Here is a 72,089-nt window from a genome sequence, read left to right on the forward strand (position 1 = left end):
AGCTGCTGTGTTGGGTAGGGGTATTTGGCTCTGTCTAATGACATTGGATTGTTCTAATAGGATCCTGAAAACATGCATTGGTGAAATGGGGTAAAGAGGTGAGAGATAGGGAAAGGCAGAAATTTCAAGTATGGGGTATGGAAAAAAAGAGAGTAAAATAAATGTAATGATAGTAATTATAAGCAGCTGTCTTGCTAGACCAATATATTTATAATAAATAATCAGTAAATATATTTTAAGAGGGGTAATCTGAATTAACAGAATTTATGGAAATGTATTTCAGAAGGAAAACAGGAGAGCTGAAAGAGGTGATGGGTGGGGCAGGAGAAAAAATTAAGCAAATATCTAGAAAAGAAGAATATTGTGTGAGTGTGTGTTACTGTGTGTGTATCAGAATTATTTTTAAAGAAGAAGAGTAAAAGAGAGAAGCTAGACAAAAGAGAGAAGTAAAAGAAGATAAAGAATAAAAAAGTAAAAAGAGCAATATAAGGACAAAAAATTGGGAATGTAGAGAAAAGATGACAGAGTTAAAGAGTGGAATTTGGGTTGAGTGTGATTGCAGGAGTTCTGCTGTATGGCTCTGTGAATGTGGGAGGGATGGGTGCTGAGCGGGAGTGGGCTAGATGGGGTCTGTGTGCCGGGAGTCTACAGGCTGTCCTGTTTTTGCCTGGCAGGATGTGTATTCTTAGGAGGGTAAGGGCACACTTGGAGAGGAAGTGGAACAGAATTAAAAAAAAAATGATGTAAGGTTTATGATAGAACCAAAGTACAAAAACCAAAGAAAAAATTAAGTGAAAAATAAACCCTTGTGGTTAGGGATTTGTGCTCTTTTAGTGTGCTGTTTTGTGCATGCCTGTGCTTTGTGGGGCAGGGACACATGTGTGAAGGGGAGGGTACAGGAGAATGAGACAGAAAATAAGGTGAAAGGAAAAAATGGCAAAAGTGTACGGATACTGAGAATATCTACATGACGTGGTCTGCTGTCCTTTCAGGGGTGCTGTCCATTTAGGAGGCAGCCAGGGAAGTGCTTTGGCTCCTGGATTGTCTCAGGGCTGTGGAACAGCTGGGCTCATGGAAGCAACCCAGGCTGCTCCTCAGTAGTGAAAGGGTCACTTCTCTCCCGCTTTAAGAAACCTTGGTCTACTGGGCTTTGAAGTGGATTTTCTCATTGTCAGGAACTGCAGGCTGTCCCAGGAGTGGAACCCCTTGGGGGGTTGTTAAGGAGATCTTCGCTTGCTAGTTCTCTGGTGACCACTTTCCCTGGTCTTTCTTATTCTCCTTCTTGGTTGTTCTTTTTTTGCTGAATATTCCTCTGGTTGATTAGTATTGAGAGTGTCTTTAATGCCACTTTTTCTATCTTCCAATGATTCACTTCTAGTACTTTCCCTTTTAGCACATTTATAATTTTCCAAAATATTACTGTTAATCTTCTTGCTTTCCATTCCACTGTGTAGACCACAGTAACCAAGGACGACCTTGAGAAGAATGAGAATTCCAGAACCCCACATTGAGCTCATGAGAAACTAGTACATTGATAAAGAGGCTGGTGTTTGCGTCGTTTAAAATCAGGAAAGGTGTGCATCACACTTGGATTCTCTCAATCCTCTCAGACTGAATACTGATCAGAGAAGCTGGACTAAATGAAGAAGACTGAGACATCAAGATTGGAGGAAGTCTTATTAACCTCATGCGATATGCAGCAGACACAATCTTGCATGCAGAATGTGAGAATGACTTGAGCACTTGCCAGTGAAGATCAAGGATTGAAGGTTTCAGCGTGGATTGAGACTCCATGTAAAGAAGATCAAAATCCTCACAAAGGGAAACAAAGATAAATGGAGAAAAAGTGACGTTTCTAAGGATTTTATCTTCCTTGGATCCACACTCCGTGCTCATGTAAGCAGCAAGCAAGAACTCAAGAGACATGTGGCTTTAGGTAAATCTGCTGCACAGGACCTCTGTAGAGTATAGAAATGCAAATATTTGAAGACTAAGTTTTATGTGACCCAAGCCATGGTATTGTTTCCCCCCTTTGGTAATTAGGATTTTATGGATTGTTTGAGGCTCAGTAGAGATAAATTATAATTTTTACATAATTCTCTTGTTGTAGCTCTTGTTCTCAGTCATGCTGGCTGTATTTCTGATGTTTGGGGTTGGCAGGGATGTGAGGACGAGAAGGTTGTCCACTCTGCTGCCATTGGCTGAGGATGCCCTTGGATACTGACTTTGTACAGTATCCACAGCTAAGGGAAGACAGGGACTCTGCTCAGGATTCCGGCTTGCCCTGGATCTCTGGCCTGCTCATGAACCGCCACCCTGCTTTGGATTTCCAGAGAGCAGTTGCATGTGGTTGGCAGGGTAACAGCATTGAGGAAACAGCCTAGTTTCAGGTAGTAATTCAAAGTCTTAAAGAAAGTGTACATTTCTTGTCAATTGGTCTGGCAGAGTTTAGAGACATCTTGGAAGAGCCAAGTTCTTGTTTGCAGAGGCAGGAGTTGGAAGAGAGGGGGTCTAACTTGGTGCCATCTTCCCGGGACAAGTCGCCATCGTAACTCTCATCGCATATCTAAGAAGCTAGAGCTGATGCAGTCCAGTGAAGGCATTTTTCTGAACTGGCAGCCCCAGTTACCCAGGAACAGGCCTGCAGCTTAGGAAATGCTGGAATTCATCCAGGCTTCCTGCATGGCTCCAGTCATGACCTGCTTAACCTCAAGTTCCAAGGGAGTGGTTGAATTGAAGTCCATATAAATTTTCCTCTCCAGCGAGCTGTCCACCCCCACTGTGCATTCCTCGTAGGTGCTGCAGATCCCTCCATCCTCGTCTAACCATCGTATTTTACATTGCCTCCTGCACTTGTGACAGTTGGACACAGAAAATGAAAGACCAAAGAAGAACAATGCATTTGAAATGTGGTGCTGGAGAAGAATCTTCAAAGTACTGTGGACTGCTAAAAAGAAAAGCATATCTGTCTTGGAAGAAATATGTTGATAGTGCTCCTTGGGGGTAAGGATAGCAGACTTTATCTTACTTACTTTGGACATGTTGTGTTGAGAAACAGACTCTGGAGGAGACATCGTGCTTGGTAAAGTGAAAGGACAGTGACTGAGAGGAAGGCCCTCACCAAGATGGATTGACACTGTGGGTGAAACAATGGGTTAAGGCCTAGTAACAGATGTAACATGGCACAAGACCATGCAGTGTGTTGCTCTGTTGTGCATACAGTCTCTATGGTAAGAGCTACTTGATGGCTGCAAACAGCAGCAAGCCCCTACCTGAGAGGAAGATGTAGCAGTCTGCTTCAATGAGAAGTGACAGCATTCTCCTATAGGATCACTGTGAGCAGAAACCTATTCAAAAGCAATGATTTGTTTTTGTTTCTCTACTGCAATCCTATACGCTGATTTCTTCTATAAAAAGTTACAAGAACGCAACAACAGAAACACATCTGTTACCAATGTTGTTAATTTTAATATTTTACCACATTTTATCATTCTCTGTGTGTGTGCAGATTTACTTTTTTTGATGTGGTCACCCACGTATACTGAATATTTTACATGTGTAACTACTCAAAACCAGTACCACCGTCTTACCTTATCATTACTCTTACAAGTTTATCAAACAGTTATCTTTAACACAAGAGTGTCCTCAAATCTGCTTCTCCATTGAAACTGTGTTAACTCTCCCAGTCTTATCTCTTTCTCTCCTCCCACTTCTCATGGTTTTGCTCTGCATCAGTACAAGTTTCGTGTGTTTATTTCATTGGTGGGTTCTCTGAGTGCTTCTGTCTAGAAAGTTCAACCATCTTCCTCTGTCTCCACTGCCCTTTTTTAAGAACCGAAAATTGTAGCTCTGATTAGGTCAGATGATCCTAAAGCTGGGTCTTTCTTGTATTTCCAGTTGACCAGAAAGAGGAGTAGCCAGAGAAATAATGGAATGCTACAGAGACAATGCCAAGCTCTTCTCTATACATCATATTTTGAGGGACATGATATCAATGTAACTTCACTACTGATATAACCACACAATCTAGTTAGAGCTTGCCAGTTGCTTTCCACTTGAAAGTCCCTATTATTACTAGGATTGTATTGTTAATTAGAAAGGTGATTAATATTTCATCAGTATCCATTTTCATCAAACCAATCATTATAGTCTTAGAATTTATTGATTACTCCTGCCTCAGCCATCAACTACTATGATAGTTACTGATAGTGAGTGGCTATTTTAAAATATTCGTTTATAATTTTTGAGTTGGTATTCTAGGGATAAAATTTTGCATTTCCATTATTTGGTCAAGTGATCATTTATTTCTTCATAATACATTTCTACATATAATACATTGTTCTGCCCATTTGGAGTAGTTAGCTTCTCTGCTAACCAAATAATTGATGTTCCAAGTCCATCCTGAGATGCCTCAAATGAGAGGTGTAATTGTCTATTTATGGCATTTCAGCACAGCTGAAAACTTCATTGGGCATGGGTTCACCTCACATATATGCTGCTACCATGATTTAAAATTGATATAAGTGCTGATGAGTTTTTTTAATAGCCCAGAAATAGAATTCCTACTGCATTGAAGTAAAATGATCATATTCTCTTAAATAAATATCTCAAGAGGTATAATATCTTTCTTTTTCAGGTTAATAAATAATGGAAGAAAATTATTAAAAAATTAACTCATATTTAGTTCATTGTGAACTTTTGAAAAAGTTAGAAGACTTTTCAATCATAAATCATGACATCTTCTTAATAACTGTGTTGGTTAGGTTAAATGCGCCAGCGTGGCCAATAGGAACAGGCAGGTGGAGATTAATCAGGTTGCAGTTTGATTGGAGGGCAAAAAGTCAAATGGCTCTGCCAGCTCTAGAGCTTTCCATACCTAAATATGGAGAATATGTGAAAACAATTTAACGCAGATATAATATTTCATTGTATAAAGTAGCATTCATGTTACAAAACGAAAACCATTTTAAAATGCATCCATAATGATTTTAGACATAAAGTAGTGTCCACAACACCTGCCATTTTCTATTAATAATCATAGTATAGTATAGTAAAGTACAAACAATGCAATATTAGAATGTGTCAGTATCCACAAACTATACCAAATATATCCCATCTTCTCTTTGTAACATTATATAGAGTTCTTATTCTTCACTATGAAGCCTGAGAGGGTGGGAGAGGTAAGAAGACTGGAGGCAACCAGGATAAGGAACATTCATTCTCTATTTACAACACTGTTGCTGTTAGGTGCTGTCCAGTCAGCTACAGCCCGTAGTGACCCCATGCACACCAGAATGAAACATAACTCTGTCCTGTGTCATCCTCACAAGTTTTTTCTATGCCTGAGCCCATTGATGCAGCCACCGGATCAATCTATCTTGTCGAGGGCCTTCATTTTTCGGCTGTCCTCGACTTTACCAAACATGTTCTACTCCAGAAACTAGTCTCTCCTGACAATATGTCCAAAGCACTTAGGGCAAAGTCTTACCGTCCTTGACTCTAAGGAGCGTTCTTGCCTTACTTCTTCCAATACAGATCAGTTTATCCTTTTTGCAGTCCATGACATTTTAAATATGCTCTATAACACCACAGTTCAAATGCATGGGTTCTTCTATGGTCTTCCTTATTCAATGTTCAGCTTTCACATGCATATAATGCAATGGACATTACCATGGCTTAGGTCAGGCACACCTTAGTCCTCAAAGTAACATCCTTGCGCTTCAATATCTAGATAAGCGTGTGCAGCAGATTTACCTAATACAGTATGTTTTTTTTAAATCTTGACTGAGTTTTCCATGAGCATTGATTGTGGATCCAGTATAACTAAATCCTTGACCACTTCAAGATTTTCTCCATTTACCATGTTGTTACCTTTTCGTCCAGTTGCGAGGACTTAGGTCTTCCTTACATTGCACTGCAATCCACCCTGCAGGCCATCCTTACTCTTCAGCAGAAAGTGCTTCAATTGCTCCTCGCTTTCAGCAAGCAAGGCTGCATCATCTGCCTATCCCTGGTTATTAATATGCTTCCTCTGATCCCGAATTCTTCTTCATATAATCCAGCTTCTCTGGTGCTTTGCTCAGCATACGAATTTAACAAGTGTGCGGAGAGGTCACAATCATGACACACACCTTTCCTGGTTTCTAGCCATGCAGTACCCCTAGTTCTGTTCACACAACTCCCTCTTCATGCATGTGCAATACCGTGTGCTGGAATTCTCATTCTCCTCACAGTTATCCACACTTTATGATAGTCCACATAGTCAAAGGCTTTTGCATAGTGAAAGAAACATGAGCGAACACCTTTCTAGTATCCTCTTCTTGGAGCCAAGACCCATCTGACATCAGCAATGATAGCCCTTGTTCTCTGTCCTTTATGAATCTGCCTGAACGTCTGGCAGCTCCCTCTCAATGAACTGCTGCAACTGTTGTTGGATGATCTCAAACAATATTTTACTGAGTGCAATATCATTCAGTTAAATCACCGTGTTGTGTAATGGGCACAAATATGATCGCTTGTAGTCAGTTGATCAAGTAGCTGTCTTCCCAATTTCCTGTATAGATGAGGGAGTCCTTCCAGTGAATATTCAGCTTTCTGAAACATGTCAATGGGTATTCCCTCGATCGCTGAGACGACTAGATCAGCCTGTGATCTTCCTGCAGTGGTATCATTGTGAATGGCTACGTGAGGAAATTATGAACTAGTATCAAAGTTAATGTTGGGCTTAAGGACTTGATCTGGACTGGATTGTGATGTTTTCTTAATATACAAATTCTGGGAGGGAGGAGTCAAGATGGTGTCCAGGTAGAATCAGCCAACCCGTGCTCCAATACAATGATTATAAGCAATAATCTATGGATATGTAGGGGACCAAATTTGAAAACTTCTTAATCATAACCAAATCCTTTGAGGGAATGATACGCTAGATTTGGGAGGTTAGGACCATAGTCTCAGGAAAAATCTAGACTAATTAGCATAACAGTCCACAAATTGTGTATGAAATGAGGTATATCATTGTTGAGATCAATGAATCTTGACTGAAAATATGAAATACCAGAAACAGCTTTATTTGTGTTTTATTTACTATACAACTGATAATGCTTGTCATTTCAAAAAAGGGGAATTATAGAAAATGGAATTGGATTTTGGAGACTACATTGATGGACCAAGTGGTGATCACTTGAACTGTCTAAATTAGAAAAGGTGTGTGTCGGAGTTATATACTTTTTTTGGTCATATTGTTTTTATTAATTGGCTTTACAGGCTAAAGTGCATAGCAGAACAAAAAGGAGGTGCAGACACAGAAAAGGGAGGTTGCTGTGCCAACAGTAGAAAGGACTGAGGATTAATATTCTGCTCTAGAGACCAGCAGACAGAGGGGATGAAGGGATCCATGTGTAGGCAGGTGCAAGGGTGACAGGCCCAGGGGCCTGCCACTCCTGGTTTGGGGCAGAAGCTGCTAAAGTGCTAACCCTACCCAGCTGACAGCTGCAGGAGAGGCTGTCGGGAGGGAGGGCCACGTTTTGCAGAGGTGCTGCTGATCCTGAGTGTGGGCTCTTCATTCCATCCAAGGCCAAAGTGGAACCAGCTCCACTCCCGTTCTCCCAGGGTAGGCAAAAAAGCCCCCACCCCAAATGCAAGTCAGATGCAAGGCTTTCTTGGGCCCTTTGTTAAGCTAGGCTTGTGACCTTGGCCTCTTCCACCCCGTAACTTGGAGGACCCACAGCGGTCCCACTCCAGGTGAACAAGTAACAGGCTCATTGCATGCAGTCTTGGGTTGCTAATGTGCCTGCAGCTCCCGGAGACAGAGTGACTGAGGAGGCAGGCAGGAGGGGTTCTGTGCTCCTTGAAAGGGTAAGTAGCTCATAGACAGATCCTCTCGGTCTCTCATGGCATGGCAGCTAGCTTACAGGAAGAGTCCCTCTGTTGAACTTAGCTGAAAACTGTCCAGCAGCACTACACTTGTTCAACCTGTATGCTTAGCAAATCATCCTTTAAGGTCTACTCTGTGAAGAAGAATGTTGTACCAGGATTAAAGGCAGGCTTGTTAACAACCTGCAGTACACAGGTGACACATCCTTGATTAATGTATGCAAAGAAAAACGGAGACATTTACTGATTAAGATTGAAGGTGAAAGCTCTTAGGGTGGATTGCAATTCAACATAATGAAAACTAAAATCCTCATATCTAGATCAAGTGACAAAATCATTAGAACACAGAAAATATTGAAGTTTTTGATGATTTTTTTAAAAATGTGGATCCACATCAATGCTCACGCAAGCTTGAGTTAAGAAAATAAAATGTTCACAAATATTCTGCATAAAACCTCGTTAAAATGATGAAGACCCAAGATACCCCTTTAGGACTAAGGATGACTGACCCCTAACCTGGAATTTTCAATGATTTCCTCCATATGTGAAAGTTGCACAGTGAATGAGGACCACCAGAGAAGAGGGGATGCATTTGATTTATGGTGTTCTTGATGAATATTGAAAATACTATCACTGGTAGATGTAAAACAGATCTGTCTTGGAGAAAGTAGAGCCACAATGTTCCTCAACAGTGAAGATAAACAGAACTTGACTCACAGACTTCGGACATGTGTCAGGATAGACCCGATCCCCTAAAAGATATTAAGCATAGTACAGTTTCAGCCAAAAAAGACAGAGATGGCCCCCTAGTGGAATGGCACAGTGTCTGCAACCAGGGGATAGCAGGACAGGCGTGAGGAAGACACGGGGATGGGCTGAAGTTGTTCAGCTGTGACTAGTGCTGCTTTGAGTGGGAACCGCTTCAATGGTGCCATGTTCGACAGTAACCACAGTTCACAGTGTTAGTGCCCTGCAGCGCAATTGGGTTCAGAACAGCTAGGAACTTCAAAGTTTCAAGAAACTGGCTAAAATTCAAAAATAGGCTTTTGCTGTCTGAAGTAAAGGAAAATGAAGAAAATTAGTATCACAGAAACACCTATTCCAAAATCCTGATGAACCACACAACCAATAGTCTCTCCTTTCCTCAGATTAGAACAACTAGCGGTGACCAACTGTAACTACCAACCATTGTAAGATGACAGTGAAAGGTTACAGACAAAGTGGTGGAATCCCCCCGAGTAGGATCCTTCAACACTTGCTGTGAATGCTATGTGTCTGTTGATTGGGCCAGGAGTCTCAGTGGTTTGGAAGTTAAGGCCTAGTAATCCCTCCCCCCCCCCCCCCGATGTATGTAACCTAACACAATGCAATCAGATCCATAATGTAATCTGCTGTAAGAAGTCAATCAGTTGTAAAATTGGGGTGGAGCAACTCCTTACTCAGGCCACAGCGCTGATCCCACTGAAAGTACACTTCAGGGTGGTGTGACCCACTTCACATAAATGAACAAACACGGTGGGAAGCTTGCTTGCTTTGTGCTGAGTCTGCAGCTTGAATCTGGTTCAAACCATTTATTTCCTTAGATCCAATCGCTTGCCATATTGTCTTCAAATCCTGGGCGGCGGCAGCAGCTTGTTACTGACCTTAAACCTGGGGTTCCTTTTTCTCTCCATTCAAAACCCTTACCTGGTGACTTTAGAATCACCTGCCCATGCAGCAGTGTTGGTCCTGACAATCCTGAGTTCACCAATTCTTGAAGATATGCCAGTCTGGAAAAACCTTCACATCTGACCCATGGTCATGAAATCAGATTATACCTACCTTCTTCCACAAATATGTGAGCTATAGTCTTGATATAAACCTTTATCCCTCTATCTAAAGGGAGAGAATGAGAGAGCTTATAGTTTACTAATTTGAGCATGCTTCGGTTATTATTGGACTACTATATAGAGAACCTAACATACTTTGACAGGTGTAGAACACTTGTTAAACCTAGAACTTCACCCACCAGGGGGTCACTTCTCACCCAAACAGTAAAGTGACCAATTATACCCAAGAAGAATTTAGTCCTCACTACAATCAATAAAACCCAAACAAGCATTATCCCCAAATCAAATTTTGGAGGCAGTATGGGGCACCTAAGAACAAAGGAACGAGTAACCAAGGAGGAGCGAGAAGAGTGCTACCGGATTGAGTCGTGTGCACCCAATGCCATGGACCTTGCGATGTACAGATTATTGAGGTGAAAACGATCTTTCCGTATAAACTTTCACCCAAACCACCGTAAATTAAATACATAAATAAATGATCTAATTTATTTGATGGTTCTAGACCATATGATTTTCTAATAGCAGGTAATCTTTTACACACGGAACAGGTTTATCAGACAAAGCTCATAACAAAATGACTGACTAGCAGAGTCTTTAAGTACATAATACTTCTAGCTTATTTGTTTCATACTGTTATTTTGCCTTTCACATTTAGATTTATAGCATTTATGATAAATTTCTGGTGGGAATTATTGTATTAATTACTATTCAAAGTCTCAGTACTATGGAAGGCCAACATTTACAAATTCAAACCAATTACTATAATTCTTGAGGGACATATTTGATTATTACATAATTTCATGTGAACCTGAAGATATAGGAAAGTATAGGGGTGTTACTTAGCTTGTCTATCAGATCACAGGCTGAATGTGCCTCCTTGTGGCCCTGGGAAACTCCCTGTCTCTCTCTACCTTCATCTTCCTCTGGTAGACTGGTTGCTGCCAGAGTCCTGGAGATGTGTCCATCATCCATTGGATCCATAAGACTTTGTACCCACCAGCTGAAGATATTCCTGCAATTCGGCATCATTTCATGTGGCTTCATGAGTCTGAAGAGGAACTCATGGACTATTATCTGAGTGGGACTGGGCTGGGTCACATAAATGAACATTCTTGATTTGCTTCTCTAGTTAACCTAGTTAACACTTTATGGTATTTTAAATCATCAAAATGGAAAGTGGTGGCTTATCTGACCTCTGACTTATGGTAATTTTTCTTCCTTGGCTAGGCAGGGATCAGATAGGGCCACACTGTTTACTGGAATCATTTCTAGAAAGGACATGGGAAGGGGAGGTATTGCTTCCTGGAAGTTGTATTTTTTCATGCCTGTCTGAAATGGTGAAAATTAACATGATAACTGTAAATTTTGTGTTTGGGGGCAAAATCACCCCCTTGAACTTCTCTGAGGACAAGCAGCTCAGTCAAAATGGGTGACTGACATCCAGGTGTTGGCTTGATGCAACCAGAGACCTAAGCCATATTGAATATTGTGGGAGGAAGGCCCCATAGCTAATCGCGGGTTCGATATTCGCAATTGTATGGTTGAAAAAGGATATATATATTATATATTATTATAGTTATAGAAAATAAGGAGAAATACAAAAGATATCAAAATAATGGAGTCTGACACATTTCATAATAGCATGCTCACCTGAGCCTCATGTGTGGTCTACATGGAGAGGATGGAGTGGAGATGGGAGACCTGGGTTACAGAGAGCAGGAGAGGGGGGCGAGGAAGTAAGACAAGAGGAACGGGAACCAGGGAGCAAGGACCAGGGGAAAGGACTAGGAGAGAGAGCCAGGGGAGAGGAAGGCGGAGCGAGCAGAGCATCTTTATTGCTAACCAAGTTTATATATCTTTTGGGGGCATGCAAGTCCCCTAATTACAGGTAAAGACGTACATCACAGGGAGGGGTTGTACAATAGGTAATAAAGTAATGAGAGGAGGACACCTTAGGGGCATACAAGCAATAGTAAAGGGAGGAATTGGGGATATACATGTGACAAAATGGGCAGATCCTATTTTCAGGATGGCAGCCTAACTTTGGATGTCTCTGAGCAGGTTTGATCTGTTCTCTGACTCTCCATGCAAATAATGACTATACTTATCAGTAGGGTGTGAGCCCCACCTATAGTGGACCAGATGCCATCAGGGAGAATATCTCTAAGCATCTGAGCCCCCAGCATGTGCTGGCAAACAGCCTCTAATATTTGGCATATCTTTGGGGGAGATAAAATGGGGAAAAGTCTTTTTATGTCCCACAGCATATGAATGGGACAATTTACATATGAAAGGATTGTATTAGACTGTTTTAAAGATGGGTTTAGCATCTGACTGAACAAGGATAATATGGATCTTTTCCACCTATCACTGAGATAATGTGTGATAGAAAGGATTATTAGGAAGTAGGAATAGACTCTGTAAGTCCACTGCCTTCAGTCATTACATTAGATCTGTTAATTGGTTAGTTTGAAATGCCTGCAAAGAAGGCTTAGAAAATATAAGTCCTACCCAGTGTCTTGAATGCTCAGGGTAGCTCTCAATTTGAATTTGAAAAGACTTGCTGAGAGAGCTGATGGCAGACTCAGATGCTTGGTAGAGTGCCACTTGTTGAGTGGAAATGGTGAAAACGGAGCAATAGAGAGATGGGTGGAATCTGCCCATTGACACCCAAGGAGCTGGTTCACAGAGACTAGAGGAGAGACAAAGCAGGTCGGTTTGGCTGAAGTTTAAGAACTGAGCAGAGCCTGGGCCAGTGGCATGACCTTGCCTAAAGGGAATCGGATTGCTGAGAATGTGTGAAGGGTCTACGGTGAAGGGCGAGGTGGCCAATGCGTACCCTGGTGAGGCTAAGAGAGGTAGTCCACAGTGTGTCAACCAGACCCCGACCAGATGCAGATAAGATGTTTGAGTCTGTGAATTGGTGCACATTGCTGCTAATTTAGATGACCTGTCCTGATTTGACTTTGTTTAGGGATGTGAACTCACAAGGTTCCAGCAAGAAGGAAGATTCTTCTCCTCAAAGGACATACTTGTCTCCTCAGTGCACTGGGTTGATAGAAAGGGATGTATAGAAATTGGATACCCCAAATGGGGATGGGTGAGAATATAGAATCTGTACCCACCACCCAGTGATATTTCCCCATTCTGCATCATTACATGTGACTTTGTGAGTCTTCAGAGGGACTTAAAGTCTAGTTTTTCACTTAATGGACTTGAATTGGAGTGGACTGGGATGTTTTCCTGATATGAAATTACTTCTTGATATAAAGTTCTTTCTTACACATTTTGAGAGTCACTTGATTTGTTTCTCTAGTCACCCTGACCTAACACAAAAATCAAGTGACATAATGTCTCAGAGGCATCTTTCAGAGAAAGCAGATTATTCATGCTCTGGAAAACACAAATAATTAAAACCAGATTTATTAAAAGTATATTGAATTTCCTCTTGCTACAACAATGAAAAATGGAAAATAAAACCATAAAATATTATTAAAGTATAGTGATTAGAATTATACACTCTGTGTCCAGAAGACTTATATCAAATCTTAGTTCTGTGTTTTGTTTGCTGGGTAACTCTGAGAAATTTAATTAATATTCTTAATTGTATGTTTGAAATGATGATAGTACCTCATTCAGGTGAGTTTGGGAATACTGTTAAAACTCTTAAGAATCTTGGTTTTCTCACTTTTAAAATAATAATAATAGTAGCAATGCCTACTTTATTGGGTTATTATAAAGATAAGTGATTTGATATTTGTGAAATGTTTACAATGATAAATGAGTTTAAAAGACATACAACACTTAAGTGTTACCCATAGTATATTAAGTATACCATAGCTTTAAGTTATTTTTTTATAAAATGTTGTGCACTTGAAAATAATATCATGTTTTTATTTGTAGGTGATTAATAATGGATGAGGACACATATTTACTCAATTTTAAAGGCTGTAACTTTGAGCGTGGTTTGACTGATATGGACCAACTAGAAAATCTAGATAATTTTGAAATTAGAGATGAAGATGTCTTCATAATTACATATCCCAAATCTGGTGAGTTCAGGACTGCATCCTCTGTTACCTGTCGTTACTTTGTTTTCTTACCATGTATATGGACATATTCGACATCACAGATCTACAGAAAAAATTGACATGAAGCTTAAATATGTATGCCGTGAGGACATTTACAATGGATATGATGTCAACTCTGATGAAAAATATAAAGAAATCAAATATGGAGTTAAGAACAATTACTTGCTAGGTGATGACATGTTGACATGGGAAGAAATATATTTCAGAGATGAGCATGTTTTCATTAACAGAGCATTAACCCTCCCTGCTACTTCACAGAGAGCAATGGGACCATTTGCTTCCATAAAGATTTAGCCTTAGGACGTCTAAGGAGCAATTCTACTCCATGGCATCTTAGAGGATAATTATGACTTGGAATTGACTTGGTGACACTGTTTTCAAATATTCTTGTTTGTTTACATTTGATGGTAATAAAAATTCCTAGTGTATTTTTACTTGTATATGAATAGTAAGGACATCATTTTGAAGTAAAATAAATTGCCTTTGAGTTACAAAATGCTTAGTTTAAAATTGTAATTTCTAGAACATGGAATATATGGTGGCATTGAAGGAATGTTCTATTGAGTAGTTAATTCCTCTCAGGGTTATATGGCAGTTTGAACTAGTACCATAGAAACTATATCTCATAGAAATTCTCCAGTTATTCTCTGTTATCTTCTACTTTGAAGTTCATCACCTGTTTATTTAGAAATATATTTGCTTTATCCTTAGATTCATTCATAATATAAAATCCTTGGGGTAGATAATTTCATTTAACAAAACTGAAATTCCTTTATTTCCACGATTTATTATCTCTGGCAACCGATTTACTTAATGTTAGGTAAAGCACTATAGTCCGTAGAAGAATAGGGCACCTAAATCAGATTCAAGTCTCTGGGCATCACACCCAATGCTTTCTCCACCCTGACGGGTTCTTGTTTGCCTTGAAGGGAAGAATATTCAGTATCTCAAGAGCCTCCATAAATTACATCAACTCTACAATGTCGATAAGTCAATTAAGCAGTAATATTTGTAATACTTTTGGCACTTTGCATCTCAGATCATTGGTGGTATATCTATGAATATAGGAGCAAAATTTCTAACTTCTAATGCAAACCAAATCATGAAAAATAGTCTTTATTTCAGGAGTCAAGATTGCTTGAAAAACTTTGAATCTCTTATTATAGTTGACCTGCATTCCTAGACAACAGAAAATCCCTCGTGATCATTTCAGGAGATGCAGAAATCCATTCAATAGTATCCAGCATTTATTCAGAATGAACACTATTAGCACAACGAGGAAAAAGTTAAGTTCTCATTAATCTGATAAGGGAATCTCCCAAAAGACCATAGCAAATGTCATATTAAAGACAGAACAAAGTGAAATATTATGTTTAAAATCAGACCTTAGACAAAAGTGGGGGTGGGGAGTAAATGGCGTCATTGTGATTGTGGCTGCAAGGTGCTGCCAAGTCCTTTCTGATTCAGACCAACCCTAAGTTTGCAAAACAAAACAGAGGTCCTGGGCCTTCCTCACAGTTGTTCATAGTTTGGGCCTATTGTTGCAGGCACAATGGCAGTTCAAGGGGCTTCCATGTCTTTGCTGCCCCTCTACTTTATCAAGCATGAGGTCCTTTCCAGGCACAGGAGTCTCCTGACAACATGGGAGAAGTTTATGAGATGAAGTTTCTCTGTCCTTCCTCTAAAGTGATTCTGGGTGTTATTGTGTCCTTACAAAAGGACATTTCACTTTGAGGAAAGTGAGAGAGCTCTTAACAGGGGAGTAAAGGGAGCTTTGAAGCACATATTGTTGGTGTTTCATCGAGTCTATCCATGCAGCCTTTCGGCTGTCCCTCTTTCCCTAGGACATAGATGAAAGGGCATGTACTCGTTCTGCCACTCTGTTTGAGGGCAGACTCCAGGGTTTGTGTGGAGAGGAATGGGACTCTGTCTAAGTTGAGGTCATCATGCTTGGCCTCAAGGTCTTCCTTCAGTACGTCCAACAATGTAGGAGGGCAAAGGATGACTCCTTAGTATGCAATACAGACTCTGCATGTGGACCACGCAAGACTTGGCTTTAACTATTGATGTTGTTGGATAGGGATTTCAGATGAAGGGTTCTTTCGTAGACCTAGAACAACCAGTTCATATTAAATTATACCTTTTTCTTCGACGTGCCAGCATGTGTCACTTAATGTCGACAATATGAAAGAGGACAGCATGTGAGTTGGAGACTGCACGCACTCTCTATTACAATTCCATGGGATCCTGCTTCTGGATCTTCCTGTTGCCACTGCGGAAAGTGCCAGTGCTGCTGGAACTGCTGGGAAAGCCTTCGCCTGGGCAAGGGCAGCACTGGCGGTTGAGAGGTTCTTCCTGGAGCAGAGGAAGAGGAAGCCAGTGTGGAGGGAGCGGAGAACAGCACGTCCCACCTGAGGGTCAAGTGCAGCCATGCGCCCATAGCCACACTTTGTGCGCCCTTCAGAAAGCCAGAAACAAGGGACAAAGCCATGTTCTCTGTTCCACAACCCGTATCCCATTAAAAGATTCAGTGCTGCAAGGCGCCAGGTTTGGGTTTTTAAAACCAATAGATGGGAATAATAAATAAGAGGAGACTAATTACCCTGAAAAAATAACAAACAGAACAAAAACCCTGGTAAGACCATGGACATATATATGTACTTGGAAATTATCTAAATGGTTGATAAGCAATGCAGACCTGGATCTCAGTCCAAAATCTTTTTCTTTCCAGATTGTGAAGACTCCATGTATTAATATTATCTCCCACAGGATGGAATTTTCCAACAGATGTTATTCCATATTCCATGATGCATAGAATCCACTACAGATGTCTCCAAAAAAAAAAAAAAAAAACCTTTGACAATAACGACCTGTCCCCCTTTCCGTTTTTTTTTAATCTTTCCAGGACTGTCAATATAACATGTGGTTGAGGATGGTCCTGGTGGATCACAGAAGGTGCTAAAAACACCTTTTTTTCATGTGTACATTTATTTTTATTTACAGGGAAAAAAACTGCAAGGCTTGTCTTAAAGTTTTAAAGTGGTGGAAGTGGATGATGAAATAAAGCAGAAATAATTAACCTTCCACTAATAATTGTACATTTTTCATGTCGTTATGCCTAGAACACCAATATCAAATCCAAAGGGGCAGAGGGAACATGCAGAGCATGATGACTACATCTACTGTTATGAATCAATTTGTATTTGAAACAAGATTATGTATTTTTACAGGTACAATCTGGACTCAACAGATATTAAGCTTGATTTATTATGAAGATCACCGTAACAGGACCTCACACATGGATTCATTGGATAGAGCCCCATTTCTGGAGTATAATATTAGGAAAGTTGACTTTTCCAAACGCCCGTCTCCTCGACTCTTCTGCACCCACCTGCCATATTATTTAGCTCCAAATGCCCTCAAGAACAACAAAAATAAAGTACGTTGTAGAAATTTCCTATAGACTTTTCCTCCAGACATGTCTTGTTCTCAGGCCTTGTTCATCCACTTTCTTTCAAATGCTTTAGTTATTTTATTGCAAATATTTTATCTTATATGTTTAGCAAATTTATAGGGTATGTTAGTCTGGGGATATTAGAGAAATAAATCTTGGGAGACTCATATTTGTATTAGAGATTTATATACAAGAGCACTTGAATATTGAGAAAACATCCCAGTCCAGTCCAGATCAAGTCCATAAGTCCGATATTAGCCCATATGTCTGATAACAATATATGGATTTCTCTTCAGACTCAGGAAACACATGTAATGATGCCAAATGGAGGATGATCACATGCCAGTGAGTGGGAAGTCTCGTGGATCCAGTGGCATTGTAAGCATGTCAGCACTGGCTGAGTCTCCATGTGGGTTCTCCAGTTCAGGGCACTAGTGTCGTTCCATGTGCCTTGTCAGCTGCAAAGTCTCCCAGGCAGTTAGCCAGCAAGAGAGCATATCCCACCTCCAAGGAGGAATACCAGAGTTCCCAGAATCCTCAGGAGAAGGGCATGCCCACACAGAGGCCTCATTGGCTATGACCTGATTGACAGGCTAAACTTCACCCATTCGCTCTTAATCCTCTCAAATTGCCAAACGATTGTATAATTACCAAAGAGAGTATCACACATATAAACATACCTTGGATCACTATGCATGTGTCCATGAAATTATGTAGATAAATACCTTTCATGTCAGCTTTTAATACTCCTTTTATTTTCATGGCTTGATAAAATTTCATTGTAAGCTACTAGTAAATCATTCATGACTGCTAGGTTACAGCATGTACATTTCATATGCTATATTGTAATAAATATTCCTATAGATCTTTGTACTACTCTAGTCTAGTAAAATATGTTCCTAAAAGTGAAATATAAGTACTTTGCATGTTAATATATTGTCAACTTGCTTTTTATGAACCATCGATTCCTACTTCTTCAAACAGCATTCAAGAATGTTGCTTTCCACATCGGAGTGCTTCTTTCTGACCATTGAAATGATGGATTTGGCTAATGCGGTACATAAAACCCAAAACAAACAGAAAAAACGAAGCAAATGTCCTGACTTGAATTACGTATATTTTCTAACAATTGAACATCCTTTTAGAATACTCTTAGGCTTTTAAATGTCTTTTAATAGTTTTGTGCATTTTTCTTTAGTTTGTTTTCCTTCTGTTTGTTTAGCTGTTGTCTGGAGTACTTACAATCCCTGAGAGGTGTAAATGGTTGACACTTGATCTGTAAAGTGTAGGTTGGCTGCTCTCTTCACTTTGGTGGCTCAGACCTACCCATTAGCAGCACAGATATAACTCCTAGTGATCTGCTTCCATAAAGCTTACAGCCAAGAAATCTCTCTAGAGCAGTTTTACTCTGTAGAGAGAGAACACATGGGCACCAATAGATATGACATTGTGGCAGGGAGTGAATGCATTTGTATAGAATAAATATATTCCCAAGAAATAGCTTATCTTTAAAAGCTGTTGAAAATCTTTGATTTGAAATAACCAGTTCGTTAGTCTTTCCTCCATAACTTCTATTTTTAGTGTCCTGCTAAGATATTCTTCCACCACGAGATTGTGTGAATACTCTTTAGGCTTTATCTAAATAGTGTCCACCTTTAATTTTTGGCTATAGATTAATATTTGGTTATAGATAATACCTAAAATCACATGTCCCATGAGGTGTGAATATTGTGTTATATTTGTCCAACAAGTCAGTTCATTGATTCAGCATTATCTATTAAAGAATCTCCTTTCCCCCATATTTGGAACCTATATTTTGATATGCTAAATAATCTTTTCTGAGTCTGCATTCTTTATTCCAAATATTGATAGATCATTCATCTATGTTAGTTTTTTACTGCTTTAAATATTACAAATATGAAAACTCTCACTCTAATCAACTAAATCTTACAACAATTTTTAAATAATTTGATCCCTTAATGATTTTAGATGCCAATTGGAAGCTATTACATGTGTAGACTAACCATGGGGTAATGGTTGACAGTGCAATATTCAACATTCTGTCCAGTACCATTCTAAGGTTCTTTATTTATTAGGTCTACTCTTATAGCCTCTAAGTGTGTTTAATATTGATCTTCATAATCACTTAAGATATTCTTTTTTTGATTGAACAAACATGCTGTACATTTGCTTATATTTTCATTGCTTTGTGAGTGTAAATTTTTTACACTATTAATTTTCTATTTTAATATATCTTTTTGTAAGAAAAAACATTGCTTTACATTTCTGTACTATTTAATATATTTTGTTGACTTTATTATTATTTTCTCTTTCTGTCTCATATACTTAGTTTATGACCTTAACTGATAATATGTCTAAATTTTAATCGTTTTAAATATTTTCCTTCTTTTTATGTCACTAGGTAAATTGTGTAGGGGTGAAATATTATGATAGATATACTTACCTCTTATGGATTCTCCCGCATTTTCAGTAAATTATGTCTTTTGTTTTTTGTCTGCTTGGGTTATCTCAGGAACATATTAATTAAATATATTTTGTTCTTAAATTACTTGAAGCTTTAATTTTACATTTGTTTATTCACAAAAGAGAAATTATATCATATGCATTGGTGGGATAACTCTGAAGAGGCTTTATTTCCTTCTTTCAACATATAGTACAGTATAAGTAATTGATTAATTAAGGAATACCTCATTCCTGGAATAAATCCTACTTGCTGACAGAAACAGAGAAGTAAACGCACTGTCAGAGATTGATTCTGAGTCACAGTGACCTTGGACCAGGCTCTGAGGCTGTAATCTTTATGAGAGCGGATTGCCTCATCTTCCTTCGATGCTTGTTCATAGTATAGTATTTTTTTCTTTAACATACTGATGGAGGACTCTTTTTAAAAATGTCCACTCAGTTTTTTATTATCCATTACTTTAAAAAATCAATCTATTATTTTCTATGATTATTCTATTTATTTTTGGCTTCAATATCAGAGTTAGCTTCCTTTTCCTAAATCAGCATTATCTATATTTTCAAAATAAGCTATAACAGTTCATCTAAATTTAAAAAATTATTGAAACAAATGGAAATATATTCTGTTATTGTAGGATGATTTTTTTCAATTCTTGATTTGATCATTTTCTTTCATTTCTAATGCTGAAAATATTTTAATTCTTTCTTCTTATTTCTAAAAATCATTTTATTGGGGGCTCTTACAGCTGTTATCAAAATCTACACATACATCTATTGTGTCAAGCACATTGGTGCATATGTTGCCATCATCATTTTCAAAACATTTTTTTCTACTTGAGCCCTTAATATCAGCTCCTCATTTCCCCCCTCTCCCACCCTCTTCCCTCATGAACCCTTGATAATTTTTTTTAATTTCCCATGTCTTACACCTTTCTCTCCTGAACTTCCCCTTACACTCCCGGTATCTCTATTATCATTATTAGTCCTGAGGGGTTTATCTGTTCTTGATTCCCTGTGTTTTGAGCTCATATCTGTACCCGTGTACATGCTCTGATGTAGCCAGATTTGTAAGTTAGAATTGAGTTCATGATAGTGGGGGTGGGGTTGGGGGAGAAAGCATTAAAGGACAAGAGGAAAGTTGTATGTTTCATCAGTGCTATACTGTACCCTGACTAGGTAGTCTTTTTCTTGTGACCCTTCTGTAACGAGATGTCCAATTGTCTATAGATGTGCTTTGGGTCTCTACTCCACCCTTCTAATTCACATTGATATGATTTTTTTGTTCTTGGTCTTTGATGCCGGATACCTGATCCCTTCAACACCTCATGATCACATAGACTTCTGCGCTTCTTCCATGAGGGCTTTGTTGCTTCTGAGTTATATGGCTGCTTGTTAATCCACAAGCTTTAAGGCCCCAGATGCTATATTTTTTTGATACCCGAGCACCGCCAGCTTTCTTCATCATGTTTGCTTATGGAACCATTTTGTCTTCAGCGAGTCAGGAAAGAAATGTAAAGTTTCTTGGGAGGCTAGGGGTGAAAAGAGGACCCGATACCAAGGGCTCAAGTAGAAAGAAAATGTTTTAGAAGTGATGATGACAACATATGTACAAATATGCTTGGCACAATTGATGTATGGATTGTTATAAGAGCTGTAAGAGCTCCAATAAAATGATTTATTTTAAAAATCTTAATAAAAAAAGAAAAAAGTTTTTAATTAACAGTTGTCTTCATTTTGCCTAAATTTTTGTTGTATTCTTTTTTCATTCTTAAATTTAAATGTGATTTTCTTTGGTCTAATTTATTTTTAATTGAATGAGTATACCTCTATCTGAACTCATCCTTAGGTGTCCTATTGGCATAGTGGTTATGTGTTGGGCTGCTATCCTAATGGTCAGCAGGTCAAAACCACGAGCCACAGCTCCATAAGTTACTGTCTCAGGAACCTACAGGGTGTTTCTACCCCATGCACAGGAACCCAGGAATAAGAACTGACACAATGGCAGCCAGTGAGTGAGTGATTCATGCCCTGCACTACATGATTGGGATATTCTAGTGTTTTTATTTTGACCCACTCTGTTATTAATACTCATGAACTCACCCATGGTGTGTATCTGTATAAGTTCCCCTAGATTATCCACGCTCAATAAATAAAATTGGAAAGCAATAAATATAGGAATATTCAACTTATTAAGATGATGCTTTCTTTTTTTAAGAAAATAGCCCTATTAATTTACATTGATTCATAGACCCTTGTACTTAATCTTGGCACACTTTTAAGTTTTGGTCAATTTGATTCTGGGACATCTCAAATGGAACATATTTTTCTTTTCCCTAATCAATAATAAATGAGATTAATAATTTTTCATGTCTTTATTTGCCTAATTATTTGTTCTGATTATTTTGCTTTGTTGAAATATATATTGCTCCCCTCATATTTTATTTTGTTTTTATAAGTTTTAAGGTGTATTTTAATAAACATAATTTTAAATTTTATTATAGGTAAATCCAGTTTATTTTTAATAAATTTTTCTTGTTTTAAAAAGTTTCCCCAAACAAGAAATATCTCTTCAACAAATAGTTTCCATGACAAACTTTGTTTTCACATGTATAACTTTGACCTTTTAATTCATTTTAGTATGTTATTAAAGAGTTACTATCATTAATTACCCCCTGTTGTATAATCATTTGCTCTAAAACCATCTACTAAATAGTTTTCTCTCTCCTAATTTATCCCCAATCTTACTGTGTTTAGACGTCAAAGGTCACATATTGCTGGAGAAGGTGAATTGGGACAGTCGCTGTGGAAACCAATGTGCAATACATGCAGGGCTCACAAGTGAACAGCTGCACTCTTAGAACACGTCCTCCTACTTGCACATGCACGCAATGTCCTATGAATAGCGTCATTTATTGGAACACTCTAATAATAAAGCTATCTGAACAATTTTCATAAATAGTAGACTAAGTGAACAATTTATTTTGAATTAGTGTAATTATAAATAATGCATGTGTAAAAAAACTAGGATGAATAAATAAAGATCATTAAAGCATTTCTCTTCCCCCTCCCCCACCCCGGCAGATTATTTATGTCTACAGAAACCCTAAGGATGTTATGATCTCCTATTTTCACTTTTCAAAACTTATGGTTACATTAGAAGATGCAGAAAATATAGAGCAGTTCATGAAAAGATTTCTTGATGGAAAAGGTAACTATTTATGAATCAAACAACTTGTTTATGATGTTCTGATGTCTTCTGGCCAAGTTCTCCAGTTTAAGAAACAGAATTTCAGTTAGAGAAGGAAGATAATTCAAAGTAGACTATATATGAGTAATTACTGTTACACATGATTTTATGACACTGACTTATTGTTATCAACTTATGAAAGATCCTATTTTGAAGAATGTAAAGGTCGCAGAGACACATATTTTAGGAAAACTTTTGGTCAGATCATAAAATATTCACAAACTCCTAGCAATTGATATTAATTAGGTCTGGATTGGATGCCCTGGACGATGTAAATGTTAGCACACTGAGCTGCTAACCCCAAAGTTAGATGTCCAAGTCCTCCCAGAGGCACTTCTTTAGAAGCCCCTGCCAGTCTGCTTCCCCAATATTAGCCACCACATACCCTCTGGAGCATAATTCTATTCCGCTGACATTATTGAATTTGTAGGAGTCAGAATTAATTTAATGGGGATGGTTTGTAATCCTATGAGGAATACAGACTGGGGCAAAAAGCTCATAGAACACAAAACAAGATCTCACTTGTTTAGAATATGATGTGTTCTATTAGTGTTGATAACTAAAGTTGCTGTTCAGAAATCTTAGACTAGAGAACATTGGGACAAATAAAGGCATATTATAAGATACAGGAACTCGGAAAAATGTTAAGACTGCTCTTATTACTGCATTGCTGCTTTCCGATGTACATAAAGAATTTTTCTATAAAGAAAACTCACATTAATATTATGTGGCTGTTCTGCACCAAACTACCCATTTTCCAAGAAGATAATACAGATGTTCAGTATCAGGAAATATATGTTCTCTGAGAACTAAAAGACAGAAAAGATAATATAGTTTATTATTTTTAAAATGTAACAACTTTTACTGTTATAAATTTTAATTATTAACTTAAGTAATTCTTTATTTTCTCCATAATTTTCCCAACAGTGGTAGGAAGCCTTTGGTTTGATCACATCAGAGGCTGGTATGAGCACAGACATAGTTTCAATGTTCTGTTTATGCGGTATGAAGACATGAAGAAGGTAAGATCAGAAGGTTATATTATTGTTACTGTGCTTCCCCACAGTTCTTCCTTCTTTTGGTGTCAGTGAACGATGTTCTCTTACTTCTCAGTGAATCTTACTACATACTCCAGCTCAGACTTATTTTGGGACTTCTAATTTGGTGCCTGACCCAAGTCCTGGTGTTTCAGTTGCCTCATGTGCATGAGAATGCTGGACATTGAATAAGAAAGATCAAAGAAGTATCAATGTGTTTGACTTATGGTACTAGTGAAGAATGTCGAAAGTACCACGAACTTCCAATAGAGCAAATAAATCTGTCTTGGAAGAAGTACAGTTAAGATGATCTTTAGAGGAAAACTGGTGAGACATTGTCTCACACACTTTGGGCATGTCATCAGGAGAAACTAGTTCCTGGAGAAAGATGTCATGCATGGTAGAGTAGAGGGGCAGTGAAACACAGGAAGGCTCTTGCCAAGCTATACTAGCACAGGGACAACTCTGAGAATGGTCCGGGACTCGAGGTGTTCTGCTCTGCTGCATATAGGGTCGCTATGAGTTGGACATGATTCCCTGGACTTACCAACAAAACAATTTCTGCTCATCTTTTAATTAGAATCTCTCTTAGCGCTGGCTGAGAGGCCTCTTCTCAGTGCTCTCAGACTCTTATCATCTCATGCAGCTGCATGTAGCAATCAAGGCACAACCAAATGTCCAGACAGCTGGACATAAACGAAGAGGGAGGGGAGCATGTGGAGCCCTGGGATGAGAAGCCATTCTGAAGGAACGACACATTATTGCCACACGTGAATCTGTGTCCTATGATGTATACCCTTCCTGTTGTATATAGAAATTTCATATGTAGATTTTATGGGAAATTGGGTTAAAAAATTAACAACTCAAAGAGCTTTCAAGAATCGTGTAAACAAGACAAAACACATTTGAAGTTCTCTAAATTGTGATCTGATTACTGTTTTAAAACAAATTGTATTCATGAGTTTATTTTATAATATTGTATACCTACAATAGGACAGGCATGTAACTAAACCGAAGATTCTTTTTAGAGTCCATTATTTACTGAGTTTATAGTTAACATGTAAGGTTTGTATTCATTACAAGAGTATAGATAATGTAAAAACATGGTGTTATAAAGTACAAGTACAGATTAGCTGTTATCAAGGAGATATTACATAGCCAAGATGTTCAGGATGTTTCTGGCGGAAAGTGACTTTGAGACCACAAGTGAAACTAGGGGAGACGTGGGGATAAGTGGTCCAAATGAAGAAAATGAAATGTGTAAATTTTCTGCAACTGTAAAACTCTGAGGAACTGAAGAAAGAACTGAGAGCTAGGTGGAAGTGGTGAAGCATGAACATACAGAGGTGTATAGCAGCCTGATGATATAAGGCTTGCAGATAATGTTAGTGAATTTCCATTGATTTTATTTTCATTCTAAAACAATAAGGAGCCCTTAAAGATCTCTAAAAAGAATAGAAATGTGATAAAGCATATATTTTTAGAAGAGCGTCCTCATTACGGGTTCAGAGGTGATAACTATGAAGAAAAACAGACCTGATAGAAACCTGTGGATGAATTCCATTAAAAATAATGGTGCCTTGGATTTAGGTAGAGTCACTGTGATATCACTGCCTCCATATCTGGAGAGGAACTATGGAGCTCAACTGTGTCATCAACTGTAACAAGGCTGCTGGCCAAGCCTGGAGGGGACCGTCATGGTGGTATGAAGAGGGTTGAAGAAGGTAGAAAATGTCCCTGACAAGCAAAGTATTACACCTTTGTGGTATCCCAAGTGAATTAAACTCTCATGACCAAATACCAGAAGAGTTGTAGGATGACATCAAGAACAATGTACGTGGAGACAGTCAGATAGAAAAGAGGGGAAGAGAAAGAAAACAGTGAAATGAATATCATAAAGACTCTAGAACTTACTTTTAAAATTACAATTGGCAAAGTTGCGGGGGGGGGGAGTGATGAGGTGAAATTGCAAAAGAGAACACAACCCAGGGTGGCTGTGGGAGACAAGGTAAGCTGTAGTAATGTAATGGACAAGAACCTCACGTTAGAAACCAAGAGTAAAGAGATCACTGGACTTTTCTCAAGCTGCAGGAACTGGGGAAGAAATAGAGGTCACAATTAATAATATTGAAGGTTTGTGTGGATCAATAAATTGAATTACAGCAGAAATAGCAAAAAAATCATAAAAGGTGGAAATTCACAGGTATTGTACCAAAATAATTGGCTGAGCTTAAACAACTTCAAGAGATAGGACATGATCTTGTCCTGACTGTTCCTTGTCTGGTGGACCTCAGCCCCTCTACCAAGTCTTCATCTCCTTGGTCATGGCATCCTTGTACTGTGTTGCTCCCCTCATACCCTGTATTACTCCAATCAGCATTCTAAAGATGTCTTTAGTTGAAGATTAATGTCTGTTTCTCCAATGCGTGTTGCTAGGTTTACGATGCCTTCTGCTGTAGTGTTTTGTTTTTTCTTATTTTCTTGTTGAGATTGTTGAGGTATATTTAGGGCTACATGTCATTTTGGAAGAACTGGGTGCCATGTCCTTGGGAGATGAAGGGCCCTGAACTTTTTCTTTGTGTGACTGGTAAGAGTGGTTTCAGGGACTACCTTTGGCCTACCATGGTGGTAGGTTGGACTGCTGTGTAGGTGAGATGCTATTCTGACTCAGTGACCTGAGGCAGTTGGGTGCCTTAGAGGGTACGCTGAGACCACTGTATGTAGGTATGCTACCGAGTCAGATTGGGGTGAGCCTGCAGTGTGGGCACAGGCCTGCTCTGGCCAAAATTTGCAGTCTTTTAAAGACTCTGTGGAGCCTAAAACTGGTTGATCCAGTTTTTGGCTTGGGCTGTGGCTTTCATCCCCTGGATTTTCCTGTTTTATTATGTCAAAATTACAGGCTGTGCTCTGGAGATTAGAATTCTGACTGCCTAGACCAGGACCAGGCTTCTGGCAGATTATATATCAAATTTACACAAAGGAACACAGCCTAGAACTGTGTTTTTAAAAATAATATATTTTTTCTTTTAATAATGAGTTTTTGGGGTGCCCTAGGATTGGGGTGTGCTGCGTTGTTCCGCATAGAAGGGGGACTAGATGAGTTAAGTGGGTTTTGGGCCGAATGGATCTGACCCCTCCTCCCCCCACACCCTATTCCCACTGGCTGTACTCCTGTATCACTCCTAGATCTCTCCTGAACACTATCACAGGTTAACATCCCAGGGGCTCTTCATTTGCTGAAAATGAGTGAATTGGGGTGTAGGGGAAAGGGGATGACTAATTTAAAGAGGAAAGGGGCACCTCACACTTTCTTGGCTGGGGAGGGAACATGCAAAACCAGAGAATGCATGGGTAAGGTGGATATCAATAAAGGGAATTCTGGTATGAGATCTTGAGGCTAGTTCTCAGAGATTCTCCACAAGCTTGGGATTATGATCAATTTTAGCCAATAGTCAGGGTAAATCATTCCATGCTGAAACTCTTGGATCTTTGGTGCTGGATGGGGTAAAAGACACTGGTCCACTGGATCTAGTGAGGGATTATCAGAGCCCCAGGGCAGACTTTTTAAATTGAGAGCATTTCAGAAACTTCTCCAACTTCTCTGTGGGCCAAAATCTAAGTGGCAAGTCTAAACAAAACCCTAGTATAATGAATCTATTTTTAGCACCCAGCCTCCCAATATTGGCCTCCTTACCACTTGTGATCTAAGAACAGGAGCAGCAGGTTTGGGATTGAGCCTGTGAACACTGTTCTTTAAAACTTCCTAGCAGATAAGGGGTACCAAGTGCCCCCCTCTAAGGTCTAGCTTTTCTCCTATTTGTTATCTATCTGGGAAGTCTGACTCACAAAAGACTCCAGAGAGATTACAGTAGACAGAAAGCAGTTTCATGCTCAACTCTCAACTCCCTCTACAAAAACTGAAATTCTCTCTTTCTAAACTTCACAGGATATTTCAGGCTGTGGATTCCCAGTTTTAGTGTGTTAGCCTCTCTATGCAGCAGATAAGAGACAACTGCTCAGTTGATTTCTTGACTGCTGCTTCCATGAGCATTGATTGTGATCTAAGTAAGATGAAAAATCCTTGATGACTTCAATCTTTTTACAATTTATCATGCTATTATCTACTGGTCCCGTTGTGAGGATTTTTCCTTGCATTAATTTGTAATCCATACTGAACACTACACTCTTTCCTTATTACCATTTCACATTGTATTATATTAAGCTCACTGTTGCATTTTGATTATGTTCTATATTAACATCCCCATGAGACTGTGTGCTTTTTACACATACTGATCTTATATTATTTTTCTCTTGAGCTTTTCAAACCTCTCAACAGTTTTTGATACATCAAATTCCAAAAGTGCTGGCTTATTGAACACGTGAAAATGAGCACTCAGTCCCATATTAAAACAATACAAAGCACCCAATAAACTGAAAACCAAAGCACTCATTTTCAAAGGAGGAGTAATAGAGCAATATATTTTTTGTCGAATTTAGACTTACAAGACCAAACTCGACAATGTAAAAAATGCTATTTTGTAATGTTATTTAAAAATTAGATCCTTAACTCAGCATAAACAGACTAGTTTTTCATACCAACAATTTCTTTTAGGATCTCCGAAGTGCTGTGCTTAAAATCTGCAGTTTTCTTGAGAAAGAACTGAGTGACGAGGCTGTGGATGATGTTGTGAGAAAAGCCACTTTTCGAAACATGAAATCTGATCCACAAGCCAATTATGATAAATTTGTAAGAGAAGAAGTTGGGGCGAGAACAGAAGATGGTTGTTTCCTACGCAAAGGTAATGCTCAGGATTTAAAGTGTCAAAATGTAAAATGTTCCCTTATCTTCTTGTGCCAAAGGGACTTAAGAGGTATTTCCAATATGCCACTCTAAGTGATGCTGGTTTCTTTAGCCATCTAAATTTACAAGTAAAAATAACTCTGAAGAATGTTTCAGAAACTGCTACATTGTTTTAGTGCAAAGCCTGACACTACAGTCTATCCAATGACATTTCTTCCCTTCCTTCTAGACCTGGGATTGGTTAACCTTTGAAAAGGTAGAGCCAATCCTGTTCCTCACAACAACTGAAAAATCATTCATGAGCCATATATACATTTTTATAAATACCGAAAATTTAAAGTAATATGAACGGAACTATAAAATTTTATTTTCATTTTCATTTTTTCTTCAGAATCACAGGCACATACTAAGAAAGCCATATATGGCTCCAGTTAGAGCCGCAGTTTTCCAACCCTGATTCTAGGCTAGAGGTTGACACTTTGAATTAGGCTAACAATGTCTGTGTGAAGGTAATGGATACACTTGATCACGTTTTGTGTGTGTGTGTGTGTGTGTGTGTGTGTGTGTGTGTGTATAACTACCCACTCCTCCATGGAAGAAATAAAGGAATTTCTAATCTCGTTAAGATTTATGACTTAGAATTTAGAATATTCAAGGAGACATTTTCCTCTATCCTAAAAGGTCACTATGAATCAACACTAAAGTTGATCACAGTAAAATTCCGTTTAACATATAGAGTAAGGTATAAAATGATGGAGCTTATATAAAATATATATAAGCTCCAACTATTTGCCTACACTTCCCAGATCATACTAAATCCATTTTCTCATCTACCTATGTGATTGGTAGATTACTGTTATTTATTTCTTTTTCTTAAATAATTACTTCTTATTTTATCATAAAATGTAGAATGATATCTCCTTATCCACTCAGCTATGAACTCAATTATACCACAAAAAACAATAAATTATAGTTGTGCATCAAGATTTCAGAAATTCCTCTGAACCACGGCCTCTTAAGTTCAAAGATTTCATTGAGACCGTTCTCATCAGGGAGCTCTAGTTGCATAATCATTAATCTTAGGACTCCCCATGGGAGAAAGGTGAGCTCTGCTACTGTGAAGAATTATGGCCTTGGCCACATAATGACACAGTCCTCTCAGGTTTGGGGAGTTGCTATGAGTCTGAATCAAAGAGGGAAAATAGTAGTTGGAAAACATGGCCCAGGTGAGAGAAACAAAGCTTTAGATTAAATGATCATATTTTTCAAGACCAATAACTTCTTCACAAATAGGATTCTTTCAACAATACAAAATGTGACTATATTTGTGGACTTCTCCAGAAGCAATACACAGAAATCAAGTTGAATACATCTGTGGTAAGGGATGATGGAGAAGCTCAATATGAGCAGCTGGTCAGGAGAGATCAGACTTGGGAAAAGGATACCGTGGTTGGTAAAGTAGAGGGGCAGTGGAACAGAGGAGGTCCCTCAAGAGATGAATTTAAACAGTGGCTGTGAAATTGGCACAAGCATAGGAGCACGTGTGAGGATGACTCAAGACTGGGCAGTGTTTCACTCGACTGTACGTAGATTCTCTATGGGTCAGAACCAACTACAGGGCACCCAACAACAACACCAAGGGGGCAAGGGCCACCTGTGAAGCAGACCATCAATTGCTTCTATGTAAGTGCTGGAGTATGAGTCCCCAACAATCGAGACGATCCTCAGGAGGGGATTTATGATTGGAAAAAATGAGGCAGACAGACAGACAGAAAGGCACAGGGCCTCCATGTCCAATGTCACGAACAAGAGAGTGAATGTATTTTCCAATAGGTATATATGATGTGGCTTAAAATATTTCAATAGGCAAAAATGCATAAATGTCATACAGCGATTCTATTACATAGTTAATGGGTAATATCATAGCAGGTCACACAATAAACAGAAAATTAAGTGAGTCATCATGTTGAACTAGTGCCAGTTGACCTTGGATGCCCCAGAGCATTCCCCAGGGTAGCTGTCTAAGAATCCATATCAGCAGAAGGCATCAGAAGAGGGTTTGATGTGGGTTGGGCTATAGAACTTGATTGCTCTTATCTACAGAAAACCTTCAGGCATAATGAAAGCCAGACACAGATATGATTCATAATTTATGGTAGCTCGTCTTACACTACCCCTTAATGGAGAGCTATTACAGGGCACACATTTTTGGCATAGAAAGTGTATATTTGAAAATATTTCTATCTCAGAGCAATGAAGATCTTTCTCAAAATAGGGATAGTTTTCTATGCTCATGGTTATGAGAGTATAAAAAAGATCAAATACACTCGTCCAAGTTCTCCGTTTACCACATGTAAGTTTAAGTCAAGTTGACAATAATTAAAACAAGTCCAGAAGAGCTAAAATGCAACCCTGAGTATATCCCACCTGAATTTTGAAGCCATCTCAAGAACAATTTGATGCCTTGAAAATTAATGACACAAGACATGATGAGCTGTGAAATGACAACATGAACTTGATCCAATAAAAATGCAAAAGATCATTTTAAAAAATGGAAATGATGACAAGATTGGAGTGGATGTCAAAATGACTCTGCAATTGGCTCCTAGTCATAAAGCAGCTACGGCAAATGCTTTGGGTTTATCAGCATATTCCTCAACAGTCAACTAAATCCGATACGTTGTAATGTGCGTTCCCACAATTCTATTTACTCTAATGCCAAACCCACAATTCTATTTACTATAACGCCCATGAGAATATGCCCAAAGTCAAATGTGGTCACTAAAGGAGCTATGATACAAGCCTTCGTTTCTTAAAATTGGTTTAAAATTTTCTTGAAATTTTTATAAAGCTTCAGCATAGACTACTTTTGGGTACCCTCTATGACCTTGACCTTATTACTTGAAAATTTTGGACTTCAACATTTGGGGGTCAATAGTAAGGATGAAGAAATATCTACATTATTCATTTCTGGGTCAGACTTGATTATATATTCAGCCTTATAGTTTACTGCTTGCCATATAATAAATGTAGTCTTTAATACATTTGAAGATTTGTGTCTTCTTTTCAAGAACTGTTATGATTCAACGGTAGCAGTTGGAAGGTTAGCAGAAAGAGAAATAGACTCTACATTCACCATGTTGGCAGCATGATTAGGCTTATTTCATGTATACAGAGAGCTGAGGGGTTACGCCTTGTGGTAAACTACTGGAAATATTAGCTTGACTTGGAGAAGAGAGTAAGTGGGGAGAGGACCTTGGCCTTCATCGTGTCATGTTCTCCTCTAGCGACTGTCCGTGTGCTTACCTCACCAGGTACAATTGGAGACTGGAAACGTCACCTGACTGTGGAGCAGAGTGAGATGTTTGACAGGATCTTCCAAAGGAAGATGAAAGATATTCCTCTGAAGTTCATCTGGGATGTAAATGAGGAATAGAATTTTAATCAGAGTTCCAAAACAATCCTATAAACGCTAGTAATTATAAAGCATACTTTCATATTCTTATTGATATACACCTTTCATGTGATTGTTAATGATAAAATCTCAGTTCTTTATAGACACTATTAGTGAAAAATACAAGTACATTTAAATAATGAACAGAAGTTTGATGAACTCTGTGAATTGCAATATATTAAAGTGATTTTGTAAGTAGAATTGTAATAGTAATAGGAGATATAGAAAGCTTGATGCATGAATTATAAATGTTTTCAGAAAAAAGTTCTGTACTAGGGATTTCTTTAATCATCAGCATTTAAATTTATAATGAGTTAAATATGTATTATCTTATTCTTATGTTAAACTTTAGTTAGTTGGCTTCAAAAACTTCTATGACTGTGTAAATGTTGTAGTAGAAGAAATGAATAACTCAAATATAAATATATGCATCTTTATAATAATTCACCATATCATGATGTTAGTGTTAAAGATCAGTGGATGAAGGCATACGTAATTATTTAAATATTTAATTGTTTAACTCTTGGAAATAAAATGTATGATTAATGAAAGTAAAATGAACAAATTCACCACAAAAGTGTCAACATGTTTGTTGTTAGATGTAACCTACGTGCAACAAAGAAAGCTACCAGGTCCTGTGCTGGTCTCACAATGGTTCTTTTTGTGGTTTTCCAAAGCCATCATAATGGGAGTTAACACAGATATCATATACTTCCATAGTTCAATCACATCAAGCGGGATTGTCCAGTCACTGCCACGATAAGTTTCAAAACATCCTTTTCCTTCTTGAACTCTGTGACATAAGATTCATTATACCAGCCCCCAGTTGACCCCCTTAGAAACCTTTATTCTACTTGCTGTCTCTACAGGTTCATCAATTCTGAGTTTCATATACTGAAAAACAGAAACACATATCACAGAAATTCAAGGGGCACACCCAATGACAAAATACATCAGAGCCAACCCCCAAATAGGCAAACAATAAACCTAAAACATAGAGAAAATGTCAAAAACCAGATCAGGCCCAACATGCATCAGATGGGGGATTTTTAGAAAAAATCATGGGGGATCAACAAGGTTTGAACCATTCAAGTCAGGTTTATGATTTTGTTCCCCTAAAGATGACTCTCCAATGCAATCTGTTTGGGAAACCAGTTTCTTCCCATCCCCCTATGATGAATGGAGGTACATCACAAGAGGCTTATCCCCTATGTAGATCTCACCAATGTATCCTGAGCTCCCACTGTCATCCATAGCCCTCTGCAAGCCAGCATCTCACCGTTTAGGCTCTGATATGGTTTCCTTCATTGGCTTCAGATTACAGAATTTACAATACTTTGTTCGCTGATGTTGGTGTCTTTTTCCCTCTGGCTTCAATTGACAACTCACGTAGATGGCTGCTTATTTGGAAACAAGCCTTTAAGATCCCAGACACCGTTTTATCTGGGAGTTGGGCACCATCTAATTCCTTCACTGCACTTTGCTACAGCACCCATATTTTCTGTGTTCCTTTCCTTTGGAAGAGTATGAAGCGGCATCCTAACATAAGAACAAATTGCTTGTAAATTGGATTTAGGATTCACTGCAAGCCCAAAACGCATTCCTGGCTCTCTGTCTCTTTGTTTGTTTTTTTCTTTAATCTGCCTTTGGCACTCTTTAGAGACCTCCTTGTTCATTTATGATGGAGAGTCTTGTCCATCATCTCTTTGGGGTATAAAGATCTGTTCTTAATATTGTCATTGATTAGCCCCTGGTACTAACTTCTTCAAACACCTCTGCGAGAGGGATATTGGGTCAATATAGGCTAACTCTATGTCACAATACCTGAATTATTGTACAGAATCAATCCTTTCATGGCTTTATTCTATTTATACCACAATGGGAGTTGGTTGTCAGGGAAAATTTACAATAAATTTACAATAAAAAATGTCAGTTACAAGTCTGCCAGAATAATGTATATCTTAATACACTATACGGATCATTGATGTAGTAAGTCAAGATTATCCACCTCCTGACAATGCAATGCGTTTTTATTAATAAACCATTTTATGGGGGGGTTCTTACATATAATAATAATATATCCAATACATTCAGTGGATATGTACAAATATTTCCACGAACAATTTCAAAACATTATCTTTCTTTTTGAGCCCTTTGATATCAGTTCCTCTTTATTTCCTTCCTACCCCCGGCCCTGCCATCCTTGGGAACTCTTAATATATTATGTAATGTTATTTAGACATATCTTACACTGCCCCTTCTGTCTTTATCGCTGTTTTCTGCTTCTTCAAACACCAGATATTTTCCATCTGTGAGTTCTCAGGTAACATGTGTGCTGGAGGTGGGGTCCGGGGCACGTGTTGGAGTTACCTCATTGATCTCCCTGATGCAGCATTTGCAGCATGTTGCGTGTTTTGAAGAGCCAGAATTCAATGCCCCAGTGTCCTATGGCACTTGACCTGGGCCTGCAGGATGTATGTGCCCAGAAACTTGGGTCAATGTGGCTTATTCAGTGCATATTTCTAGGGATACTCCCCACTTAGGGTCCTTAAAAGTATTTTTAGTCATCCCCCTTCCCCACTTGGAAGTCAGTCCTCCCACTTTTCCTACCAACAGTCATGTACTTGTGCTCCCGCAGACACGTCTGCTCCCTTTTCCCTCTCCTGACCTGACTTTCCCAACAGTATCCCTTTCCCTCTGATAGGGATGCCTACTTGTCTGGAGTGACCTTGTCACCACTTTGCATCACAGTCACCTCTCAGTAGTCAACAATTGCTCCCTTTACAATTGGATCCCAGCTCCCCTGGGAAGCTCTTTGCCAAATGACCTCAAGAGACACACCTGGAGAGGTTGGAGTATGGTTCATTGGCACCAGTCAGGCTCTCTATCAGACTGTCTGGCCACCCGGTCCACAGACTGAATGTCCTGCAAGCCTGAGCTTGCGCCCATCCTGTTGCTTGTTCCTACAGTCGTGGACTCAGACAGAAACTGTCCTTTTCTTTCTTTTTTTTTAATCGTTTTATTAGGGGCTCCTACAACTCTCATCACAATCCATACATACATCAATTGTGTAAAGCACATCTGTACATTCATTGCCCTCATCATTCTCAAAACATTTGCTCTCCATTAAAGCCCTTGGCATCAGATCTTCATTTTTCCCCTCACTCCCCTCTCCCTCATAAACACTTGATAATTTATAAATTATTATTTTGTCATATCTTGCTCTGTCCGAGTTTCCCTACATCCACTTTTCTGTTGTCCATCCTCCAGGGAGGAGGTCACATATAGATCCTTGTAATCAGTTCCCTTTTTCCAACCCCACTCTCCCTCTACCCTTTAAGTGTCGCCACTCACACCGCTGGCCCTGAATGTATCATCCCCAATGAATTCCCTGTGTGTCCATTTCCTCTCTGTACCAGTGTAAATCCTCTGATCTAGCCAGATTTGCAAGGTAAAATTCGGATCATGATAGTGGGGGGTGGGGGAGCGAAACATTCAGGAACTAGAGGAATGTTGTATTTTTCATGGGTGCTACATCACATCGTGACTGGCTCGCCACCTCCTCTAGACCTCTCTGCAAGGGGATCTCCAGTGGCCGACAAATGGGCTTTGGGTCTCCACTCCGTACTCCCCTCCTCATTCATTATAGTAATATCTTTTTGTTCTGATGATGACTTATACCTGATCCCTCCTACACCTCGTGATCTCACAGGCTGGTGTGCTTGTTCCATGTGGGCTTTGTTGCTTTTGAGCTAGATGGCCGCATATTTACCTTCAAGCCTCTAAGACCACAGACACTATACCTTTTGATAGCTGGGCACCATCAGCTTTCTAAAAATCCCCCATCTGATGCATGTTGGGCCTGATCTGGTTTTTGACATTTTCTCTATGTTTTAGGTTTATTGTTTGCCTATTTGGGGGTTGGCTCTGATGTATTTTGTCATTGGGTGTGCCCCTTGAATTTCTGTGATATGTGTTTCTGTTTTTCAGTATATGAAACTCAGAATTGATGAACCTGTAGAGACAGCAAGTAGAATAAAGGTTTCTAAGGGGGTCAACTGGGGGCTGGTATAATGAATCTTATGTCACAGAGTTCAAGAAGGAAAAGGATGTTTTGAAACTTATCGTGGCAGTGACTGGACAATCCCGCTTGATGTGATTGAACTATGGAAGTATATGATATCTGTGTTAACTCCCATTATGATGGCTTTGGAAAACCACAAAAAGAACCATTGTGAGACCAGCACAGGACCTGGTAGCTTTCTTTGTTGCACGTAGGTTACATCTAACAACAAACATGTTGACACTTTTGTGGTGAATTTGTTCATTTTACTTTCATTAATCATACATTTTATTTCCAAGAGTTAAACAATTAAATATTTAAATAATTACGTATGCCTTCATCCACTGATCTTTAACACTAACATCATGATATGGTGAATTATTATAAAGATGCATATATTTATATTTGAGTTATTCATTTCTTCTACTACAACATTTACACAGTCATAGAAGTTTTTGAAGCCAACTAACTAAAGTTTAACATAAGAATAAGATAATACATATTTAACTCATTATAAATTTAAATGCTGATGATTAAAGAAATCCCTAGTACAGAACTTTTTTCTGAAAACATTTATAATTCATGCATCAAGCTTTCTATATCTCCTATTACTATTACAATTCTACTTACAAAATCACTTTAATATATTGCAATTCACAGAGTTCATCAAACTTCTGTTCATTATTTAAATGTACTTGTATTTTTCACTAATAGTGTCTATAAAGAACTGAGATTTTATCATTAACAATCACATGAAAGGTGTATATCAATAAGAATATGAAAGTATGCTTTATAATTACTAGCGTTTATAGGATTGTTTTGGAACTCTGATTAAAATTCTATTCCTCATTTACATCCCAGATGAACTTCAGAGGAATATCTTTCATCTTCCTTTGGAAGATCCTGTCAAACATCTCACTCTGCTCCACAGTCAGGTGACGTTTCCAGTCTCCAATTGTACCTGGTGAGGTAAGCACACGGACAGTCGCTAGAGGAGAACATGACACGATGAAGGCCAAGGTCCTCTCCCCACTTACTCTCTTCTCCAAGTCAAGCTAATATTTCCAGTAGTTTACCACAAGGCGTAACCCCTCAGCTCTCTGTATACATGAAATAAGCCTAATCATGCTGCCAACATGGTGAATGTAGAGTCTATTTCTCTTTCTGCTAACCTTCCAACTGCTACCGTTGAATCATAACAGTTCTTGAAAAGAAGACACAAATCTTCAAATGTATTAAAGACTACATTTATTATATGGCAAGCAGTAAACTATAAGGCTGAATATATAATCAAGTCTGACCCAGAAATGAATAATGTAGATATTTCTTCATCCTTACTATTGACCCCCAAATGTTGAAGTCCAAAATTTTCAAGTAATAAGGTCAAGGTCATAGAGGGTACCCAAAAGTAGTCTATGCTGAAGCTTTATAAAAATTTCAAGAAAATTTTAAACCAATTTTAAGAAACGAAGGCTTGTATCATAGCTCCTTTAGTGACCACATTTGACTTTGGGCATATTCTCATGGGCGTTATAGTAAATAGAATTGTGGGTTTGGCATTAGAGTAAATAGAATTGTGGGAACGCACATTACAACGTATCGGATTTAGTTGACTGTTGAGGAATATGCTGATAAACCCAAAGCATTTGCCGTAGCTGCTTTATGACTAGGAGCCAATTGCAGAGTCATTTTGACATCCACTCCAATCTTGTCATCATTTCCATTTTTTAAAATGATCTTTTGCATTTTTATTGGATCAAGTTCATGTTGTCATTTCACAGCTCATCATGTCTTGTGTCATTAATTTTCAAGGCATCAAATTGTTCTTGAGATGGCTTCAAAATTCAGGTGGGATATACTCAGGGTTGCATTTTAGCTCTTCTGGACTTGTTTTAATTATTGTCAACTTGACTTAAACTTACATGTGGTAAACGGAGAACTTGGACGAGTGTATTTGATCTTTTTTATACTCTCATAACCATGAGCATAGAAAACTATCCCTATTTTGAGAAAGATCTTCATTGCTCTGAGATAGAAATATTTTCAAATATACACTTTCTATGCCAAAAATGTGTGCCCTGTAATAGCTCTCCATTAAGGGGTAGTGTAAGACGAGCTACCATAAATTATGAATCATATCTGTGTCTGGCTTTCATTATGCCTGAAGGTTTTCTGTAGATAAGAGCAATCAAGTTCTATAGCCCAACCCACATCAAACCCTCTTCTGATGCCTTCTGCTGATATGGATTCTTAGACAGCTACCCTGGGGAATGCTCTGGGGCATCCAAGGTCAACTGGCACTAGTTCAACATGATGACTCACTTAATTTTCTGTTTATTGTGTGACCTGCTATGATATTACCCATTAACTATGTAATAGAATCGCTGTATGACATTTATGCATTTTTGCCTATTGAAATATTTTAAGCCACATCATATATACCTATTGGAAAATACATTCACTCTCTTGTTCGTGACATTGGACATGGAGGCCCTGTGCCTTTCTGTCTGTCTGTCTGCCTCATTTTTTCCAATCATAAATCCCCTCCTGAGGATCATCTCGATTGTTGGGGACTCATACTCCAGCACTTACATAGAAGCAATTGATGGTCTGCTTCACAGGTGGCCCTTGCCCCCTTGGTGTTGTTGTTGGGTGCCCTGTAGTTGGTTCTGACCCATAGAGAATCTACGTACAGTCGAGTGAAACACTGCCCAGTCTTGAGTCATCCTCACACGTGCTCCTATGCTTGTGCCAATTTCACAGCCACTGTTTAAATTCATCTCTTGAGGGACCTCCTCTGTTCCACTGCCCCTCTACTTTACCAACCACGGTATCCTTTTCCCAAGTCTGATCTCTCCTGACCAGCTGCTCATATTGAGCTTCTCCATCATCCCTTACCACAGATGTATTCAACTTGATTTCTGTGTATTGCTTCTGGAGAAGTCCACAAATATAGTCACATTTTGTATTGTTGAAAGAATCCTATTTGTGAAGAAGTTATTGGTCTTGAAAAATATGATCATTTAATCTAAAGCTTTGTTTCTCTCACCTGGGCCATGTTTTCCAACTACTATTTTCCCTCTTTGATTCAGACTCATAGCAACTCCCCAAACCTGAGAGGACTGCGTCATTATGTGGCCAAGGCCATAAATCTTCACAGAAGCAGAGCTAATGGGGAGTCCAAAGATTAACTATTATGCAACTAGAGCTCCCTGATGAGAATGGTCTCAGTGAAATCTTTGAACTTAAGAGGCAGTGATTAGGAGAAATTTCGGAAACCTACAGATGCACAACTACAATTTATTGTTTTTTGTGGTATAATTGAGTTCATAGCAGAGTGCATAAAGAGATATCATTCTACTTTTAATGATGAAAATAAGATGTAATTATTTAAGAAAAAAATATAAATAACAGTAAACTACCAATCATGTATATAGATGAGAAAATAGATATACCTTCTAGTATGGTCTGGGAAGTGTTGTCAAACAGTTGGAGCTTATATATTATGTATAAGTTTGATCATTTTATACCTTAAACTCTATATGTTAAAAGGAAATTTACTGCCCCAAACTTTAATTTTGATTCACAATGACCTTATAGGATAGAGGAAAATGTCTCCTTGAATATTCTAAATTCTACGTCATAACTCTTAACAAGTGTAGAAAGCTCTTTCTTCCTTTGAGGAACATGTGGTTATAAATACACACACACTCACACACACACACAAAACGTGATCACGTATATCCTTTATCTTCACAGACATTGTTAGCCTAATTCAAAGTGTCAACCTCTAGCCTAGAATCAGGGTTGGAAAACTGTGGCTCTCACTGGAGTCATATATGGCTTTCTCAATCTGTGCCTGTGATTCTGAAGAAAAGTTGAAAATAAAATTTTATAGTTCCTTGTCTGTTTGCATACTGTTGCTTTGTTTTCCTCTGTCTTGTTTTCGTGCATGTTAGTGTCTCCACAGGTCTGTCTGAATAGGACAGGCTGGATGAACTATCTGGAGGAAAAACAATAGGCAGACAGTTCCAGGGGGACAGACAGATCTGGGTGGGGGAGGGGGAGGAGGGTAAGGAAGTGGTGTTAATAAACACACGGACAAGGGAACAACATGGGACCCAAAATGGTAGTGAGGGGGGAGTGACAGGCCTGATGGGGAACGATCAAGGGTAAGGTTGTGTAGAGAAGATGTATAGCTGTAGCCCAGGTGGGGACGGAGCATGGTGGTGGGGCAGGAGGAAAGTCAAGGGAGAGGGAGGAAGGAGCTGGGAGTCAAGGGGCATTTATGGAGGTCTAGACAAAGATGTGTACATGCAAACATATATATGAGGATGGAGAAATAGATCTAATTGTCTACATTTATAGGTTTAATATTAAGGTGGCAGAAGGACCTTGGGCCTCTACTCAAGCTCTCCCTCAATGTATGAATACTTTCGTTTATTAAATTGGTACTCTATGATGCTCACTCTCCTGACACAACTGCTGAAGCCAAAGTGGGTGAACAAGTAAATGTGGCGAAGAAAGCTGATGGTGCCCGGCTATCAAAAGAGATATTGACTGGGGTCTTAAAGGCTGAAGATAAACAAGCGGCCATCTAGCTCAGAAGCAACAAAGCTCACATGGAAGAACACACCAGCCTGAGTGAGCGAGTGATCCCAAAGGGATCAGTTATCAGGCATCAAAGAACAAAAAATCATCATATCATTGGCTGCACACCTCCATGATAGGATCGCTGAAGACAAATGGGTGCATAAGCAAATGTGGCGAAGAAAGCTGATGGTGCCCGGCTATCAAAAGAGATAGTGTCTGGGGTCCTAAAGGCTTGAAGATAAACAAGCGGCCATCTAGCTCAGAAACAAAAAAGCCCACATGGAAGAAGCACACCAGCCAGTGCGATCACTAGGTGCCAAAGTACGAGGTATAAGGCATCATGCAAAAAAAAAAAAGAATGTGTGTGTGTGTGTGTGTGAGTGTGTGTGTGTGTGTGTACCACATTGAATGAATGGGGAAGTGCAGAGTGGAGACCCAAGGCCCAAGTGTTGGCCACTGGAGATCCCCTCATAGAGGTGTTTAGGGGAGGAGATGGGTCAGTCAGGGTGCAAGGTAGTACCAACGAAGAGCACAGCTTTCCCCCAGATCCTGGATGCTTCCTCCCCCCAACTACCATGATCCGAATTCTACCTTGCAGGGCTGGATAGGACAGAGGCTGTACACTGGTACATATGAGGGCTGGAGGCACAGGGAATCCAGGGTGGATGATAACTTCAGGACCAAGGGTGTGAGGGGCAATACTGGGAGAGTGTAGGTTGAGTGGGTTGGAAAGGGGGAACTGATTACAGGGATCCACATGTGACTTCCTCCCTGCGAGAGGGACGGCAGAGAAGGGGGGGAAGGGAGACTCCGGATAGAGCAATATTATGACAAAATAATGATGTATAAATTACAAAGGACACATGAGGGAAGGGGGAGCGGGGAGGGAGGGGGAAAAAAAAGAGGACCTGATGCAAAGAGCTTAAGTGGAGAGCAAATGCTTTGAGAATGATTTGGGCGGGGAATGTATGGATGTGCTTTATACAATTGATGTATGTATATGTATGGATTGTGATAAGAGTTGTATGAGTCCCTAATGAAATGTTAAAAAAGAAAAGGGAAAAAAAAGAAAGAAAGAAAAAGAAAGGAAAATGATTAGGGCAAAGAATGTACAGATGTGCTTTATACAATTGATGTATGTATATGTGTGGATTGTGATAAGAGTTGTATGAGCCCCTAATAAAACGTTTAAAACAAACAAAAAAAAAATTTATAGTTCCATTCATACTACATTAAATTTTCCATATTCAGGAAAATGTATATGTGGCTCATGAATCATTTTTCAATTGTTGTGAGGAACAGGATTGGCTCTTCTTTTTCATAGGTTAAGCAATCCCAAGTCTAGAAGGAAGGGAAGAAGTGTCATTAGACACACTGAAGAGTCAGGCTTTGCATAAAAACAGTGTTACAGTTTCTGAAACACTCTTCAGTTATTCTTAGTTGTAAACTTAGATGGCTAAAGAAACCAGCATCACTTAGAGAGGCATATTGGAAATACCTCTTAAGTCCCTTTTGGAGCCAGAAGATAAGGGAACATTTTACATTTTGATACTTTAAGTTCTGAGCATTACCTTTGCGTAAGAAACAACCATCTTCTGTTCTCACCCCAACTTCTTCTCTTACAATTTTATCATAATTGGCTTGTGGATCAGATTTCATGTTTTGAAAAGTGGCTTTTCTCACAACATCATCCACAGCCTCGTCACTCAGTTCTTTCTCAATAAAACTGCAGATTTTAAGCACAGCACTTCGGAGATCCTAAAAGGAATAGTTGGTATGAAAAACTAATCAGTTTATACTGAGTTAAGGATCTAATTTTTAAATAACATTACAAAATAACATTTTTTACAGTGTGGAGTTTGGTCTTGTAAGTCTAAATTTGACAAAAATATATTGCTCTATTACTCCTCTTTTGAAAATGAGTGCTTTGGTTTTCAGTTTTTTGAGTGCTTCATATTGCTTTAATATAGGACTGAATGCTCATTTTCACATGTTCTATAAGCCAACACTTTTGGAATTTGATGTATCAAAAAATGTAGAGAGGTTTGAAAAGCTTAAAAGAACAAAAAGTACAAAGATTATTGGAGATGTTAATAAAGAAAATAATCAAAATGCAACAGAGAGCTTAATATAAAACAATGTGAAATGGTAATAAAGAAAGAGTGTAAAGTTCAGTTCGGATTACAAGGTAATGCAAGGAAAAATCCTCACAATGGAACCAGTAGGTAATATCATGATGAATTGTGAAACGATTGAAGTCATCAAGGATTTTTCACCTTACTTAGATCACAATCAATGCTCATGGAAGCAGCAGTCAAGAGATCAACTGAGCAGTGTGCCTTATCTGCTGCCTAGAGCGGCTAACACACTAAAAATGGGAGTCCACAGCCTGTGAGGCTTGGAAAGGAGAGGATTTTAGTTTTTGTAGAGGGAGTTGAGAGTTGAACATGAAACTGCTTTCTGTCTTCTGCAATCTCTCTGGTATTCTTTGTGAGTTAGACTTCAATGATAGATAACAAAGAGGAGAAAAACTAGACCTTAGAGGGGGACACTTGGCACCTCCTATCTGCTAGGAAGTTTAGAAGAACACTGGTGACAGGTATAATCTGTAATCTCCTGCTCCTGTTCTTAGATCAGAAGAGGTAAGGAGGCCAATATTGGGAGACTGGGTGCTAAAAATAGATTCAGTATACGGGTTTTTTATAGACCTCCCACTTAGGTTTTGGCCAACAGAGAAGTTGTAGAAGTTGCCGAAATGCTCTCAATTTGCCAAGTCTGTCCTGGGGCTCGGCTAATCCCTCACTAGATCCAGTGGGACAGTGTCTGTCACCCCTTCCAGCACCAAAGATCCTAGAAATCCAATAATTTCTCCGGTTGCTGCCTAAAATTGTTCATACTTCAAGCTTATGGAGAATCCCTGAGAACTAGCCACAAGATCTCATACCAGAATTCCCCTCATATATACCCACCTCACTCCTGCATTCTCTGGTTTGCATGTTCGCTCCCCAGCCAAGAAAGAGTGAGGTGCCCCTTTCCTCTTTACATTAGTCATCCCCTTTTCCCTACACCCCAATTCTGTGCCTGCAAGTGTGGATAACAATAGATAATTATTCACTAATTTTTATCAAATGAAGAGCCCCTTGGATATTAACCTGTGATAATGTTCAGGAGAGAGCTGGGAGTGATACAGGAGTGTAGCGAGAGGGAGTGGGGTGTGGGGGGAGGAGGGTTCAGATCCATTCGGCCCCAAACCCACTTAACTCATCTAGTCCCCCTTCTATGCCGAACAACGCAGCACAGCCCCAATCCTATGGCGCCCCAAAAACTCATTAATAAAAGAAAAAATATATTATTTTTAAAACAGTTCCAGGCTGTGTTCTGTTGTGTACATATGAACATAAGCTGCCAGAAACCTGATCCTGGCCTAGGTAGATAGAATTCTAATCTCCAAAGCACAGCCTGTTATTTTGACATAATAAAACAGCAAAATCTAGGGGATGACACCACAGCCCAAGCCAAAAACTGGATCTACCAGTTTTAGGCTCCACAGAGTTTTTAAAAGACTGCAAATTGTGGCCAGGCAGTCCAGAGCAGGCCTGTGCCCACACTGCAGGCTCGCCCCAATCTGGCTCAGTAGCATACCTACATACAATGGCCTCAGTCTACCCTCTAAGGCCCCCATCTGCCTCTGGCCACTGAGTCAGAATAGCACCTCACCTACACAGCATTCCAACCTACCACCATGGTAGGCCACAGGTAGTCCCTGAAACCACTCTTAACAGTCACACAAAGAAAGAGTTCAGGGGCCTTCATCTCCCAAGGCCATGGCACCCAGTTCTTCCAAAATGACATGCAGCCCTAAACATACCTCAACACTCTCAATAAGAAAATAAGAATAAACAAAACACAACAGCAGAAGGCACCGTAAACCTCACAACAGGCATTGAAGAAACAGACATTGATCTTCAACAAAAGACATCTTCAGAATGCTGATTGGAGTAATACAGGGTATGAGGGAAGCAACACAGTACAAGGATGCCATGACCAAGGAGATGAAGACTTGGTAGAGGGGCTGAGGTCTACCAGACAAGGAAGAAGTCAGTATGAGATCGTGTCTTATCTCTTGAAGTTGTTTATGATCAACCAATTTTTTGGGTACAATGCCTGTGAATTTCCACCTTTTATGGTATTTTTTGCTATTTCCGGTGTAGTTCAATTTTTTATCCATGCAATCCTTCAATGTTACTAATGCTGACCTGAATTTCTTCCCCAGTTCCTGTAGTTTGAGAAAAGTCCAGTGATCTCTTTACTCTTGGTTTCTAATGTGAGGTTCTTGTCCATTACATTACTATAGCTTACCTTGTCTCCCACAGCCACCTTGTGTTGTGTTCTCTTTTGCAATTTCACCTCATCATCTTTCCCCCAGCGACTCTACCATTTTAAAATTCAAAGCAAGTTCCAGAGTCTTTATGATATTCATTTCACTGTTTTCTTTCTTTTACCCTCTTTTCTATCTGACTGTCTCCACGTACATTGTTCTTGATGTCATCCTACAACTCTTCAGGTATTTGGTCATGAGAGTTTAATTCACTTCGGATGCCCAAAGGTATAATACTTTGGTTCTCAGGGACTGTAGGGGAGGTCAGATGCTCACAGGCATAGTCCCTGAAGGCAGTCCCTGCCAGACTGCTGTCTCCCCACACCACAGCTGTGGACCTGCTCCCCACTGCTAGAGAAAATGGATTAATGATCTCTAAAATTTGAACAGAGAAGGAGGGGAAGGGAGACTCTGGATAGGGCAAGCTATGACAAAATAACAATGTATAAAATACCAAGGGCACATGAGGGAGGGGGGAGTGGGGATGGAGGGAAAAAAAAAGAGGACCTGATGCAAAGGGCTTAAGTGGAGAGCAAATGCTTTGAGAATGATTGGGGCAGGGAATGTATGGATGTGCTTTATACAATTGATGTATGTATGGATTGTGATAAGAGTTGTATGAGCCCCTAATAAAATATAAAATAAGAAAAGAGGAAAAAAAAGAAAATGATTAGGGCAAAGAATGTACAGATGTGCTTTATACAATTGATGTATGTATATGTATGGATTGTGATAAGAGTTGTATGGGCCACTAATAAAGTGTTTAAAAAAAAAAGTTGAGCCAGAAAATAGGCCAAGCTGCTCTGTGGCATCCAAGGTTAGGCTGCTATCCTGTATCTAGGATCTGCCCTTCTTGTCACATGTATACCCCCAATCCCTCCTCTTCCTGCTGTGTGTAATTGCCTAGACCACCCCCTATCATTACTGTATTACCTATAGCACAACCACTTCCTGTGACGTATGTCCTCACCTGTATATAGGGGGCTTGCATGTCCCCAGGGAATATAAAAAGCCTGGGCTAGCATTAAAATCTCTCTCTCCTTCCACGTGGACCACCAAGTGGGCTGAGGTGAGCAAGCTACCATGAATTGTGTCTGACTCCATTTCTTTCAATATTTCTCTTCTATCTCTCTTGCTTGTATAACTTAACTATGATCTTTACTTATTATCGCTGTATAATTGCACCTACAGGACCCGTAATGATGTGTTAGGGGCTGGTTTCCCCTGAGAAGGGACATTTTCTAACTGTTTCAACCCTCTTCATACCACCATGACGGTCCCCTCCAGGCTTGGCCACCAGCCTTGTTCCAGTTGATGACACAGTTGAGCTCCATAGTTCCTCTCCAGAGATGGAGGCAGTGATATCACAGTGACTCTACCTTAATCCAAGGCACCATTATTTTGATGGAATTCATCCACAGGTTTCTAACAGGTCTGTTTTTCTTCATAGTTATCACCTTGAACCCATCATGAGAGTGCTCTTCTAAAAATATACATTTTATCACATTTCTATCCTTCTTATAGCTCTTTAAGGGCTCCTTATTGTTTTAGAATGAAAATAAAATCAATAGAAATTCACTAACATTATCTGTAAGCCTTATATCATCAGGTTGCTATACACCTGTGTATTTTCATGTTTCATTTTCTTCATTTGGACCACTTCTCCCCACTTCTCCCCTAGTTTTACTTGTGGTCTCAAAGTCACTTTCCGCCAGAAACATCCTGAACATCTTGGCTATGTAATATCTCCTTGATAACAGCTTATCTGCACTTGTACTTTATAACACCATGTTTTTACATTATCTATACTCTTGTAATGAATACAAACCTTACATGTTAATTATAAACTCTGCAAATAATGGACTCTAAAATGAACCTTCTGTTTAGTTACATGCATGTCCTATTGTAGGTATACAATATTATAAAATAAACTCATGAATACAATTTGTTTTAAAACAGTAATCAGATCACAATTTAGAGAACTTCAAATGTGTTTTGTCTTGTTTACATGATTCTTGAAAGCTCTTTGAGTTGTTAATTTTTTAACCCAATTTCCCATAAAATCTACATTTGAAATTTCTGTATACAACAGGAAGGGTATACATCATAGGACACAGATTCACGTGTGGCAATAATGTGTCGTTCCTTCAGAATGGCTTCTCATCCCAGGGCTCCACATGCTCCCCTCCCTCTTTGTTTATATCCAGCTGTCTGGACATTTGGTTGTGCCTTGATTGCTACATGCAGCTGCATGAGACGATAAGAGGCTGAGAGCACTTAGAAGAGGCCTCTCAGTCAGCGCTGAGAGAGTCTAATTAAAAGATGAGCAGAAATTGTTTTGTTGGTAAGTCCAGGGAACCATGTCCAACTCATAGCGACCCTATGTGCAGCAGAGCAGAACACCTCGAGTCCCGGGCCATTCTCAGAGTTGTCCCTGTGCCAGTATAGCTTGGCAAGAGCCTTCCTGTGTTTCACTGCCCCTCTACACTACCATGCATGACATCTTTCTCCAGGAACTAGTTTCTCCTGATGACATGCCCAAAGTGTGTGAGACAATGCCTCACCAGTTTTCCTCTAAAGATCATCTTAACTGTACTTCTTCCAAGACAGATTTATTTGTTCTATTGGAAGTTCATGGTACTTTCGACATTCTTCACTAGTACCATAAGTCAAACACATTGATACTTCTTTGGTCTTTCTTATTCAATGTCCAACTTTCATATGCACATGAGGCAACTGAAACACCAGGACTTGGGTCAGGCACCAGATTAGAAGTCCCAAAATAAGTCTGAGCTGGAGTATGTAGTAAAATTCACTGAGAAGTAAAAGAATGTTGTTCACTGACACCAAAAGAAGAAAGAACTGTGGGGAAGCACAGTAACAATAATATAACCTTCTGATCTTACCTTCTTCATGTCTTCATACCTCATAAACAGAACATTGAAACTATGTCTGTGCTCATACCAGCCTCTGATGTGATCAAACCAAAGGCTTCCTACCACTGTGGGGAAAATTAAGGAGAAAATAAAGAATTACTTAAGTTAATAATTAAAATTTATAACAGTAAAAGTTGTTACATTTTAAAAATAATAAACTATATTATCTTTTCTGTCTTTCTATTCTCAGAGAACATATATTTCCTGATACTGAACATCTGCATTATCTTCTTGGAAAATGGGTAGTTCCATACAGAACAACCACATAATTTTATTGGGAATTTTCTTTATAGAAAGATACTTTATGTACATCAGAAAGCAGCAATGCAGTAATAATAACGTCACAGTTTTAACATTTTTCCTAGTTCCTGTATCTTAAAATATGTTTTTATTTGTCCCAATGTTCTCTAGTCTAAGATTTCTGAACAGCAACTTTAGTTATCAACACTAATAGAACACATCATATTCTAAACAAGTGAGATCTTGTTTTGTGTTCTAGGAGCTTTTTGCCCCAGTCTGTATTCCTCATTGGATTACAAACCGTCCCCGTTAAATTAATTCTGACTCCTACAAATTCAGTAATGTCAGCGGAATAGAATTATGCTCCAGAGGGTCTTTGGTGGCTAATATTGGGGAAGCAGACTAGCAGGGGCTTCTAAAGAAGTGCCTCTGGGAGGACTTGGACATCTAACTTTGGGGTTAGCAGCTCAGTGTGCTAACATTTACATCGTCCAGGGCATCCACTCCAGACCTAGTTAATATCAATTGCTAGATGTTTGTGATTATTTTATGATCAGACGAAAAGATTTCCTAAAATATGTGCCTCTGTGACCTTTACATTCCTCAAAGTGGTTCTTTCATAAATTGATAATAATAGGTCAGTGTCATAAAATCATGTACAATAGTAATTACTCATATATAGTCTACTTTGAAATATCTTCCTTCTCTAACTGCCATTCTGTTCCTTAAACTGGAGAACTTACCCAGAAGTCATCAGAACATCATAAACAAGTTGTTTGATTCATAAATAGTTACCTTTTCCATCAAGAAATCTTTTCATGAACTGCTCTATATTGTCTACATCTTCTAATGTAACCAAAAGTTTTGAATAGTGAAAATACGAGATCATTACATCCTTAGGGTTTCTGTAGACGTAAATAATCTGCCGGGGTGGGTGAGGGGGCAGAGAAATGCTTTAATGATTTTTATTTATTCATCCTAGTTTCTTTACACATGCATAATTTATAATTACACTAATTCAAAATAAATTGTTCACTTAGTCTACTATTTATGAAAATTGTTCAGATAGCTTTATTATTAGAGTGTTCCAATAAATGACGCTATTCACAGGACATTGCGTTCATGTGCAAGTAGGAATGACGCGTTCTAAGAGTGGAGCTGTTCACTTCTGAGACCTGCATGTATTGCACATTGGTTTCCACAGCGACTGTCCCAACTCACCTTCCCCAGCAATATGTGACCTTTGACGTCTAAACACAGTAAGAGTGGGGATGACGAGGAGAGAGAAAACTATTTAGTAGATGGTTTTAGAGCAAATGATTATACATCTGGGTGTAAAAACTGGTAGTAACTCTTTAATAACATACTAAAATGAATTAAAATGTCAAAGTTTTACATGTGAAAACAAAGTTTGTCATGGAAATTATTTGTTGAAGAGATATTTCTAGTTTCAGGAAACTTTTTAAAACAAGAAAACTCTGTTAAAAATAAAACTTGATTTACCTACAATAACATTTAAAATTATGTTTATTAAAATATACCTTAAAACTTATAAAAGCGAAATAAAATAGCAGGGAAGCAATATATATTTGAGCAATGCACACTACTCAGAAGACATAATTAGGCAAATAAAGACATGAAACATAGATACTCTTATTATTGAGTAGGGAAATGAAAATTAAGTTGATTTGAGATCTCACAGAATCAAATGGACCTAAACTTAAAAGTGCGCTAAGATTAAGTACAAGAGTCTATGAATCAATGTAAATTAATAGGGCTATCTTCTTTAAAAAAAGCATCATCTTAATAAGTTGATTATTCCTATATTTATTGCTTTGCAATTTTATTGAGGGTGGATAATCTAAGGAAACTCATGCAGATATGCACCATGGGTGAGTTCATGAATATTAACAACAGAGTGTGTCAAAATAAAAACACTAGAATATCCCAATCATGTAGTGCAGGGCATGAATCACTCACTCACTGGCTGCCATCGCGTCAGGTCAGATTTTTGGGTTCCTGTGGATGGGGTAGAACTGCCCTTGTGGGTTTCTGAGACAGAAATTTATGGAGATGTGGCTTGTGGTTTTGACCTGTTGACTATTAGCATAGCAGCCCCACATGTAACCATATGCCCACAGGACACCTAAGGATGAGCACAGATAGAGGTATACTCATACAGTTAAAAATAAATTTAGAGCAACGAAAATCACATTTAAATTTAAGAATGAAAAAAACAATGCAACAAAAATTTAGGCAAAATGAAGACAACTGTTAAGTAAAATTTTTCTCTTTAATTATTAAGATGTTTAAAATAAATCATTTTATTGGGGCTCTTACATCTCTTATAACTATCCATACATCAATTGTACCAAGCACATTTGTACATATGTTGCCATCATCACTTCTAAAACATTTTCCTTCTACATGAGCCCTTGGTCTCGGATCCTCTTTTCAACCCTAGCCTCCCAAGAAACTTCAAATTTCTTTCCTGACTCGCTGAAGACAAAATGGGTGCATACGCAAACATGATGAAGAAAGCTGACAGTGCTCACATATTAAATATTATAGCGTCTGGGGACTTAGAGGCTGTAGGATTAACAAGCGGCCATCTAGCTCAGAAGCAACAAAGCCCTCATGGAAGAAGCACACCAGCCTGTGTGATCACGAGGTGTAGAATGGATCAGGTATCGGGCATAAAAGACCAAGAACAAAAAATCATATCAAGGTGAATCAGAAGGGCAGAGTAGAGACCTAAATCCCATCTGTAGAAAATTGGGCATCTCTTTACATAAGGGTCACAAGAAAGAGACTAGCTAGTCAGGGTGAAGGATAGCACGGATGAAACATAAAAGTTTCCTCTAGTCCTTTAATGCTTTCTCCTCACCTCCCCCCACCCCTCATAGCATGAACTCAATTCTACCTTACAAATGTGGCTAGACCAGAGCATGTACACGGGTACAGATAAGAGCTCACAACACGGGGAATCCAGGACAGATGAACTCATCAGGACGAATAATGAGAATGGAGAAACCAGGAGGGCAAGGGGAAGTTCAGGAGAGAAAGGGGGAACCGATCACAATGATCTACATATAACCCCTTCCTAGGGGAATGGACAACAGAAGTGTAGGTGAAGGAAGACAGCGGTTGGTGTAAGACATGGGAATTAAAAAAAATGATCAAGAGTTTATGAGTGAGGGAGGGTGGGAGAGGGGGGAAATGAGCGGATATCAAGGGCTCAAGTAGAAAGAAAATGTTTTGAAAATGATGATGGCATCATACGTAGCAATGTGCTTGACACAATAGATATGTGTATATTGTGATAAGAGTTGTAAGAGCCCCCAATAAAATGATTTTTCAAAAAAGAGGAAAGAATTAAAATATTTTCAGCATTAGAAATGAAAGAAAATGATCAAATCAAGAATTGAAAAAATTCATCCTACAATAACAGAATATATTTTCATTTGTTTCAATAATTTTTGAAATTTAGATGAAGTGTTATAACTTATTTTGAAAATATTAATGATGCTGATTTAGGAAAAGGAAGCTAACTCTCATATTGAAGCCAAAGATAGAATAATCATAGAAAATCATAAATCGCTTTTTAAAAGTAATTGATGATAAAAAACTGAGTGGAAAATTTTTAAAAAGTGTCCTCCATCAGTATATTAAAGAAAAAATACTATACTACGAACAAGCATCGAAGGAAGATGAGGTCATCGACTCTCATAAATATTACAGCCTCAGAGCCCGGTCCAAGTCACTGTGACTCAGAATCAATCTTTGACTGTGCGTTTACTTCTCTGTTTCTGTCAGCAAGTAGGATTAAATCGAGGAATGAGGTATTCCTAGGTTAATTAATTACTTACATTGTACTATATGAGGAAAAGGGGGAAAAGAGAACTCTTCAGAGTGATCTCACCAAATACATGTGATATAATTTTTCTTCTGTGAATAAACAAATGTAAAGTTAAAGCTTCAAGTAATTTAAGAAAAAATATATTTAACTAATATGTTCCTGAGAATCCCTAGCAGACCGAAAACAAAAGACCTAATTTACAGAAAATGCTGGAGAACCCATAAAAGAGCAGGATATCTGTCATAATATTTTTCCCCTACACATTTTACCTAGTAACATAGTAAAGAAAGAAAATCTTGGAAACAATTAAAAATTAGACATATTATCAGTTAAGGTGATAAACTAAGTATAAGAAACATAAAAAGAAAAGAACAATAGAGCCAAGAAAATATATTAAAGAGTACAGAAATAGTAAACCAATGTGTTTTTTATAAAAATATATATTTATATAGAAAAATCATAGTGTAAAAAATTTACACTCATAAAGCAATAAAATTAAGCAAATATACTGTGAATTGGTTCAATCAAAAAATGAATGTCTTAAGTGATTATGAAGATCAATATTAAACACATTTAGAAGCTATAAAAGTAGACCTAATAAATAAAGAACCTTAGAATGGTACTGGATAGAATGTTGGAATATTGCACTGTCAACCATTACCCCATAGTTAGTCTACACGTGTAATAGCTTCCAATTGGCATCTAAAATCATTAAGGGACCAAATTATTTAAAAAATTGTTATAAGATTTATTTTATCTGAGTGAAAGTTTTCATGTTTGTAATATTTAAAGCAGTAAAAACTGACTTAGATGAATGATCTATCAATATTTGGAATAAAGAATGCAGACTCAGAAAAGATTATTTAGCATATCAAAATACAGGTTCCAAATATGGGGGAAAGGAGATTCTTTAATAGATAATGCTGAATCAATGAACTGACATGTTGGACAAATATAACACAATATTCACACCTCATGGGACATGTGATTTTAGGTATTATCTATAACCAAATATTAATCTATTGCCAAAAATAAAGGTGGACACTATTTAGATAAAGCCTATTCTTGTGGTGGAAGAATATCTTAACAAGACACTAAAATATCTTAACAAGACACTATCTTAACAAGACACTAAAAATAGAAGTTGTGGAGGAAAGACTAACGAACTGGTTATTTCAAATCAAAGATTTTCAACAACTTTTAAAGATAAGCTATTTCTTGGGAATATATTTATTCTATACAAATGCATTCACTCCCTGCCACAATGTCAGATCTGTTGGTGCCCATGTGTTCTCTCTCTACAGAGTAAAACTGCTCTAGAGAGATTTCTTGGCTGTAAGCTTTATGGAAGCAGATCACTAGGAGTTATACCTTTGCTGCTAATGGGTAGGTCTGAGCCACCAAAGTGAAGAGAGCAGCCAACCTACACTTTATAGATCAAGCGTCAACCATTTACACCTCTCAGGGATTGTAAGTACTCCAGACAACAGCTAAACAAACAGAAGGAAAACAAACTAAAGAAAAATGCACAAAACTATCAAAAGACATTTAAAAGCCTAAGAGTATTCTAAAAGGATGTTCAATTGTTAGAAATTATACGTAATTCAGGTCAGGAGAATTGCTTCGTTTTTTCTGTTTGTTTTGGGTTTTATGTACAGCATTAGCCAAATCCATCATTTCAATGGTCAGAAAGAAGCACTCCGATGTGGAAAGCAACATTCTTGAATGCTGTGTGAAGAAGTAGAGGTCGATGGTTCATAAAAAGCAAGTTGACAATATACTAACATGTAAAGTTCTTATATTTCACTTTTAGGAAAATATTTTACTAGACTAGAGTAGTACAAAGATCTATAGGAATATTTATTACAATATAGCATATGAAATGTACATGCTGTAACCTAGCAGTCATGAATGATTTACTAGTAGCTTACAATGAAATTTTATCAAGCCATGAAAATAAAAGGAGTATTAAAAGCTGACATGAAAGGTATTTATCTACATAATTTCATGGACACATGCATAGTGATCCAAGGTATGTTTATATGTGTGATACTCTATTTGGTAGTTATACAATCGTTTGGCAATTTGAGAGGATTAAGAGCGAATGGGTGAAGTTTAGCCTGTCAATCAGGTCATAGCCAATGAGGCCTCTGTGTGGGCATGCCCTTCTCCTGAGGATTCTGGGAACTCTGGTATTCCTCCTTGGAGGTGGGATATGCTCTCTTGCTGGCTAACTGCCTGGGAGACTTTGCAGCTGACAAGGCACATGGAACGACACTAGTGCCCTGAACTGGAGAACCCACATGGAGACCCAGCCAGTGCTGACATGCTTACAATGCCACTGGATCCACGAGACTTCCCACTCACTGGCATGTGATCATCCTCCATTTGGCATCATTACATGTGTTTCCTGAGTCTGAAGAGAAATCCATATATTGTTATCAGACATATGGGCTAATATCGGACTTATGGACTTGATCTGGACTGGACTGGGATGTTTTCTCAATATTCAAGTGCTCTTGTATATAAATCTCTAATACAAATATGAGTCTCCCAAGATTTATTTCTCTAATATCCCCAGACTAACATACCCTATACATTTGCTAAACATATAAGATAAAATATTTGCAATAAAATAACTAAAGCATTTGAAAGAAAGTGGATGAACAAGGCCCAAGAACAAGACTTGTCTGGAGGAAAAGTCTATAGGAAATTTCTACAACGTACTTTATTTTTGTTGTTCTTGAGGGCATTTGGAGCTAAATAATATGGCAGGTGGGTGCAGAAGAGTCGAGGAGACGGGCGTTTGGAAAAGTCAACTTTCCTAATATTATACTCCAGAAATGGGGCTCTATCCAATGAATCCATGTGTGAGGTCCTGTTACGGTGATCTTCATAATAAATCAAGCTTAATATACGTTGAGTCCAGATCGTACCTGTAAAAATACATAATCTTGTTTCAAATACAAATTGATTCATAACAGTAGATGTAGTCATCATGCTCTGCATGTTCCCTCTGCCCCTTTTGATTTGATATTGGTGTTCTAGGCATGACGCCAAGGAAAAATGTAATTATTCCTGGAAGGTTAATTATTTCTGCTTTATTTCATCATCCACTTCCACCACTTTAAAATTTTAAGACAAGCCTTGCAGTTCTTTTCCCTGTAAATAAAAATAAATGTACACATGGAAAAAAATGTGTTTTTAGCACCTTCTGTGATCCACCAGGACCATCCTCAACCACATGTTATATTGACAGTCCTGGAAAGATTAAATTAAAAAAAAACGGAAAGGGGGACAGGTCGTCATTGTCAAAGGTTTTTTTTTTTTTTTGGAGACATCTGTAGTGGATTCTATGCATCATGGAATATGGAATGACATCTGTTGGAAAATTCCATCCTGTGGGAGATAATATTAATACATTGAGTCTTCACAGTCTGGAAAGAAAAAGATTTTAGACTGAGATCCAGGTCTGCATTGCTTATCAACCATTTAGATAATTTCCAAGTACATATATATGTCCATGGTCTTACCAGGGTTTTTGTTCTGTTTGTTATTTTTTCAGGGTAATTAGTCTCCTCTTATTTATTATTCCCATCTATTGGTTTTAAAAACCCAAACCTGGAGCCTTGCAGCACTGAATCTTTTAATGGGATACGGGTTGTGGAACAGAGAACTTGGCTTTGTCCCTTGTTTCTGGCTTTCTGAAGGGCGCACAAAGTGTGGCTATGGGCGCATGGCTGCACTTGACCCTCAGGTGGGACCGTGCTGTTCTCTGCTCCCTCCACACTGGCTTCCTCTTCCTCTGCTCCAGGAAGAACTTCTCAACCGCCAGTGCTGCCTTTGCCCAGGCGAAGGCTTTCCCAGCAGCTCCAGCAGCACCGGCACTTTCCGCAGTGGCAACAAGGAGATCCAGAAGCAGGATCCCATGGAACTGTAATAGAGTGTGCATGCAGGCTCCAACTCACATGCTGTCCTCTTTCATAGAATGTATTGTCGACATTAAGTGACACATGCTTGCACTTCCAAGAAAAAGGTATACTTTAAAATGAACTGATCATTCTCGATCTACGAAAGAACCCTTCATCTGAAATCCCTATCCAACATCAATACTTAAAGACAAGTCTTGCGTGGTCCACATGCAGAGTCTGTATTGCATACTAAGGAATCGTCCTTTGCCCTCCTACATTGTCGGACGCACTGAAGGAAGACCTTGAGGACAAGCATGATGCCCTCAACTTGGACAGAGTCGCATTCCTCTCCACACAAACCCTGGAGTCTGCCCTCAAACAGAGTGGCAGAACGAGTACATGCCCTTTCATCTATGTCCTAGGGAAAGAGGGGCAGCCGAAAGGCTGCATGGATAGACTCGATGAAACACCAACAATATGTGCTTCAAAGCTCCCTTTACTCCCCTGTTAAGAGCTCTCTCACTTTCCTCAAAGTGAAATGTCCTTTTGTAATGACAAAATAACACCCAGAATCACTTTAGAGGAAGGACAGAGAAACTTCATCTCATAAACTTCTCCCATGTGGTCAGGAGACCCATGTGCTTGGGAAGGGCCTCATGCTTGATAAAGTAGAGGGGCAGCAAAGACATGGAAGGCCCTTGAACTGCCATAGTGCCTGCAACAGTAGGCCCAAGGGAAGAACTACTGTGAGGACGGCCCAGGACCTCGGTTGTGTTTTGCAAACTTAGGGTTGCTCTGAGTCAGAAAGGACTTGGCAGCACCTTGCAGCCACAATCACAATAATGCCATTTACTCCCCACCCCCACTTTTGTCTAGGGTCTGATTTTAAACATAATATTTCACTTTGTTCTGTCTTTAATATGACATTTGCTATGGTCTTTTGGTAGATTCCCTTATCAGATTAATGAGAACTTAACTTTTTCCTTGTTGTGCTAATAGTGTTCATTCTGAATAAATGCTGGATACTATTGAATGGATTTCTGCATCTCCTGAAATGATCAGGAGGGATTTTCTGTTGTCTAGGAATGCAGGTCAACTATAATAAGAGATTCAAAGTTTTTCAAACCAATCTTGGCTCCTGAAATAAATGTACCCTCTTTACAGACTATTTTTCATGATTTGGTTTGTATTAGAGGTTAGAAATTTTGCTCTTATATTCATAGATATACCACCAATGATCTGGGAGGCAAAGTGCCATAAATATTACAAATATTACTGCTTAATTGACTTATCGACATTGTAGAGTTGATGTAATTTATGGAGGATCTTGAGATACTGAATATTCTTCCCTTCAAAGTGAACAAGAACCCTTCAGGGTGGAAAAAGCATTGGGTGTGATGCCCAGAGACTTGAACCTGATTTAGGTGCCCTATTCTTCCATGGACTATCGTGCTTTACCTAACATTAAGCAAAATCGGTTGCCAAAGATAATAAATCGTGGAAATAAAAGTTTCAGTTTTGTTAAATGGAATCATCTACCCCAAGGATTTTACATATAATTCAAGGACAATTTAATTTACTTCAAAATGATGTCCTTACTATTCATATACAAGTAAAAATGCATTAGGAATTTTTGTTACCATCAAATGTAAACAACAAGAATATTTCAATACACTGTCACCAAGTCAATTCCAAGTCATAGTGATCCTCTAGGATGCCATAGATTCGAAATGCTCCTCAGACATCCTAAGGCTAAATCTTTATGGAAGCAAATGGTCCCATTGCTCTCTGTGAAGTAGCAGGTAGGGTTAATGTTCTGTTAATGAAAACATTCTCATGTCTGAAATATATTTTCTCCCATGTCAACAAGTCATCACCTAGCAAGTAATTGTTCTTAACTCCATATTTGATTTCTTTATATTTTTCATCAGAGTTGACATCATATCCATTGTAAATGTCCTCACGGCATACATATTTATGCTTTATATAAATTTTTTCTGTACCTCTGTGATGTCTAATATGTGCATTCACATGTGAAGAAACCAAAGTAATGACAGGTAACAGAGGACCCAGTCCTGAACTCACCAGATTTGGGATATGTGACAATGAAGACATCTTCATCTCTAATTTCAAAATCTTCTAGACTTTCTATTTGGTCCATATTAGTCATACGACGCAGAAAATTATAGCCTTTAAAATTGAGTAAATATGTATTGTCATCCATTATTAATCACCTACAAATAAAAACATATTATTTTCAAGTGTACAGTATTTCATAAAAAATAACTTAAAGCTATGGAATACTTAATATAATATGGGTAACATTTAAGTGTCATATATCTTTTAAACTCATTTATCATTTTAAACATTTCACAAATATCAAATCACTTATGTTTATAATAACCCAATAAAGTAGGCATTGCTATTAGTATTATTATTTTTAAGAGTGAGAAAATCAAGATTCTTAAGAGTTTTAACAGTATTCCCAAAACTCACCTGAATGAGGTACTATCATCATTTCAAACGTACAATCGAAGAATATTAATTAAATTTCTCAGATTTACCCAGCAAGCAGAACACAGAACTAAGATTGTATGCAAACCTTGGGACACAGAGTGTATAATTCCAACACTATAGCTTATTAATATTTTATGGTTTTTACTTTCCATTTTTCATTGTTGTAGCAATAAGAAATTCAATATACTTTTAATTATTTGTTTTTTCCAGAGCATAAATAATCTGCTTTCTCTGAAAGATGCTTCTGAGACATTATGTCACTTGATTTGTGTGTAAGGTTAGGGTGACTAGAGAAACAAATCCAGTGACTCTCAAAATGTATAAGAGAGAGCTTTACATCTAGAAAAAATTGAATACCAGGAAAACATCCCAGCCCACTCCAATTCAAGTCCTTCAAGTCCAACACTATCTTTAAGTCCCTCTGCAGTCTCACAAAGTCACATGTAATGATGCAGAATGGGGAAATATCACTGGTTGGTGGGTACAGATTCTATATTCTCACCTATCCCCATTTGGGGTATCCAATTTCTATACGTCCCTTTCTATCAACCCAGTGCACTGAGGAGACAAGTATGTCCTTTGAGGAGAAGAATCTTCATTCTAGCTGGAACCTTGTGAGTTCACATCCCTAAGCAAAGTCAAATCAAGACAGGTCATCTAAATTAGCAGCAATGTGCACCAATTCACAGGCTCAAACATCTTATTTGCATCTGGTCGGGGTCTGGTTGACACACTGTGGACCACCTCTCTTATAGCCTCACCAGGGTACGCATTGGCCACCTCACTTTAGACCATGGGCGAGGTGGCCAAATTCCTAGTAATCCTATACCACTTAGGCAAGATCATGCCACAGACCCAGGCTTCGCTCAATTCTTAAACTTCAGCCAAACCTACCTGCTTTGTCTCTCCTCTAGTCTCTGTGAACCAGCTCCTTGGGTGTCAATGGGCAGATTCCACTCATCACTCTATTGCTCCGTTTTTACCACTTCCACTCAACAAGTGGCACTCTGCCAAGCATCTGAGTCTGCCATCAGCTCTCTCAGCAAGTCTTTTCAAATTCAAATTGAGAGCTACCCCTAGCATTCAAGTACTGGGCAGTACTTATATTTTCTAAAGCTTCTTTGCAGGCATTTCATACTAACCTATTAACAGATCCAATGTAATGACTGAAGGGAGTGGACTTACAGACTGTATTCCTACATCCTAATAATACTTTCTATCACACATTATCTCAGTGATAGGTAGAAAAGATCAATATAATCCTTATTCAGCCAGACCCGAAACCCATCTTTAAAATAGTCAAATACAATTGTTTCATATCTACACTCTCACATTCATATGCTGTGGGATATAAAAAGACTTTTCCCCACTTTGTCTCCCCCAAAGATATACCAAGCATTAGAAGCTGTTTGCCAGCACATGCTGGGGGCTCAGATGCTTAGAGATATTCTCCCTGAAGGCATCTGGTCCACTATAGGTGGGACTCACACCAAACTGATAAGTATAGTCATTATTTTGCATGGAGAGCCAGAGAAAAGGTCAAACCTGCTCAGTGACATCCAAAGTTAAGCTGCCATCCTGAATCTAGGCTACGCCCATTTGTCACAATCCCTCCCTTTACTATTGCATCTATGCCCCTAGATTGTCCTCCTCGCAGTACTTCATTACCTGTAGTACAACTCCCTGTGATGTATGTCTTTACTTGTACATAGGAGGCTTGCATGCCCCCAAAAGATATATAAACTTGGTTAGCAATAAAGATTCTCTGCTCACTCCCGTTCCTCTCCCCTGGCTCTCTCTCGTTGCCCTCTCCTGGGGTCCTTGCTCCCTGGTTTCCTTTCCCCTTTATCAATCTTACTCAGTAAATGTCTCCATTTTTCTTTGCATACTTTAATCAAGGATGTGTCACCTGTGTACTGCAGGTTGTTAACAAGCCTGCCTTTAATCCTGGTACAACATTCTTCTTCACAAAGTAGACCTTCAAGGATGATTTGCTAAGCATACAGGTTGAACAAGTGTAGTGCTGCTGGACAGTTTTCAGCTGAGTTCAACAGAGGGACTTTTCCTGCAAGCTAGCTGCCATGCCATGAGAGACCGAGACGATCTGTCTATGAGCTACTTACCCTTTCAAGGAGCACAGAACCCCTCCTGCCTGCCTCCTCAGTCACTCTGACTCCGGGAGCTGCAGGCACATTAGCAACCCAAGACTGCACCCAATGAGCCTGTTCCTTGTTCACTTGCAGTGGGACAGCTATGGGTCCTCTAAATTAGGGGGTGGGAGAGGCCAAGGTTACAAGCCTAACTTAACAAAGAGCCACAAGAAAGCATTGCATCTGACTTGCATTTTGGGTGGGGGCTTCTTTGCCTGCCCTGGGAGAACAGGAGTGGAGCTGGTTCCACTTTGGCCTTGGATGGAATGAAGAGCCCACACTCAGGATCAGCAGCACCTCTGCAAAAAGTGGCCCCCCTCCTGACACCCTCTCCTGCAGCTGTCACCTGGGTAGGGTTAGCACTTTAGCAGCTTCTGCCCCAAACCAGGAGAGGCTGGACCCTGGCCTGTCACCCTTACACCTGCCTACACATGGATCCCTTCATCCCCTCTGTCTGCTGGTCTCTAGAGCAGAATATTAATCCTCAGTCCTTTCTACTGTTGGCACAGCAACCTCCCTTTTCTGTGTCTGCACCTCCTTTTTGTTCTACTATGCACTTTAGCCTGTAAAGCTGATTAATAAAAACTATATGACCAAAAAAAGTATATAACTCCGACACACACCTTTTCTAATTTAGACAGTTCAAGTGATCACCACTTGGTCCAACAATATAGTCTCCAAAATCCAATTCCGTTATCTATAATTCCTCTTTTTTGAAATGACAAGCATTATCAGTTGTGATCCACACAGTAGAATGCCGTTGTATAATAAATAAAACACAAATAAAGCTGTTTCTGGTATTTCATATTTTCAGTTAAGATTCATTGATCTCAACAATGATATACCTCATTTCATACCCAATTTGTGGACTGTTATGTCAATTTGTCTAGATTTTTCCTGAGACTATGGTCCTAACCTCCAAAGTCTGGCGAATCATTCCCTCAAAGGATTTGGTTAAGTTTAAGAAGTTTTCAAATTTGGTCCCCTGCATATCCATAGATTATTGCTTATAATCATTGTATTGGAGCACGAGCTGGCTGATTCTACCTGGACACCATCTTGACTCCTCCCTCCCAGAATTTGTATATTGAGAAAACATCGCCTTCCAGCCCAGATCAAATCCTTAAGCCCAACATTAACCCATACGTCTGATACTAGTTCATAACTTCCTCATGTAGCCATTCACAATGATGCCACTGCAGGAAGATCACAGGCTGATCTAGTCATCTCAGGAATCGAGGGAATACCCATTGACATGTTTCAGAAATGAATATTCACTGGAAGGACTCCCTCATCTATGCAGGAAATTGGCAAGACAGCTACTTGACCAACTGACTACAAGCGATCATATTTGTGCCCATTACACAGCACGGTGATTTAACTGAATGATATTGCACTCAGTAAAATATTGTTTGAGATCATCCAACAACAGTTGCAGCAGTTCATTGACAGGGAGCTGCCAGACGTTCAGGCAGATTCATAAAGGACAGAGAACAAGGGCTATCATTGCTGATGTCAGATGGGTCTTGGCTCCAAGAAGAGGATACTAGAAAGGTGTTCGCTCATGTTTCTTTCACTATGCAAAAGCCTTTGACTGTGTGGACTATCATAAAGTGTGGATAACTGTGAGGAGAATGAGAATTCCAGCACACGGTATTGCACTTGCATGAAGAGGGAGTTGTGTGAACAGAACTAGGGGTACTGCATGGCTAGAAACCAGGAAAGGTGTGTGTCATGATTGTGACCTCTCCGCACACTTGTTAAATTCGTATGCTGAGCAAAGCACCAGAGAAGCTGGATTATATGAAGAAGAATTCGGGATCAGAGGAAGCATATTAATAACCAGGGATAGGCAGATCATACAGCCTTGCTTGCTGAAAGCGAGGAGCAATTGAAGCACTTTCTGCTGAAGAGTAAGGATGGCCTGCAGGGTGGATTGCAGTGCAATGTAAGGAAGACCTAAGTCCTCGCAACTGGACGAAAAGGTAACAACATGGTAAATGGAGAAAATCTTGAAGTGGTCAAGGATTTAGTTATGCTGGATCCACAATCAATGCTCATGGAAAACTCAGTCAAGATTTAAAAAAAACATACTGTATTAGGTAAATCTGCTGCACACGCTTATCTAGATATTGAAGCACAAGGATGTTACTTTGAGGACTAAGGTGTGCCTGACCTAAGTCATGGTAATGTCCATTGCATTATATGCATGTGAAAGCTGAACATTGAATAAGGAAGACCATAGAAGAACCAATGCATTTGAACTGTGATGCTTTAGAGCATATGTAAAATGTCATGGACTGCAAAAAGGATAAACTGATCTGTATTGGAAGAAGTAAGGCAAGAACGCTCCTTAGAGTCAAGGACGGTAAGACTTTGCCCTACTTGCTTTGGACATATTGTCAGGAGAGACTAGTCTCTGGAGTAGAACATGTTTGGTAAAGTCGAGGACAGCCGAAAAATGAAGGCCCTCGACAAGATAGATTGACCCGGTGGCTGCATCAATGGGCTCAGGCATAGAAAAAAATTGTGAGGATGACACAGAACAGAGTTATGTTTCATTCTGGTGTGCATGGGGTCACTACAGGCTGTAGCTGACTGGACAGCATCTAACAGCAACAGTGTTGTAAATAGAGAATGAATTTTCCTTATCCTGGTTGCCTCCCGTCTTTTTACCTCTCCCACCCTCTCAAGCTTCATAGTGAAGAATAAGAACTCTATATAATGTTACAAAGAGAAGATGGGATATATTTGGTATAGTTTGTGGATACTGACACATTCTAATATTGCATTGTTTGTACTTTACTATACTATACTATGATTATTAATAGAAAATGGCAGGTGTTATGGACACTACTTTATGTCTAAAATCATTATGGATGCATTTTAAAATGGTTTTCATTTTGTAACATGAATGCTACTTTATACAATGAAATATTATATCTGTGTCAAATTTTTTCACATATTCTCCATATTTAGGTATGGAGAGCTCTAGAGCTGGCAGAGCCATTTGTCTCTTTGCCCTCCAATCAAACTGCAACCTGATTAATCTCCACCTGCCTGTTCCTATTGGCCACACTGGCAATTAACCTAACCAACACAGTTATTAAGAAGATGTCATTATTTATGATTGAAAAGTCTTCTAACTTTTTCAAAAGTTCACAATGAACTAAATATGAGTTACATTTTTAATGATTTTCTTCCGTTATTTATTAACCTGAAAAAGAAAGATATTATACCTCTTGAAATATTTATTTAAGAGAATATGATCATTTTACTTCAATGCAGTAGGAATTCTATTTCTGGGCTATTAAAAAGCTCATTAGCACTTATATCAATTTTAAATCATGGTAGCAGCATATATGTGAGGTGAACCCATGCCCAATGGAGTTTTCAGCTGTGCTGAAATGCCATAAATAGACAATCACACCTCTCATTTGAGGCATCTCAGGATGGACTTGGAACATCAATTATTTGGTTAGCAGAGAAGCTAACTACTCCAAATGGGCAGAACAATGTATTATATGTAGAAATGTATTATGAAGAAATAAATGATCACTTGACCAAATAATGGAAACGCAAAATTTAATCCCTAGAATACCAACTCAAAAATGATAAAAGAATATTTCAAATAGCCACTCACTATCAGTAACTATCATAGTAGTTGATGGCTGAGGCAGGAGTAATCAATAAATTCTAAGACTATAATGATTGGTTTGATGAAAAAGGATACTGATGAAATATTAATCACCTTTCCCATTAACAATGCAATCCTAGTAATAATAGGGACTTTCGAGTGGAAAGCAACTGGTAAGCTCTAACTAGATTGTGTGATTTATATCAGTAGTGAAGATACATTGATATCATGTCCCTCAAAATATGATGTACAGAGAAGAGCTTGGCATTGTCTCTGTAGCATTCCATTATTTCTCTGGCTACTCCTCTTTCTGGTCAACTGGAAATACAAGAAAGACCCAGCTTTAGGATCATCTGACCTAATCAGAGCTACAATTTTCGGTTCTTAAAAAAGGGCAGTGGAGACAGAGGAAGATGGTTGAACTTTCTAGACAGAAGCACTCAGAGAACCCACCAATGAAATAAACACGCGAAAATTGTACTGTTGCAGAGCAAAACCATGAGAAATGGGAGGAGAGAAAGAGATAGGACTGGGAGAGTTAACACAGTTTCAATGGAGAAGCAGATTTGAGGACACTCTTGTGTTAAAGATAACTGTTTGATAAACTTGTAAGAGTAATGATAAGGTAAGACGGTGGTACTGGTTTTGAGTAGTTACACATGTAAAATATTCAGTATACGTGGGTGACCACATCAAAAAAAGTAAATCTGCACACACACAGAGAATGATAAAATGTGGTAAAATATTAAAATTAACAACATTCGTAACAGATGTGTTTCTGTTGCTGCGTTCTTGTAACTTTCTATAGAATAAATCAGCGTATAGGATTGCAGTAGAGAAACAAAAACGAATCATTGCTTTTGAATAGGTTTCTGCTCACAGTGATCCTATAGGAGAATGCTGTCACTTCTCATTGAAGCAGACGGCTACATCTTCCTCTCAGGTAGGGGCTTGCTGCTGTTTGCAGCCATCAAGTAGCTCTTACCATAGAGACTCTATGCACAACAGAGCAACACACTGCATGGTCTTGTGCCATGTTACATCTGTTACTAGGCCTTAACCCATTGTTTCACCCACAGTGTCAATCCATCTTGGTGAGGGCCTTCCTCTCAGTCACTGTCCTTTCACTTTACCAAGCACGATGTCTCCTCCAGAGTCGGTTTCTCCTGACGACATGTCCAAAGTAAGATAAAGTCTGCTATCCTTACCCCCAAGGAGCACTATCAACATATTTCTTCCAAGACAGATATGCTTTTCTTTTTAACAGTCCACAGTACTTTGAAGATTCTTCTCCAGCACCACATTTCAAATGCATTGTTCTTCTTTGGTGTTTCATTTTCTGTGTCCAACTGTCACAAGTGCAGGAGGCAATGTAAAATACGATGGTTAGACGAGGATGGAGGGATCTGCAGCACCTATGAGGAATGCACGGTGTGGTTGGACAGCTCGCTGGAGAGGAAAATTTATATGGACTTCAATTCAACCACTCCCTTGGAGCTTGAGGTTAAGCAGGTCATGACTGGAGCCATGCAGGAAGCCTGGATGAATTCCAGCATTTCCTAAGCTGCAGGCCTGTTCCTGGGTAACTGGGGCTGCCAGTTCAGAAAAATGCATTGACTGGACTGCATCAGCTCTAGCTTCTTAGATATGCGATGAGAGTAAAGACGGCGATTTGTCCCTGGAAGATGGCACCAAGTTAGACCCCCTCTCTTCCAACTCCTGCCTCTGCAAACAAGAAATTGGCTCTTCCAAGATGTCTCTAAACTCTGCCAGACCAATTAACAAGAAATGTACACTTTCTTTAAGACTTTGAATTACTACCTGCAACTACGCTGTTTCCTCAACGCTGTTACCCTGCCAACCACATGCAACTGCTCTCTGGAAATCCAAAGCAGGGTGGCGGTTCATGAGCAGGCCAGAGATCCAGGGGCAAGCCGGAATCCTGAGCAGAGTCCCTGTCTTCCCTTAGCTGTGGATACTGTACAAAGTCAGTATCCAAGGGCATCCTCAGCCAATGGCAGCAGAGTGGACAACCTTCTCATCCTCACATCCCTGCCAACCCCAAACATCAGAAATACAGCCAGCATGACTGAGAACAAGAGCTACAACAAGAGAATTATGTAAAAATTATAATTTATCTCTACTGAGCCTCAAACAATCCATAAAATCCTAATTACCAAAGGGGGGAAACAATACCATGGCTTGGGTCACATAAAACTTAGTCTTCAAATATTTGCATTTCTATACTCTACAGAGGTCCTGTGCAGCAGATTTACCTAAAGCCACATGTCTCTTGAGTTCTTGCTTGCTGCTTACATGAGCACGGAGTGTGGATCCAAGGAAGATAAAATCCTTAGAAACGTCAACTTTTTCTCCATTTATATCTGTTTCCAGTTGTGAGGATTTTGATCTTCTTTACATGGAGTCTCAATCCACGCTGAAACCTTCAATCCTTGATCTTCATTGGCAAGTGCTCAAGTCCTTCTCACATTCTGCATGCAAGATTGTGTCTGCTGCATATCTCATGAGGTTAATAAGACTTCCTCCAATCTTGATGTCTCAGTCTTCTTCATTTAGTCCAGCTTCTCTGATCAGTATTCAGTCTGAGAGGATTGAGAGAATCCAAGTGTGATGCACACCTTTCCTGATTTTAAACGACGCAAACACCAGCCTCTTTATCAATGTACTAGTTTCTCATGAGCTCAATGTGGGGTTCTGGAATTCTCATTCTTCTCAAGGTCGTCCTTGGTTACTGTGGTCTCCACAGTGGAATGGAAAGCAAGAAGATTAACAGTAAGATTTTGGAAAATTATAAATGTGCTAAAAGGGAAAGTACTAGAAGTGAATCATTGGAAGATAGAAAAAGTGACATTAAAGACATTAAAGACACTCCGGGGACAGCCTGCAGTTCCTGACAATGAGAAACTCAACTTCAAAGCCCAGTAGACCAAGGTTTCTTAAAGCGGGAGAGGAGTGACCCTTTCACTACTGAGGAGCAGCCTGGGTTGCTTCCGTGAGCCCAGCTGTTCCACAGCCCTGAGACAATCCAGGAGCCAAAGCACTTCCCTGGCTGCCTCCTAAATGGACAGCACCCCTGAAAGGACAGCAGACCACGTCATGTAGATATTCTCAGTATCCGTATACTTCTGCCATTTTTTCCTTTCACCTTATTTTCTGTTTCATTCTCCTGTACCCTCCCCTTCACACATGCCTCCCTGCCCCACAAAGCACAGGCATGCACAAAACAGCACACTAAAAGAGCACAAATCCCTAACCACAAGGGTTTATTTTTCACTTAATTTTTTCTTTGGTTTTTGTACTTTGGTTCTATCATAAACCTTACATCATTTTTTTTTAATTCTGTTCCACTTCCTCTTCAAGTGTGCCCTTACCCTCCTAAGAATACACATCCTGCCAGGCAAAAACAGGACAGCCTGTAGACTCCCGGCACACAGACCCAATCTAGCCCACTCCCGCTCAGCACCCATCCCTCCCACATTCACAGAGCCATACAGCAGAACTCCTGCAATCACACTCAAACCAAATTCCACTCTTTAACTCTGTCATCTTTTCTCTACATTCCCATTTTTTTGTCCTTATATTGCTCTTTTTCCTTTTTTATTCTTTATCTTCTTTTACTTCTCTCTTTTGTCTTGCTTCTCTCTTTTACTCTTCTTCTTTAAAAATACTTCTGATACACACACACAATATTCTTCTTTTCTAGATATTTGCTTAAATTTTTCTCCTGCCCCACCCATCATCTCTTTCAGCTCTCCTGTTTTCCTTCTGAAATACATTTCCATAAATTCTGTTAATTCAGATTACCCCTCTTAAAATATATTTACTGATTATTTATTATAAATATATTGGTCTAGCAAGACAGCTGCTTATAATTACTATCATTACATTTATTTTACTCTCTTTTTTTCCATACCCCATACTTGAAATTTCTGCCTTTCCCTATCTCTCACCTCTTTACCCCATTTCACCAATGCATGTTTTCAGGATCCTATTAGAACAATCCAATGTCATTAGACAGAGCCACATACCCCTACCCAACACTGCAGCTGAAACATTACTAGAAACTGCCACATGATGCCAAGGAAACCACAATCAATGAGACGAAGGCCCCAAATTATGAAGAAAAAAAGTAAAGAAATTCCCCCAAACCCAATGGAGTGCTCTAAAGAGCCCCTGGAACCACCAGAAGCAGAAATTAGAGCAGGATGTTCAGAGCCCTCAACAGATGTGGGGAACACTCATGAGAACAAAGGCGGAAATTTAAAAACTAAAATCCTTAAAGAAAGAAGAATTTCAAATGATAAACAATGAGGTAACAATAGAATAAGCAGCATAGTAAAGACTCTTGGAGAAAATCACTCTGGCTACACACAGGCAGATGGGGCTGGACTCCACATGACATTGCAGGCTCTGAGGCTATTGCCATGGTTTGAACTTATTTCTGATTCCTAGGACAGTAGCCTCAAGGGCAGTTCATTGCACCTCTAATTTTTTGTCATTAACCTCTTGTCTTACTAAACCATAGGAAGAATTTTTTACCAAGTGAATGCCAAAATGGGCATCTTGTATACTCTGACCCAGGGCTAAGATGGAATAATTCATTGTAGTAGTCAGCAGAGAGACTGATGAAAGAATTCACAAATTTATGAGTCTGACCGTCCTCTTGGAGCAGCTTAATTCTCTATTAATTTCCTCATGGACCTGTAGGCCTTGGTTCTTATGGAGGTGTGGCTACACCTTTGCCGAGAAGCTAACAGATAGTGGTTAAACAGCACAGGCCAGCAGCACTTCCAGGGGTTGGAGGAAGGCAGCAGCAATGGCCGGTGAAATGTGCCAGAGAGGAAAAGCAAGGTGGGAGGATGGCTTGAGAGCAGGTGTGCAGGACCTGGGCCAGCACCCCATAATCTCCCGGGAATGCTTTAGAAAAGTTGGATAAAGAGATAGTAGATAAAGAGACATGGCCCCTGATGGATTAAACTAGGAGGAAACTAAAGAAGAAGAAGTAGGCATAAAATATAATTGATTTTGTCTGGCAATGGTCACTGAAAGTTCCTTGTCTGGGAAGGTCATACAGGAAGGAAAGGAGATCTGAGTCTCTTGCAAACAGGGCTCCGGACACTAAAGGAACTTTTCAGAAGCTACAGAGGAAAGAAGGAAATTCAATTAGAGAATGGAGAGAGGGTAGAGGAGGTCAGGTCCTGTATGGCAAGCAAAAGGGACGCACAACGAATGTCACAAAAGTGTGTGTGTGGGGGGGTTTATATATATATATATATATATATATATATATATATATATATATATATATATATATATATATATAATGATGGCGTCTACTCTTCCTGCACTGCAATGGCAACACCAAGGCTTAAGTTCCAAAGAAGAGCCTCCAAAGACCAAAATTCAAAAGAAAATCATGCAAACAAAGGAGTGAGTGCCTCATAATAATTTAACCCTTATAAAACAAGTCCAGAGCAATCACCCCAAATGTCACAATTCAGGAGAGATCAGGTCCTCCTCCAGTGACAGGCAAATTTGAAATCAAACCACAACAGTAGTTGAGCAGTAAACAGTCCAAGAAATCCAAATAGACAGATAATTAGTTGTCTCACCAAAGATAATTAATTGTAACTTTTGCCTATTTCATCTTCTTCTAGCTATAAACAAATTGAAACCCAGGACTGGTAAGAGGAAGCTGGAACATCACACATGATGCGCCCCCATCTCATAGTCAGAATTGGTTCAGGAGGAGGGAGGCCCTTTCCATCTTCCAAGACCTGGACTGAGATTCTCGCTGGGGCCACGCTGGGGCCTGCAAAGCTGCGGTGAGAAACGAAGACCCTTCATATGCAGTCAGAAGAGGCCACGCCTGAATGACCGCGGGCAGAGTGTCTGTCAGCTATTGCTTAAGCCCTTCTGACCCCAATGATTCGAGACAGGGGTGTCCTTCCTAGTAAGTGAAAAAAAAGAATTGTGTTACTCGGTCAAGCAGGAGTACACCTCACTTTATCTTGCCAACAGGCATTGGTCTGGTTTTATTTTTGACTCTTAGACTGTTGTGTGGTTTTCCTGCTATGGCAGCTTGTCATTCGGCTTGTTGCTAGGTATGGGAGAGAACATAGAAGGGTCAAGGTTAGGTTATGAAGTGGCCACACAGGCCAACTACGTCAAAATGCTGACATGTAGGCTAGTTAAAGGGGCTCCGACACTACCCCGGGAGAGACATGTCAGTACCCTTCTGGGATTCTACTGCCTTGAAATCCTCTCATCAAGCCTGTCATCAGAGAAACAAAGAAGATAGAGCCACCCTTAAAAAGTGGGAGTCCCAGGCTGTGCCCAGCAATTTTCTTCACACTGAGAAGGTAGAAGTTGCCATCTGTGACCTAGCTAAAATGGTTGGTGTCACTTTGGAATGTTGGCACATAGAGAGTGCAGCCATATATTCTTCAAGAGAAGGGGATCCTCAGCCCCTCCAACAGTCCCTTCTTCATCTGAAGGTCTAGAGAAGGAAGGGTCAGGCTTAACCTGATGTGGACAAAGGCCACGGTCACTCTTACATGGGGTCTCGTACCCGTGCACAGTTTTTTGAAGCTTTATAATGGTCGGTTTGGCTATATTTTCAGGGCCACCTCCAAAAGCACCTGATCATCAAGACATTCTCAACTCAAAGCCCATGAGGAGAAAGCATACATGGGGATATGCCGAGGCCCCTCTAGGCCATAGCGAGCACATAGCTGTTGTCCCGCTCATCTCCATGCCTCAGCACTGACTGCACCTGATTCAGGAGACCATGGGCATGGGTCGTGAATAGAATTTTTAAATTTTGTCATTTGCAAAGTCTTAATGGTGGCCCCTTCACTTTTCAAAAAGTTTCAAGCATATCAGTATAAAGTTGTTGCTTGTGCGACCCTGAATGCCCCATTTCTTACACCTGGTGATGCTAATACACCTCCTTCCCAAGTTCCTTTGCATGCAATACCTGAGGTGTTCCTTCGCCTGTGGATGTGTCAAGTTGCCTTTACTCTGGTCCTTGTTCTGTTGCCTTCTGCCACAACTGTGCAGCTCCTGGTTCACCAGAGGGAAGACCGCGGGGGATGAAAAAGGCAGGAGACAGGATGCAGAGAGAAGGGGCGAGGTGGAACCGTTGCCTCCGATGAGGGAGAAGTCTGACCAGCAGCTTCAGCATGTTTATTTATACTAGAAATGCCTAAGGAATTTTGTTACAAGTTCAAAAGTAGGATGACGCAAGGAACAGGAAGCATATCTGATTTTGGCAGAACATCATATTTCATTTGTTTTGGAAGCATGAGGTTGTTTTTTACGTTAGTTGTTTAAGGAACAAGAGGGAGAGTGCCTAGTTTACCTAAGGCCAAGGCCAGGATTCCTGGTGCATCAGCTCCTTGAGGTGTCAGCACCTTTCCATGGGGCTTTGCCTCAACATGGGAAGTGATGGTCCTGTTCTACTTTCACCAGAAGTGGACAGCTTTATCCTCCCGACACTACTGAGAAAGTCTATAC

General features: G+C 39.2%; 2 protein-coding genes across 2 annotated transcripts; one reads left to right on the forward strand and one right to left on the reverse strand.

The window, feature by feature from the left end:
* Positions 1 to 13,614: 13,614 nt before the first annotated feature.
* LOC142452750 (amine sulfotransferase-like) lies at positions 13,615 to 32,248 on the forward strand. The gene is made up of 6 exons (XM_075553974.1): positions 13,615 to 13,753; positions 17,023 to 17,231; positions 22,809 to 22,935; positions 23,902 to 23,996; positions 28,624 to 28,810; positions 32,127 to 32,248. Exons 1-6 carry the CDS (start codon positions 13,615 to 13,617, stop codon positions 32,246 to 32,248), a joined length of 879 nt encoding a protein of 292 aa, XP_075410089.1.
* A 4,870-nt stretch (positions 32,249 to 37,118) lies between these two features.
* Positions 37,119 to 58,470, reverse strand: LOC142452751 (amine sulfotransferase-like). The gene is made up of 6 exons (XM_075553975.1): positions 58,332 to 58,470; positions 55,063 to 55,271; positions 49,272 to 49,398; positions 48,207 to 48,301; positions 42,494 to 42,680; positions 37,119 to 37,290 (listed from the first exon to the last, which is right to left on the reverse strand). The coding sequence occupies exons 1-6, from the start codon at positions 58,468 to 58,470 to the stop codon at positions 37,169 to 37,171; spliced, it is 879 nt and encodes a 292-aa protein (XP_075410090.1). The 3' UTR covers positions 37,119 to 37,168.
* Between the last annotated feature and the right edge of the window lie 13,619 nt (positions 58,471 to 72,089).

Source organism: Tenrec ecaudatus, chromosome 7, assembly GCF_050624435.1.
Source record: "Tenrec ecaudatus isolate mTenEca1 chromosome 7, mTenEca1.hap1, whole genome shotgun sequence".
Lineage (NCBI taxonomy): Eukaryota > Metazoa > Chordata > Mammalia > Afrosoricida > Tenrecidae > Tenrec > Tenrec ecaudatus.

Bases quoted from the DNA above. Each gene is read 5' to 3' on its own strand.
- LOC142452750 (XM_075553974.1), top strand. From the start codon at position 13,615: ATGGATGAGGACACATATTTACTCAATTTTAAAGGCTGTAACTTTGAG. The intron at 17,232-22,808 runs GTACGTTGTAGA...CCACCCCGGCAG, and splicing joins TCAAGAACAACAAAAATAAA to ATTATTTATGTCTACAGAAA. The intron at 28,811-32,126 runs GTAATGCTCAGG...TTACCTCACCAG, and splicing joins TGGTTGTTTCCTACGCAAAG to GTACAATTGGAGACTGGAAA.
- LOC142452751 (XM_075553975.1), bottom strand. From the start codon at position 58,470: ATGGATGACAATACATATTTACTCAATTTTAAAGGCTATAATTTTCTG. The intron at 49,399-55,062 runs GTACGTTGTAGA...CCACCCCGGCAG, and splicing joins TCAAGAACAACAAAAATAAA to ATTATTTACGTCTACAGAAA. The intron at 48,302-49,271 runs GTAACTATTTAT...TTTTCCCCACAG, and splicing joins AAGATTTCTTGATGGAAAAG to TGGTAGGAAGCCTTTGGTTT.